The 71914-nt window shown below is 36.3% G+C and overlaps 5 protein-coding genes, 3 long non-coding RNA genes and 1 pseudogene across 18 annotated transcripts in view; 3 read left to right on the top strand and 6 right to left on the bottom strand.

The window, feature by feature from the left end:
- Positions 1-607: 607 nt before the first annotated feature.
- On the top strand, positions 608-1397 carry LOC109184131 (annotated as a pseudogene).
- Positions 1398-4191: 2794 nt separating this feature from the next.
- Positions 4192-7324, bottom strand: LOC109184149 (tetraspanin-8-like). The gene is made up of 2 exons (XM_019334194.1): positions 6723-7324; positions 4192-4639 (listed from the first exon to the last, which is right to left on the bottom strand). Exons 1-2 carry the CDS (start codon positions 7218-7220, stop codon positions 4322-4324), a joined length of 816 nt encoding a protein of 271 aa, XP_019189739.1. The 5' UTR covers positions 7221-7324; the 3' UTR covers positions 4192-4321.
- Positions 7325-9543: 2219 nt separating this feature from the next.
- LOC109184199 (plant cysteine oxidase 3) lies at positions 9544-13119 on the bottom strand. Its single transcript, XM_019334254.1, has 5 exons — positions 12914-13119; positions 12229-12380; positions 10894-11056; positions 10397-10597; positions 9544-9929 (listed from the first exon to the last, which is right to left on the bottom strand). Exons 1-5 carry the CDS (start codon positions 13062-13064, stop codon positions 9802-9804), a joined length of 795 nt encoding a protein of 264 aa, XP_019189799.1. The 5' UTR covers positions 13065-13119; the 3' UTR covers positions 9544-9801.
- Positions 13120-16265: 3146 nt separating this feature from the next.
- Positions 16266-30832, top strand: LOC109184138. Its single transcript, XR_002054711.1, has 3 exons — positions 16266-16334; positions 20058-20063; positions 30822-30832. It is a non-coding gene; the product is annotated as an uncharacterized LOC109184138 (long non-coding RNA).
- A 13251-nt stretch (positions 30833-44083) lies between these two features.
- On the top strand, positions 44084-51125 carry LOC109184205 (putative pentatricopeptide repeat-containing protein At3g25970). 7 transcript variants are annotated; one of them, XM_019334261.1, is made up of 5 exons: positions 44084-44337; positions 45392-45469; positions 46914-47028; positions 47113-47239; positions 48970-51125. In XM_019334261.1, the coding sequence occupies exon 5, from the start codon at positions 49046-49048 to the stop codon at positions 51104-51106; it is 2061 nt and encodes a 686-aa protein (XP_019189806.1). In that variant the 5' UTR covers positions 44084-44337; positions 45392-45469; positions 46914-47028; positions 47113-47239; positions 48970-49045; the 3' UTR covers positions 51107-51125. The 7 variants fall into 7 exon arrangements, with proteins under 7 accessions (XP_019189806.1, XP_019189805.1, XP_019189811.1 ...); XM_019334260.1 differs by lacking the exon at positions 45392-45469; XM_019334266.1 differs by lacking the exons at positions 44084-44337; positions 45392-45469 and adding an exon at positions 47733-47808 and having other exon boundaries at positions 46877-47028.
- Positions 44527-45424, bottom strand: LOC109184104. The gene is made up of 2 exons (XM_019334148.1): positions 45196-45424; positions 44527-45117 (listed from the first exon to the last, which is right to left on the bottom strand). The coding sequence occupies exons 1-2, from the start codon at positions 45379-45381 to the stop codon at positions 44527-44529; spliced, it is 777 nt and encodes a 258-aa protein (XP_019189693.1). The 5' UTR covers positions 45382-45424.
- Positions 51126-58949: 7824 nt separating the features above from the next.
- Positions 58950-61544, bottom strand: LOC109184140 (protein STRICTOSIDINE SYNTHASE-LIKE 11-like). The gene is made up of 3 exons (XM_019334182.1): positions 61270-61544; positions 60279-60551; positions 58950-59524 (listed from the first exon to the last, which is right to left on the bottom strand). Exons 1-3 carry the CDS (start codon positions 61506-61508, stop codon positions 59026-59028), a joined length of 1011 nt encoding a protein of 336 aa, XP_019189727.1. The 5' UTR covers positions 61509-61544; the 3' UTR covers positions 58950-59025.
- A 2071-nt stretch (positions 61545-63615) lies between these two features.
- On the bottom strand, positions 63616-68802 carry LOC109184090. Of its 5 annotated transcripts, XR_002054707.1 has the most exons (10): positions 68589-68796; positions 68355-68470; positions 68053-68176; positions 67514-67614; positions 66651-66699; positions 65524-65647; positions 65378-65432; positions 64999-65053; positions 64145-64239; positions 63616-64058 (listed from the first exon to the last, which is right to left on the bottom strand). It is a non-coding gene; the product is annotated as an uncharacterized LOC109184090 (long non-coding RNA). The 5 variants fall into 5 exon arrangements; XR_002054703.1 differs by having other exon boundaries at positions 68053-68470; positions 68589-68802; XR_002054705.1 differs by having other exon boundaries at positions 68010-68470.
- A 3095-nt stretch (positions 68803-71897) lies between these two features.
- The window catches only part of LOC109184136, a 2984-nt gene continuing 2967 nt past the window's right edge, over positions 71898-71914 (bottom strand). The window contains exon 6 of the long non-coding RNA XR_002054710.1: positions 71898-71914. This exon is cut by the window's right edge and continues 261 nt beyond it. This is a non-coding gene — a long non-coding RNA (uncharacterized LOC109184136).

Below are 71914 nucleotides of genomic sequence, written 5' to 3'. Positions count from 1 at the left end.
CGACTATTGCGAAACTACTGATTTAGTCCTCGACTATAATCCATACCAAATTAAGTCCTCAACTTTTTAATTTTTACCCGATTTCGTCCCCCGTCTCTTTTACGTGAACTCTCCGTCTTCCCCAGGGACAATAATGTAAATACACACGGGTCTCTCTCTCGCCATTGGAATTGATTTTAGGGCAAATAATTTTGGAGCTTTCGAACGCTAATATGGGGGAGATGACTTAACTCTGACAGCTCACCGGGAGCTCACCGCCACCTGCAACGACAGCGTTTTCAAAACAACCTCCCCAAGGACACCATCTTCCCGCCGCTCATTCCGATGTCAGAATCATCGCTGCCGGGAGTTACATCACTCGACATCTAAGGAGCAGAGGCTGGAGTTGGAGGAAGAGAAAAATAATCGGGCAGAGCGGTAGCATTCATCAGGGACGACAATAGAGAAGCGAGATCTCTAAGCAAAGGAGACCGAGCTGAGACGGAGGAGAAACATCACCGGATTCAGGCGAGGGAGAGAGGCTGTCGGGTCTGATTGTTGATCGGCCACCATCGCCTTCCGCCGGAGTTGGTGCCAACTGGTTTTCGTCAGCGGGGCAGTTCCTGACGATCCCATTCTAGTAATTTTCTCAACCCCCATTGTTCTTCTGTTCTGCTCTTTCTCTGTTCGATTAAAGACCCCAAGCAAGCTAAGGAAAGATGTTGATGAGCACAGTGTTGTTGGCACTTGTCTTCACCCTTGGTTTCATCATCACCACTTTATTCAATTTCTCTACCAAGGTGTTCCTTTCATGGGTTCACTCCATCTCTGCCAAAACCGCCTCTTCAAAAGCCCCACCGACCAAGAAATCCATAGCGGAAGAGAAGAAGGTGGTGAGTAGTACTGGGAGCAATCACAGCAAGGTGGAATTGAAGGTCGTTTTTGCGACTTTCGACAATAACAGTGATGGGTTCATAACGAAGCAGGAGCTGGAGGAGTCGCTGAGGAACATTGGGATAGTTATGGAGGATGGTGAGATAGCGGAGATGGTGGAGAAGGTGGAAGAGAATAATGATGGGCTGGTGGATCTTGACGAGTTCTGCCAGCTCTACAACTCGTTCTTGGGCGTGGAAATGGCAGCTGGAGATGGTGATTAAGAGAATCTTGATGATCTAAGAGAGGCGTTTGATGGGGACAAAGATGGGCTGATCAGTGAAGAGCAGCTGAACAGAGTTCTTTCATGCCTGGGCTTCAACCAAGGGAAGAGATTAGAGGCATGCAAGGAGATGATTAGAAGTGTGGAGCTCACCGCCACCTGCTACGACACTTCCGCAGCTTGCTGTGTGTATTTACATTATTGTCATGGGGAAGACGGAGAGTAGACGGTCAAAGAGAGGGAGGATGAAATCGAGTAAATATTGAAAAGTTGAGGACTTAATTTGGTAAGGATTATAGTCAATGATCAAATCGGTAGTTTTGCAATAGTCGGAGGACCAAATCGGTCATTAACTCTATTTTAAATTATATTTACTAACAATAGACTTAAAACTATTTTTAGTAAACCTACAAGTAGAAATTATATTTATTCCAATTAAAACAAACATATCTAAAATTATTTTACATATAAAGTTTAAAAATCACTCGAAATTAAACTTGTGTTAATTTTATAACGTTAATCTAAAAAAAAATTAATTTGAAAAATTGAGTGTTAATAAACAAGTTTTCTAAACAGAAAACAGAGAATGAAAACTGAAAAATTAGAAAAGAGAGAACATAAAACAGTTTTCGTTAGTAAATGGGCTCGTAATTCTTAAATAAAATTATGTTTATAATGACACCACAAATTTATTAATTTATATCTTATAAGAGAATTGCCAAAATTAGCTTCACATTACCCAAAGGATGTTGCATATTAGTATAGCATTTTGGTTATATATATATATATATATATATATATATATATATATATATCAGGGTTGTAAAAATCCCGCCTAGGCACCGCACCGAGTAATCGGTGCCTAGGCGCTAGGCGCCCCTAGGCTATGGCGATTTCCCCCCTAGGCTCCCGTCTAGCGCCTAATTCAGCTGCCTAGCGACTAACTCGTCCGATTACGCCGAGTTAACTCGTCATTTTCTGTCGAGTGTGTGTGTGTGTGTGTGTGTAATATGACATATATATGCACTTAAACACGTGCAATATTTTTTTTTTTTTTTTTACAATTAGCCGCCTAGGCCGCTTAGGCCCCGTCTAGGCGCTAGGCGCTACTCTACTGCCCGACTAGCGCCTTAACGCCTATTGCAACCATTATATATATATATATATATATATATATATACACACACACGTACGATCGTGTGGCTTTACAGCATTATGTGTGCACAAGTGCACCACCATGTGTTTAAAAATGTACTAGATAGGGTGTGGTGCATTTTACAAATCGATTGGTGCTGAGTGGTGCATTTGTAAATGCACCGCACCCTGATGCATTTCTAAACACATGGTAGTACATTTGTGCATACATAGTGGTACAAAGTTGCACGATCGCACAGGAAGCAGTAACCGCACTAGATTTTACCCACACACACACACACACACACACACACACACACACACACACACACACACACACACACACACACACACACACATATATATATATATATATATATATATATATATATATATATATATATATAGTTAGGATCATATGAGAACATGTACTTAGGTGAGAACGTGAGAACACATCATGTCCATCCATCTAATATTTTTTAATGGTCTAGATTAGATTAAGTGTGTGCGAACGCGCATTAAATGTGTGCAAACACACTAAATCGCATTAAGCGGAATAATGCACTGCATTAAGCGGAATAATGCACATCCTCACAACCTACAATATAATGCACTACCCCTGACAAATATTTCCCAACAACAAAAAATAAATAAATAAATAATTCCCAAAGCATACCCGACGACCTCTAACTAATGCACAACCCAGAGCCCTACGTTGCATCACACTTAGCGCACAAATGCACATCTCAACGGTCTATGATGCACGACCCCTCTAAAATTACTTATTAATCTACATACCTAATCAAAAGCATACTCCAACGAAAAAAAAAAAAAAAAAAAAAAACTTCAATCCATGACGAAAGCTCACAATAACCAACAACGAAAAATTACAGTCTAAAATTGAAGAGAATAAACATTAAATCTTAGCCATCAGATCCTGCCCAATGAATAGCTCAGATTAGACCATAATTCTCACTTGAGGAGTATATATGTGTGTGTGTGTGTGTGTGTGTGTGTGTGTGTGTGTGTGTGTGAACCTACCTACCTAAGAACATATGCACACCCTTGATGTTGCATCATCCCACGGCCCAGAACATGGTGTACAAAAAATGTCAACTCAGGATGCGGTGCATAACGTTTGTGCATTGCGTTATATACACTAATCTAGATAAAGGATCTAGATTAGTTCTCAGGTTCATATGTTAATATAGGTTCTCATCATATGAACACGAACACACACACACACACACACACACACACACACACACACACACACACATATATATATATATATATATATATATATATATATATATATATATATATAATTATTTATTTATTTATTTTAATTTTATATTTATAGGGTGTGCATAGGTTCTCAAGTTCACACAATAAGGTAGGTTTTCACCCGAACATTAACGGAGGGTTCATGCATGTGAGAGCATATTCCTAGGCACACAATGAGAATGAATCTGATTCATGCATTTGAATAGATCAATAATGGTTAAAAGTTGCTAAGAAATAAAGGAAAAAATAGCAATGTTAATTTATCAATATATACACACACATAAAGAAAGGGGAATAAAAAAAATACAGTGATAATTTTATAAATAATACTCCGTAACTAACTCAAACTTTTAAGTGTATCACAGATAATTATAACGTGTACCAGCTAAAGTATAAAATGTATTCAATGATATTTAAATGTGCAGTGGTATCAATATCTACAACCTAACTCTAAAAAATGTATGTGTGCAGGGCTTAGCTAAATGGCATGCACAATGGAATTTCAATATCTACAACTCTATAGCTTTCATATATCACTAATTAAATGGCATGCACAAGCTAGGGAATTTAGCTAGCTAGGAATTAATTGCAGTATATATAAGGATCGGATGACATATAATATATATGTGTGTTATTGCAAGTGTTGGGATATATTGATTTGAGTTTTCCGGCTTAAAGACAAATCAAATCAAATAAGAAATAAACATGAGCAAATGATGATAATGATGATTCAAACAATAAACACATATGATTAGATGATATATATCATGGGTAGAAGCCTCCTTTGTACTTGTCGTATCTTGAGCTTCTGTTGCTCCTGAGAGCACAGCATCCAACGGAGTAGACGAGGATGACGAAGGCGAGGATGCAGACGTTGATGATGGCGAGTTTCTTCCAGTCTTTCCGGAGGCTTTCGAGCACCGCCGTCTTGCAGGACTCGCAGTCGAAGCATAGCTCCGTCTGGTCGTTGCTCCACTTGTTGCAGTCTTGGTGCGGCACCGCCGGCCCCCCTTTCGGCATCGTCCAGTAGGTCGCGTTGTGGAACTCAAAGCCGCAGTAACTGGGCGGCTTGCAGCAACCCGACTGCATCGTAGTATATGCATCAACTTAATTATCACATCCATCCATATATAATAATATAATAATCACTCCACCCTTCAATCAATTCTCTCTCTCTGTGTGTGTGTATATATATATATATATGGGGGGGGGGGGCGGGGGAGAATGACTGAAATGTACCATTTTATGGAAGAAGAGATAAGGATATGACGCTTTTCAAAAGTTGTATAAAATAGAAAAAAATTCATTTGCTACTTGAGTTATGTATATTTTTGGTCAGAAACCCAAATTACTAATGAATTTTTCAAAAATTAAAAATAATATTTTTTTTTTTGTTAAAATACCACAAAATGCATGTCCCACGTATATTTCTCGTGCATTTTATAGTATTTTAATTAGCGGGAAAAAAAATCATTTTGACAAGAAACTTGAGTGGCAAATTAGTTTTTTTCTATTTTGTACAACTTTGAAAAGTGTCTTATTTTTATCTCTTCTACAAAATGTCACATTTTAGTCAAAAATTCTATATATGTTAGGGGGGACTCAGTAAGTGTCAAGTGCGCAAGTCCATTTAGTTAGAGGATTGTAGGGCGGAGACTGGTGGAGGGTCAAATCAGTGATAATGCAAAAAAGGAAATAAAATTGGACTTAGTAGTTATAACTTTGGGCATAGTATTAAGCGCTTGATAACTTAATTCTAACAATCAATTCTCTCCTCTCCCTCTCTCTCTCTCTCTTTCTATATATATATATATATATATATATATATATATATATATATATATATATATATATATATATATATATATATATATATATATATGGAAGAATGATTGAAATGTACCATTTTATGGAAGAAGCTAGAGATAAGGATATGACACTTTTCAAAAATTGTAAAAAATTGGAAAAAACTCATTTGCTACTTGAGTTATGTATATTTTTTGTCATAAACTCAAATTACAAATGAGTTTCTCAAAAATTAAAAATAATTTTTTTTTTTTTGTTAAAATACGATAAAATGCATGTCCCACATGTATTTCTCATATCTGGCCAGGTACTGTGAACATGAGAGATGCATGTCCCACATGACGGAGCCAGAAATTTGGTTAAGGGGGGCGAAGAAGTAGGGACGGAATCAAAAAAAAATTCCAGTAAAGGCATATCTCATTATTAATATAAAAAAAATGTTATATATATGTGTGTATTAAATATTAAAAAAACTATTAAAAACGTGACTGTGTTGAAATCATAGGGAAGGAGTCAAAAAACTCAACATGTGTTCAACCAACTCATCTAAATCAACTCTTGTTGACATTTTATAGTGTTATTTTACTAATACTAACACATGTACTATATATACATATATACATACAAAAATTATATATGGGGGTGGAGTGAGGGGGAGGGGGGGCAGCTGCCCACTGTCCCCCTTTGGCTCCGTCTCGGGCGGCATGCATTTTATAATATTTTAATTAGCGGAAAAAAATCATTTTGACAAGAAACTCGAGTGGCAAATGAGTTTTTCCTATTTTGTACAACTATGAAAAGTGTCTTATTTTCATCTCTTCTACAAAATGTCACATTTTAGTCAAAAATTCTATATATGTTAGGGGGAACTCAGTAAAGTGTCAAGTGCGCAAGTCCATTGAGTTAGAGGATTGTAGGGCGGAGGCTGGTGGAGGGTCAAGTCAGTGATAATAAAGAAATAAAATTAGATCTTTGTTACTAGTTATAACTTTTGGTAAAGTATTAAACGCTTGATAACTTTTGACATAGTAGTAAGTACTTGATTTTGACAAGTGATATCAGAACCACCAGGTCAGTCGTGGCAGGTGCAAAGAGTAGTCCAGCACCAGGCTCTAAAAATGTGTGGTCAGTCTAGTACTCTTACTCTAAAGAAATAAAGTTCAAAGTCAAGACATTAAATGTAAAGAATAGTCTAGCACCTTATCTCTCGAAAATGTAATGCCTACTTAGTACCTCAAAAAATATAAGAAAATAAAATTGATCATTTGTTACTATTTATAACTTTTGAAGACTAGATAAGTGTTTGATACTAACGATATATATGTAAGGATCGGAGGTGCAGATGAGATTACGTACTGACCTGAGTAGGAGAGAGGCTATGCTTGTAATAGTCGGCGCTCTTGCCGGTTGAGAGACTCTGGCAGAGGCGGATATCATGCAAGCAGCTCTTAATCTGATCCCAATTTTGAGCATTGAGAACATACTTCTGCAACCAATGGGAGTAATCCCCGAGGCGAGCGGCCTTGTAACCCTTGCCGGAGAGAGCGTTTCCGACTCCCTTGTTGGTGACGATGATGGTGAACAACAGGAAGCAGAAGATGCCGAGGATGAGGAAGAACATGACGGTGAGATACACCCAGAGGAAGAAGGAGATGCGGAAGCAGGAGCCGATCAAGCCGAACATGGAGACGAAGAGAAGGGAGAGGCCGAGGATGACGAACGGCTTCTGGAGGACCTTCTGGCACAGGGAGGCGCTAGGGTTGAACTGGATCCAAACCGCCATGCCGATGGCCACCACGCCGAGCAGTAGGGTCAGGAGGTTGAGGAATCCGATGATCGCATTGCTCACGCGAACCATTTCAATTCGATCGATCGATCAAATCGGAGCTGATGATGATCCGATCCAGCTAGCGATGAGAGATCGATTTCAGGGAGGGAGATCGATCGAGCTAGCCCTAGAAATTTGATGGCCTGGAAAGAATATAATATAATTGGGATTATTTGATGGAAATGGAGGGAAGGAGGGAGGGAGGAAGAAACTATGTGCATGCGGTGATGAAGAAGAGATAGATGGCTACGATAACTGCTTTCGTTCTTTCTCAAACCAATTAAAACGTAGGAAACGGTTAGTTAATTCAATTATGCCCTTGAGTACGTTGAATCTATACTCATTTCGCTTTTACCCTCCATGTTTTACTAATTTACCAAAATACCATTTCTTGTTTTGCCTGCTACTATGTCCATACACTATAGGAAAAATGGTCAAATAGACACTTAAACTTTACTTAAAAAGTCAATTAGGTCCTTAAATATTTAAAAATTTGTAATTAAACACATCAGCATGTTATTTTGGTGCATTGAAACACAAAAACGGGTTAGTGACCTACTATTGCAGGTCACTAGGGTTGTTCTAACGCTATTCCGATCACATTCTGGCCACCCCACTGTCGTTGGTCGCCATTGAAGAAGGCTGTTGTCGCCTTCTCAAGTGAGAAGGCAACCATCTCATTGGGTCGCCTTCTGCCTGAAGAAGGCGACTGGTCGTCAGTGTTTGTTGCCAGAATGTGGTCAGAAGAGCACCAGAGGGTCGCCTGAACTATAGTGACATGCTGTTGCAGGTCACTAATTAATTTTTGGCCTTCAATGCATTAAAATAAATTAGCTTAATTGTAACTTTTAAATATTTAAAGACTTAATTATTGACTTTTTGAGTAAAGTTTATTAGCCTATTTTACCCTTTTTCCCTACATGATACAATTTAGTTCCAAACTCTTTTTTTAGTAACAATTTTCATGTTAGAAATTCAATGATTTTGTCCTATATTTCTCTATCATATATATCCCATAAATAAATTTAGAATGAGGTTATTTTTTAAGACAAAAGTCTTATGTACTAAAATTATAACATAATAATTGTCAGATCAATTGATGTTTTAAAAAAGATTTATTTCTCATTATGACTATCCAATTAATCATCTAGACTTATAATTAATAGACCTTTATTTCCCATCTAAGCACTAAGTTGGATCTATATTAGTATCTCAATAACATGAATACCAAATGCTCTATGCAGAAAGATATCTTTTTTCTTATAAATAATTACTTTTAATTTTCTATAAACTCAAAAAGGATTTTCATATCAAAGTGAGCAGCTGTTAAGTATATATAAACAAAACACATTAATTATGGCCATTAAAACTACTCAAATACATTCAAGATACTCCCTCCAGGCTCCGGCCTATTTTGTATGTCTAATTCAATTAACAAAATATTACTGAAACTATTTACATTTCAAAATTTTCATAATATTAAATTGAAAAAAAAAACATATATTAACAATTACATTAAAAGTACGGAGTACTATTAAAAAACAAAAAATCAAAGTTAAAAGTTATAAGATAATGCTAATAAAAATAAACATAAAAAAAAAGGAGTTGATTTCACCCATGAATAGTAAATAAAACAAGTAAAATGATTCAACAACGCGGCGAGCTCCATGGTGTGGCGGTTGCAAGGGGAGCACCTAAAATCACTCGTCTCCTCTTTGGAGATGATAGCTTCTTCATCTTCTTCAAAGCTAACCCAATTGAGACACAAAATTTCAAGTTTATTCTGGATGACTACTCTGGTGCCTCTGGAAAAACCACATACTGGCTTCATGAAACTCAATGTTGGCGCGGTGGTTGACACGGGCACACGGCTAATGGAAACTAGGTTTTAGTTGGATCCTTCGTAATGGCCAAGGTATTTTTGTAGCAGCTTCCAGCGTTTCAAGGTCTAGTTTTTGTTCTCCTAAGGAAGCGAAACTTTGGCAATTCGGGAGGCTCTTAGCTGGCTTAAAACACTCAACTACAATAAGTCCAAGTTTAGCTGGCTTAAAAGTTAAAACACTCAACTACGACAAGTCCAAGTTGAATCAGACACCCAAACTGTGGTCCAGTCGCTCAGTCGTCGTTCAATCTTGTTATCCTAGATGTTCAAGATTTACTGCCACAATTTGCTAATGTAACAAATTCTTTTGTTAAATGTTATGCAAATGGAGTAGTCCACTTGCTAGCTCGTGACTCCATTTCTAAAGCAAATCGTATGGAGTGGTTTAGTGACCCTCCTAACTTTATCTGTAACTCTCTTTGTTGTGATCTCTCGTCTTGAATCTAATGCTTTTTCTCTCAAAAGAACGAGTAAAAGAGACAGGAGTAGTATATTATAACTGGTTAGATGATCCTGCAACTTTTATCAGAAGCTAATACACTGCCCAGTAACAAGATTTCTGTACAATCTTGCTGGGAAACAGACTAGGATTCCTCCAAAGATGCAAATTTTGACAACTGGGAATTTCTAATCTATGCCCATGTTGTACAAGGTTATGCAATTAAAAGAGTTCATAAACATCTTCCATTAGTAGAGCTTGGATATCTTCCTGAGTTTCTTGCTGCTCTACTAAGTTTGAATGGCCGGACCCATGTACCTTCCCGAGCGCATATAGAGATTGTCCGGTGTATCAGTTGCAGTAAGCCATGCATACTCATCTTCTTTTCCATGGACAATAGCATCTTCATCTCCTGCACCTGCAGAGTAAATTTCCAAACATATAACCAAAATACTAATGTATCTTGTTAATCCCAATGCCTTGGCTTCCCATTATGAGGCAAAAACTTGTGTGAGACCGTCTCACGAATCCTTGTCCGTGAGACAAGTGACTTAAGATGAAAATGTAATACTTATACTAGAAAATGTAATATTAATCATAAATAAAGTGTTTTTTACTTATAAGGAGAAGCATAATACTTTTGAAGAAAAATGTAATACTTTTACATTTTGATTTAAAAATATTACATTTTTCTCAAAAGTATCACATTTTCCCTTATAAGTAACTAAGTAAGGGACACTTTATTCCTGATTAGTATAAGTATTACATTACTATCTTGACCTGACCCGTTTCACAGATAAGGATCCGTGAGACAGTCTCACAGGAGAGTCACTCCTATTCTGAAGCTAAAAGCAGGAGAGAAAGACATGAGAAAGAAGTACACACCAAAGCTGGAATAAGGGTAATCATGGTAGTAGGTGCATCTTCTGCCTGCGGCTTCATCATAAGGAGGGGCAAGAATGTCAAGCACGGCACAAGGTGTGACAGCGGTAAAACAGTGCAGATTTCCTCCACTTTTGGGGTACAAAACAGATGGACCACAAGGCGCCGTCACAACTCTATCAACAGACAGCTTAGCTAATCTCACTGCAAAGGTATAGGAGCAGTTGAAGCCATGACACTCAAGTAGTTAAAATGGCTTCTTTTTTTTTTTTTTAAACAGTTAAAATGGCTTTAGAAATGGAAAAAACTAAGAAATTTTTAGATCAAATAGTGAAATTATATATTATAAGACATAATTTTCATAAGGAACCTCTCAACTTGATGCTTCTACAACTCCCATGTAGGAAATTGGAACACAGGATGTTTCAACCAAACTAAAACAAGTTCACAAATAAAGATTAATAAGCTCTTTGATCATCAAAACAGGTTTGTAAGCTAACCTGCAGGCTGACCTGTTTGCTCACTTTTCCGGATGCAAGGTGGCTCAACCCAATCATAACCTTTTACATGCAAGGAGCCATAGAGAACTTTGCTCAAGACAGTCATTCCAGGGTGATCATGCAGAGGAATAACCGCGGAAGTGGGGAAGCAAAATATGCACATCTGCAGGGTAAATACATAGTTTGGCCTAAAAGCTACCTAAAAATTACTACTTGAAAATTAACTACACATTTCATTTTAAGGAAGAACAGGAGAACAGAGTGCCATCAAATCCAGCAAGTATTTTAATGGATAAAACTAAAACACTTGGAGTACAAAGTAAGCAAGTAAAATTGCATACAGGGCATGGATCTTAATAATAAAAAGGGATAAAATTGTCAAAGAAATTGCAGAGCTGAGGAATGCAATTGCAAAAGCATGACTGCCTTCCTATTAAAAAATTGCATTTTGCACTTAAACCAAGTGATGCAAAATTCCTTGGATCAAGGATGGCCATTATGCTATTTAATAGTTTAATGTATTTGATGGGAAATGAAAGTTCCAACCCAAGAAGTGTTCTATCAGAGAAAACAAAGCCGAATCCCATCTTGAGATGATAAATAACGGTACTTACCTGCATAATGGAATCCTGCATATTTGTAACACAATGCTATAATTCTACAAAAGGAAGCTAGAAGTTTCTCAACAAAGCATTCAAAAGAAGAAAAGAAAAACACATCTATGGAAATGACTATATTCACAGTTCTCACATCCCAAAGGTAATGATTTTGTTGACACTGTTAGAAGCTGTGAAGCCTCAAAGAACTGCAAGGACATTCTTTCAGGTGGGAGCCACAGTGTTCATACATGCATGAGAAAGTATCTTCAGATATTTCTACAAAAGAAGAATTTGAAGCCAAGGGCCTTATTTAGAGTATAATGAATAGGAATAAATATAAAGACCCACTAATTGAATAAATAACTCACCCGCTTTAATATTTTATATCCACTCCAAAAGCTAGAGGTTCTATCACCTTTTTTTTTTTCCCTTTACACTACCATTTGAAGTATACCAATTGCTCTTCTCACCAAGAAGAAAAATGAACAAACAACAATAAAGTCGGGCCTCATTAAATTAAGATTTTTCTAAGGTTATTGTGAATGGAAGAGCAATCTATTTAACTTGGAACCGAAACTCATACCTTGCTAAAGGTGTTACCTACATGTTATTTAATTTGGAACTGGAATTTACCCTTACCTAGAGGTGTTACCTACATGCTACAAAATTGTGAAGTCAATATAGATAGCCTTTCTTGCATCCATAGCAGAAGTCAGATTTGCAGACAAGATCTTACTGTAAAGCTTTGTCCCTCGTGGATATCTACATATGTTATCGGTTGAGCCCATCTATCCACTCGGTTAAATACATTAATTCCAAAAAGACCATGGCCCCTCTCATCCTCTTGACTTTCATCTTTCAGCCCAACATCTTCGGGTCCAATTGTATCTACAAAAACCATAAAATGTGTCATCAAAACACTTATAGCACAAGGAATACACATATGAATCCCCAAAATGTGAATTTCTACTTAATATGGTCATAGTTGCACAATATTACTATGTTCTCATTAGCTTATTCCATTAAGCAATCTTTTTAAAAGTAAGCTAAACAGCGCAAAGTAAAACAAATTTGTCACTCACTTTCCAAATAAAAGATTAGAGCACTCCAATTCCCTTCCAGAAATGAGAAAATAGATTTTGTAATTGTTGATTATCCAAACAAATGCATCTCATTACAAACATTTTTTTTTCATTTCTCTTTTCTATCAGCATTACCCGATATTCAGTTTCCATAAATCAACATTGAGGACAACAGAAGCAACCTTAAATAAAACAAAATTAATTCACAGAATCTCAAAAGAATCAAAGATTTAAATCATCGGAATAGATTTATAATTAACTAAGAACAAAGAAGCATGGAAATATATTTTTCTAAATGAGGAAAAAAAAAAACAAAAAACAGAAAGAAAAATTAAGTACCAAGTAAGGAAGAGAGCTTGTGGATGGCTTGAGGAGATGGTTGGAGAGTTACAGATGGCGTGAAGGTCTTCTTGGAGAGATCATAAAGAGCTTGAATCGAAGAACTCTTCGCGTTCATGGTGAAGAGCCGTCGAATCGTTAGCACACACATTTTGATATACAGCGGTTTGGGTCGGTGGAGAAATATCAGACACCTTATCGAGTGTATTTGAGAATAATCGAAAATTTGAAGGGCAACAGTATAAATTCGATTATTGAATAATCGTATTTATTTGAGGGCCCAAGGTTTTTGGTAGAACTGTGGACATGGGTAGACGGGACAGGTTAAAAAGTTCGTCAAAATACGGATCTAAAATAACTCAGCTTGTCTCGCCCCGTCTTAAACACGCAAGTTTTGCCGGAGCCGTCAAATTTGAAAAATGTAAATTTAAAAAAAAAATTAATATGAAAAAGTTAATAAGTGTATACTAAAATAATTTGAATAGTTTAAACATATTTTAATGCATTTGTAATTTGTTAAACACAATAATAACTACTAAAGTAATAAGTCCAAATAAATAATCAAATATATAATGTGTTAATCTATAAGGCAATAACAAATAATTTATACAATGTACTATTTACTAATATATATATATATATATATAGAATCCGGATCAGGTGAGGACCTAATTTTAGGTGAGGACGTGATGACTAATCTTGTGCGTTTGTTTTTTTATTTGGATGGTCCAGATTTGAGTTCTTGAGATGACATGGATTGATCTTTTTTGTTTTTTTTTTTTTTTTTTTTGAATGCGATTGATCTTTTTTGTTAAAGTGGGATAATAGTGTCTTTTTCTATTTTTTTAAGTGTGAACGCATGTATAATCCTTGGCCAAATTGGTTTCCTATTTTCTTGGATCATCATCGTTGCAATTTGGAGCCGCGATTTCTTCATCATTGATTGAGTGTTCGCCCATGCAAACTAATCAGTATTTTTTATTTTTTTTCGCTTGTTCTTTTGAGTATAATATTGTCTATAATTGAATTGTCGTGTATATGTATAAATGCCTGGGTAGTACGATTGTGCATTCGTGTGTGCTGATTGTGCAACCTAGTGTTGTAAGTTGTGCACTATAGGCTAGGGAGTTGTGCATTATAGCACATAGTTCAATGCATCGTAGAACATTGGATGTTCACTGTATGATTTTTTGGCGTGGTTTGAATGCACAACAATGAAGTTATTGATGCACAACACTCAGTATAGGAATGCACAACATTTTGTATAGGAATGCACATCTTTTAATAAGACTGATTTACCCTAAATTTATATATTTTAATATTTTAAAGGGATTTGTTTTCTTAATCCGTGTGATTTGTTTCTTTTAATCTCAATCATACATCATTCTGATTTAATGGTCTAGATTAGTCCTCACGTCCTCACCTAAGATTAGGTCCTCACCTGATCCGGACCCTATATATATATATATATATATATATATATATAGGGTTGAGTTCAAATGAGGACAACAATATATAGAGGATTGTGAAGATTAATAATGGGCACACAACAAATTAATACCAGGTACACAACTTAATACATAATGGCACACAAGAATAAATGTAAACATCAGGTTTCGAACCCAGGCTCTATAAATTAACAAATCTAGCACGCGACATACAAACTGTGGCACACGACTACATTCGGCCATGCACACAACATACCAGCTAATGGCACACACTACATTTGTCCTCACAGTCCTCTATAATATACTTGTCCTCATTTGAACACACACACACACACACACACACACACACACACACACACACACATATATATATATATATATATATATATATATAACATGAAGATTTGACGGAACATAACCTGAAACAGGTCTAGAAACTATTTCAGGTTATTATTTTACAGTTGGATAAGGAAATAACTACTTTGAAGTGATTTACAAGATTATCCTTATTTAATTGAGAGAACTGGCGATTGATGACTATTCTCTCAATTAATACCTTAAGGGTGAAAGAGTATATGTTCTTAGAGAGATGCTTGTTATGGAGAAAAGATGAGAACCTTGTGTTGATTTACTTTACTTAATTATTGTTTGATTTATTTTATTGCACACCCGGTACTGAAGAGGGGATGGTGTTGACACCCAAATTTGGGGCTAGCCTTAGCTCGCTGATACTGGGGACCTAGCACTGCACACTGTTTGTATTGAGGAATTGCAAGAAGCAAAAGTCAATAGCTTGCTGACTGGGGAGGGAAGGTGGGATGTAGACGTTTTGCGTGACCTTTTTTTATTGGAGAGTGATGTTTGTAGGATCCTTGCAACGCCGATTTCCCCTCATTTTAAAGGTGCATGGAGATGGAAGGGTGATTTGAGGGGGTTGTACTCGGTTAGACAAGGTTATCGCTTACTCACTAGCAGAAGCCTAGTTACAGACCCTCAAACCTCTTTTACTATTTGGGTTAGGCTCTAGAAGCTGCCGATGCAACCTAAGTTGAGGAATCTGTTGTGGAGATGTGCCCATAATATTTTGTCAGTTTGAGAAGCACTGCAGTCTATAAGAATATAGGTGGGTGGTGGATGTGTGTTCTGCGATTCAGATGAAGAGACTATTGAGCACATATTATGTGATGTGCAGTTGCATGCTAAATTTGGGGCAATAATGACATTCTCCAAGGGAGATGTTCACCGGAACATATGGAATCCATATTAAGCTCCCCGAACGAGGCTCAGGCAGTGCGTATTATGGCCATCCTGTAGACGGTGTAACGAGAAGGTGTGGCGTAATGGTGTATGGTCAGTTGACGAGATTCGTAGTCAGGTGGATGGATTCGTAGAGCAGTGCCAGCAGCCTTTGGACGCCACTATCGGTTAACAGCTTGAGATGAAATGTTGACACAACAATATTTGAGGATGGAGCGGTGGTGCGTGACCATGATGGTAGGTTTGTAGCTGTTAGGTGTGGTCGACTTGACTGCGATCGTGATCTTGACCTGGCTGAAGCAATGGCAGTCAAAGAAGCATTAACGTGGCTGACTTGCTCAATGACCTTAGTAGGAGTAATGTTACAGTAGAGACGGATTGTTTAAACTTTTGTGTCGCATTCGTTTTCTTTATACCTTTATTATGTTACAGTAGATACAGATTGTTTAAACTTTTGTGTCGCTTTAATTCGTTTTCTTTAGACCTTTCTTATGTTGGTTTAGTTGTTAAACAATGTCACATGATTGCTAGAGATACCGAGAACATCTCTATTCGCCATATCAGAGGTTTTTCGTTGTCCTAGGTTCGTGGGTATCTTCTCCGCCTCCTTGTATTTGTATTTGTTCTATACTTTCTCTAAGTATTGCAGCTCAAAGAGTCAATACCCTACCACCGGGGTTCAATCCTATGACCTTCCCTCAAGAGGAGCCACAAAGGTGCCATTTGAACACAATGTGCTTGGCAATTGTGAATATCATATTCAAATTAATCTAAAAATACATATATTATATAGGTTATTAATCAGGTGAGAACAAGGTGTTAGGTGTGTTTGTGAGGTCAGATCGACACCGTTAGATCATTAGCACCGCATGGTCAGGATTGTGGCTGTGCAATCCCATCTTTTGTGGGATTTTTTGCGCTTGTGTTAGGGAAGTGAATATTTGCACCTGGTTATTTGCGTAATGTTTTTTTTTTTTTTTTTTTTTTTTTTTTTTTTTTTTTTTTTTTTTTTTTAAGAATCATTCGTTGTAACACCCCCGATTTTACCAAAATTTAAAAGCTTAAACAAGACACATAAAGCTAAACATTAATCATTAAACAACGGAAGCAACGTCTAAACACGGAGGTGCTATGCCACACCTATATCAAACATAGGTGCACAGGCAAACTACTAAACAAACCACAGCAGCTAACGGTTAAACTAACTAGGTTCACAGGCCATAAACAACTAGAAAAGCATAAGGAGCTACACTAGGCTATTACGGTCGACTAGCGCGCTCTTCAAAGCTACTCAAAACCTGTAAAGAGATAGGGATAACACCAGTCAGCGAAAGATGTTGGTAAGTCACCAATACGTGTTAAGTATCAAAATATATAGATATAAGCAAAACCATTTGAGATAGAGGAATACAGTATATATATCATTTTAAAACCAAGGGAGGAAACATCAATAGACTCATCAATTCACTCTCAACAAGGCAATAGAACAACAAACAACATACTCAACAATAGATACTACCTACCATACTCAAGGTAGGGTTAATAATAGACATGCTCATAATCAATAAAGCGAGGTTCATACTCACAACATGTTTCAAGCCCACATAGGACATAGCCAAACCGAAGCATACATCAAAGAGTCATCTCAACGACCCAAATCATAGTGGACCAGTGTGGAGGACTCCAAATCATCAATCACATACCATAGAGTAATCACAATGACGAGGACCGCATCCCAATGGAAACAGATCTAGCAACTTTAAGTGTATACACCCCCTATTAAGATTCCAAGCTCAACGGGTTAGTTACTATCACTGGCAACTGGAATGAGTTTCCCAAGTTGCCCACAAATCATAAGTATCCAAACGACAATCCGGAGCTTTAAACCCACTACCGGATCAGTTCACACATAAGTCCCCACACTGTCCACTTTACCCGCTCAATCATCTCATCATATCCATTCCAACATCTCAACAAGAGTCAATACACACGAAATCTAGAGATACAACAAAGCATAGATTCCACACAAAGTGTGTACAACAACGGATAAACTCAATCAATAGCTTATCTACGGAATAATCAATACAGTACGACATTGGTACAAAATCACATTAAGGAATCTAATCAAGAGTTTCAATGTAAGACATGAAACGATGCTCAACAACAACCATGGACTTCAATCCACTAACAACATGATTGGCAACACGAGTTGCCAATCCTCAATAGGAAGGACAAACAATATATACTAGCATCAACGACATCATATCTAGCATGTTCATCAAACGAGTAAACCAAAACGATTCCAACAAATCTCAAAGACTCACATAAATCCAACGAATCACAAAGTTGGACCATTAGCACGATTCAAGACACCAAATCCTAACATGGATACTTAGGATATCGTTCTAGACATATGAAACATCAAGAAGACACCTAAAAGCTCAACAATCCAACAAAATGAGGTCAAAACATCACATACCAAAATATGGAACCACGAGAAAAAACAACACCCAACAATCCACCATTATTGTACCCCGCGGGTGGGTCCCTACTTGCGGTACCCCCCTCCGGGTACAACTCTTCCACCCGCGGGTGGGGCGGCGGGTGGACATTCGCCCGCGGGGAACACCCGAGTCACAACAATTTTCCCTTCAGGGAAATTCATCTCCACGATCATGTTCAAGTCCAAAACACCCCAAATCTCACATACAACAAGGAAATGACTTGAACCCAAGAATAGATCAAAGAATAGCATTCAAGAACCCTAGATACAAGCTCTAAACATGCATTATCACAATATCATGCATCAAATCTCACATTTACACCAAGAATCATCAATAGAAGCCAATAATCGTCAATAGCAAGTAGAAAATAGATTTTGTATAGCATGGGTTACCTTTGAAGACCAAAACCTTCTTTCTTCTAACCCTCCTAGGCCCTACTTTGAAGCTCTTCTTCCTCACAACTTTCTTACACAAGCCAAACCACAAGAAAACACAAACTTAGATAACGACACCTTAAAGCTAACTAAAACCACTAAATAACTTTAGATCTTACCCTTTCCTAGGCTTGGAAGATAGAAAGGTGGAATCTTGGGATGGATCTTTGCAAGGGTAGATTGTTCTTCTTTTAGCTTGGAGAGTAAGCCAAGATTTCTTAGAGTGAAGGTAGAGTGTTTAGGATTTGGCTAGTAAGGAAATGAATGAAGTGTGTCTTGCTAGGGCAAGCTTAAACACCAATCATGTGTGAAAGGACAAGTTTACCCTTACTAAAAGGCTAGGAAGACAAAAGGCTAGGTACAAAGCACAAAGCAAAAGGTACTCATGTTTGACTAAGGAACTAGTCAACTTCTAGTCCCTTGACTATTAAATTTCAGGATTTTGGAAAGGAATTCACCAAGGTATTTTAGGATTAATTCCTCAATTAATCCTACTTAAGGAGTCGAATTTTCGGGGTGTCACATTCGTGATATTGAGTAATCCACCTTTAATTGCAAAGATTCCCCCGTGGGCATTATTTCCCACCAGTCCACTATCGACGGTACAAAACCCTCTCACTCACGTCGTTTGCATACCGGTGCTTTTGATGGTCGGCGTGTGAATACCAACGTCGAGAAACAACATTCACCGGTGGTGTGGTGTATTCGACTTGATGCAATGTTGGCCCTCAACTATAAGCAGACTCCAGTCACCAGAACCGCCGGCGGAGCTTCCATCCCAAGTAAGTCGTTTCCCCTTAATTCTTGCCGCGTTTTGGAGCCTCAGCTTGGTGCTCACTGTATGCTAATATTCGGCATATGAAAAAAGGCAAAAGTTAGCTTTCCAATGTGGTGTTTGTGTAATTTTGTATATTAGTGGAAGTGATTTAAGAGATTTTTTGTTCTGGTCTCTTAGTTTGGAGGTTGATTATCGATACAAATCAGTGTCACAAAAAAAATAGTTGTGCCTATTGCCCTGTTTTTAGCTGTGAAATTTGTGAAAATTGGTATCCATCAATGCTACTAGCCTCCTAATGATGGGCGTCTTAACAATGTAGTATCACTGTAATATGGTTGTTGATTTAGTTGTGTTGTGTGTGCAGTAGGTGTGTGTTCCGTTTTAAGTAGGAGAGTCTGAAATAGGTATTCAGGATGGTGGTTCTATGACAATATTGTTTTAGTTGTTTGAAGTTGATTGCAGCGTTCCAGTTGTGACTTGGTTTTTTTAAATATTTTTTTTTTTTTGTGTTTTTTGTGGGGATATGGTTGTGGCTCGCTTGTGGTGACACGAATAATTAGTTGTGCCCCAGGGGGGATAGCGTGTGGTGTTTATAGGTAGATGCTTTTGTCCTGCTACTACAGACATATCTGCCATAAATTCATACATTAAAACCCCCACAATACCTAGATTACTTATAGGTGTGCACTGTTGGTGGCTAGCTGGTGGTGATGGCACCACTAGGGACAAGTCGTTTTGGGAGGGCCCTCGGTTTTTTTTATTTTTTTTATTTTTTGCGTACAAGGAGTCTGGGTTCCCAAACTGCACATATCCTTTAAAGATAATGTAGCACGGGTTGCATCCTTATGTCCATATAGCTTATAATAACCATCAGACCAATTATGTTTTGGAAAGTGTGATTATATTAATTAAATATCTGTGGCATTTTTCCCCAACTACTGTGCAAATATATATTTTTATTTTTGCTGAATTTAGGTGAATGTTATTCATATATATTTTCATGTTATATGTAATAAGTGATGCATTGGAATAGTACAGTGAATGAAATGTAAACTAATTTTTGGGTGATACAATGCATGTGAATAGAGTATAGGGTTGTGAGTAATTTGTTGTGCACTCGCAGTTGTTTGGTGTAATTACTATTTTTGGTCACCACTTAGGTCACGTTTCTTTGCTTAACCCCACACACATAGCATACTTTATTGTGACTATCGTTGCTGTTTTTACTGTTGACCGTTATACGTGTTCACATTTTTGCGTTTTGGTTACTTTGTTATAGGGACTAAACGATTGCACGACGGTGTTGCGGGTGATGAGTGCATCGTTATTCGCTCTGGTCGTAGTGTAAGAAAGATAACTAGGATTTCAGATGTTGAAGGTACGATGGAAAACACACCCGTCCACGAACTTTCCCCGTTAGAAGAAGTTAAGTTCCCGTCATTTAACACCCGATGCACACCTAAGGACCTTATTCGTGCTATGAGCGAATTCAATGCACAGCAAAGACAGACAATAACCGACATGGGAATGAGCGTTATTTTGTGTTTGGAAGTTAATGAGATCCCATTGCGCCTAGGATGTTGGTTGGTCAGCGTGTTCAACCCTACCAAAATGTCCAGCGCGAGATAGCTCTACAAATTACAAGAGAAGATGTTAGTGCTGTTCTGGGGCTCTCATTAGGGACAACAGAGATAGTATGTCGGCCTAGTCAGAAAGTGGGGCAGGAATTGCGGAATTGGTGGGCCAAAATTGGAAAGCAAGACAGCACAATAACCTTGAAGAAGGTTTGTCAGGTGATGCTAACCTGTGAGGATGGTGGAGTTTGGTTCAAGCGTCACTTTTACGTGGCTGTTGCTACTGTTTTAATTGAAAGCACACAGAATGGTTACGCCAACCAGCAGTTTTTACACCGGCTTGAAGAAAGTGGACAGGATACAGGACTTAGATTAGTGTGGGTACTTGCTTAAACGGTTAGTCAAAACCCACCATGATTGGGCAGAAGACAAGATGCAACGTTTTACGGGGCTACTCCTATTCCTATTGGTGTGAGACTATTTCTTCAGTTTTTGTGTTTAAATAACAGACCTAAATGGAGCAGCTTTATATAGGTGATTTATTCTTTATAATTTTTTTCTTTGTTTTGATTTTGCCGTTGTTCTACGTAGATAGAGTAGCGTTGGGTCCTCGGGTAATTCCTAGGCGCATTCCTGCCTACATTGGATGGACTGGAAAGCTTTTGAAGGAGCGTGAGTCTGCTGTGATTCGAGCGGGTGGATTTGGGATTGGAGTAGTGATCGAACCGTTACGGGATGTGACCGGAATAGAAGAGCATGGGAGCGGCAGTACAAAACAGATATGTGTTTTATAAATGTCTATTTTTTATGGGGCATGTGGCTGCGGGCGAACATTTGTTTTTTTGCAAACCTTCTGCTTGTTGTCGTTGGTGTATTATAAATAATTATTGCGTCCACTCAGTTGAACTTGGGTGATGATTCGAGGAAGTTCAAATTGTAGGTGTTTGTCGAGTTTTTTGCTGCCAAATCAAAACTCATAGCTTCCACTGTAGAAGAATTGATCGAGATGGTGAAAGAAGCCCCGGATGAGACGTTCGACAATCCACACTTTAAAGAGGCGCTAGATGCTGCCGGGAAGTTGTTAGGCATGAGACGAAGCCAACAACTACTAACTATACAGATTGGCACACAAGACGATGAAGCATTCTGGGTGGAGACTATCGCTGCAACTGATGAGATTGAGGTTGGACACAAGAGAACTGAGGAGGGGTTCGAACCACATAGCTTCAGTTTAGGCTTGACACAAAAATTTGGTAGCCCACAGTTGGGTATCTTATTCTAGAATCCACTAGAATGCACAGGTGGGCAGAATGCTAGCATTTTAGATGTATCAACTGGTGGGTGTGAATTGCGTGGTGCTGTCGGCGATGCGGGTGGTGCAAACAACATTGAGGTTAGTTTGTTAGATTTCCAGAATTCATTATGTCTGTGGTGGTGGCCGTGGTTGATTAGCACTTCAAATAAAGCAGGACCCAAACCTTGTTACACCTCCAATGCATGGGAGGCGCGTGTTTTGTTCGGAGAATAGTGGGCGAGTAGTCCAGGTACTAAACTGTGGTTGAAATATCCTTTTATGTGATTGATTATTGATTTGTCTTGATTTCGGTGGTGACATATCACAGGGCAAACACACAAACAACGATACATTAATTGTTTGTATTGGTGGATCGGGACCGAGGGCGCCATTCAAGGAATTGCTCTGTGATGCAAGGTCAGGTGTTGAGCCTTTGGGGGGTTTTAATTTATTGAATAGGTATCCTGAGGGACATATGGCGGTTGCTCCAATTCCCGATCCCGACCGGTTCTCACTGTGGCAATGGTTCTTTAACCATCAAGACCGGAACTAGTTAGTACCATTTGCGCTATTGTACTCTCTATATACATTACACGGCTAATTCACTGAACACTGTTTTTTTTTTTTTGGTGCTCTTTAAAACACTTTGCAGCACTAGTGAGGTTTTTTCGTATAACGGGAGGCATGGGTAGTTGAAAGACTTCATGTCTTTACAATTTGACAGTGCAATACGCATGCCGGTGGTGGAATGTTGGACGTGCGTTTTGAATGAGTTGGAGAAGGGTAGAAAGCCGGACGCCCCCTACTAGAGTGTTTGTTACGATATACACTTTGGTATGTGATATATGGCCCTTTCTTAAAGGTATTATTTCTGTTACCTAACTACCTATGTCTCTTTGTTTCCCTCGCCACACATTGAATAATTGAGCCGTGTTATTTTATGCACGGGTGACTGGGATGTACGCTTGGGTTCGTTTACTGAACGGCTAGATAAGGTTTTTGAGCATGCACCACATATTAACTGTGCCACTGTAGACCTGGTAAAGTAACCATTTACTAACCCATTGTTTGTTTGCATTTAAAGTAAGTGACCAATCAACTGCGTTTGACGAATTCAAATATTTGAGTGCAGTTTTTCTTCCCCATTGTAAAAGCAGCTCACTATTATGTGTTGTGTGTCAACATGCAGAAGCGTAGGTTTGAAATCATTGACAACTCCCCGGTAGCTGCTAAAAACGAGGATAGATATGGCTTCATCCCACAGGAATTGGTAAGTGTATTGATTGGAGAGTTGGTTAGTTTGGATTGCAATATCGTTTCTGTGGGTTATGGCGCAGTTAATTAAGGGTTGAATTTTTTGACTGTTGTGCAATGAAACTTCCTACGGTGTGATTTAGGTCAAAGGGGGGGGGGGGGGGGGGAGGCATGGCTGGAGTCGCGACTACCTACGATGTGATTCTGACTGTGGCTTCCACTGTGGTGGTAGAGTGATCTTGTTGTGAGTTATGGTTGGGGGGAATGGTGATATCTACTTTGATTGGCCATTGTTTCATTATTTGTTTTTTTCCCTTGGTTTTTTAATTTGGTTTTTATTTTTTCCCCGACAATGCACAGCTTGACCGTATGGCTAGATATAATGAGTTTTATTCCCATTGGTGTACTGAATTCACATTTTGTTTTCCCGTCAGCTCGATATGCTATCAGCATATCTGCATAACAAAGGGCAGGGGTTACGGTCAGCCTTTGTAGACAATATGAGGGCTATACGGATGCAGATGCTGTGGTGAGATTGTAAACACAAAGAAGACTGCAGAGTTTACACAATGAGACACATGGAAGCGTACATGGGCGAGAAGTGCAAAGATTGGGACTGTGGCTTGCAGAAGGGGGACCAGAATGAGCTCCGGAAGCTGCGCCAGAGATACTTGCATGACATATTGATGTCTGAAATCAATGGGCACCGAGAAGCAATTGCTGGATAATAAATGGCTATACATTTTTTCAGCATAATAATGTTATTTTTCATGTCATTCATGTTTTTGGTTTTTTTTTTTATTGATTTATTGTGCGGGTTGTTTTCTTCATACTATTACACAGTGTTGCCTAGTCTTCATTATGGGTTTCACAGGAAAAGCAGCCTAGGCCAGGCAATCTGCACTGTGCTTCTCAAATGAATGGGACCATAATTTTATAGTATTTAAATAAAGACTCTACATTATCATGGTTATTTGTAGTTGGAAAGTTCTGATGTTTATAGTAGTTCGGTAGCTATGGAATGTATTTACGCCGTGTGCAAATATTTTTTTATTAACATCATGCGGCACAGCAGGTTGTAATGCACTACAAATGTAACGACGTGGTACTTAAAAAGCTTATATTGCACAGCAAAAGGTGATATTCGGACTGAGATGCTGGGCTGCTGGCTGCTTAGTCTTTGACTGAGCTTGGTGAAAAACTATTCGAGGATTGATTTGGCTTGGCTTATTCATGAGTTAACTTGGGTTGATCAAATCTTTGGAATCTAGAGTAATTCGGTAGTACTTTATGTTTCTATCCAAGGTGCAATGTGGCCATGTAAAAGAATTGACTTTGATATCTAGAATTTGATTCTCTTCCTGTATGGTTTAGGAGCAAGCTTTCTCATACAGGGTTCAAGTAATTTTTACTATAAAAAGTGGAAATATCAAACATTGGTGTCTTACTTGACAAAGCAATAAATGATATATCATCTATCTATTTCACTAAAAAACATAACTCAACTTCAATTGCTTTGATGTTCTTCATTCACAAATAACAGGGAGGTAAATGAACAACATAGTGCAACATTTGTGCAACATCTGTGCATATCGTTGATTTAATAGTGACATGACATACTTTAGTATATTACTTTTTATCTGAAAGTCTATATAACAAGAAATTAAAACAGCTTTGATAACATTTAAGTTCAAGATTATAATTCCTAATAATCAGAATCCATGTTGAGCATGAAACATATTACAAGCTATAAGAGACTTTCAAGGAGCAGTTGGTGGCTTGAGCAGCATACTTCCAAGACCAATATCACTATCTGGAATATATTGTCACTTTCAAGGTGATATTGCACCAGTAGTATCACTTCGTGCAAGTTCGCCATCAGTTTTAACGAAACACCCCACCCCACATGGGTATATTACAATTCACACGTATCCCCGTGCATTTTAAAATGGTCTTTATTGCACAGTTAATACTAAACCCAACGATTGCCTAAAATCAATGGCCACCACCCTACCACTCATACTCACCTAACAAATAATTCTCACATGCGGTTAGTTGTTGGGTTTTGGTGTGCAACGCAGTTATGGCCATGAAGAGAATGGTGGAACAGTGTGGGTTTTTTTTTTCCCATAATCTATTTTTTTTTTGAACGGTGCGGTGGGGATTTGCACAGCCATTTACATGAGGGAGTTTTTTGCAGTGCAAGTGGATCCATGCGTTGGCCTTGTTGTTGTTTTTGGTGGGAAATTTTGAGTTTCTACATTGCTTCCTTTATCAAAAAAAAAAAAAAAAAGAAAAAAAAAGAAGAAGAGGTTACAAGGGACGGGGTACAGATCCCACATTTATTTATTGCATTAGTAATCGAGGTTTATAGTGTACTGCGTGTACCACTGTAAATTGCAATTTAAAATACGAGCACAATGATTTCTGATAGTATCAAGCACCCATAAAAACAAAATTATATTGCTTGTGACTATTCAACTAACAACACCATCAGATGTGATTGGCCATCACGAGTCCCCGAACTGCTTAAAGGCTCCCCCCCCCCCCCCCCATGCGTGTTGCTCGAAGAACTTCACAAGTGCGACTATTGTGTCTCCCGTATTTTCCACACCTGTGACATTTCCTAAATGTGAACCCAAAATTTTATTTTATAAATCTGATTTTAAGAAATTTTGAAATAGCTATTTTTCACTTCGTAAAATTTTTTGCGATGAAATCAGTGTTGAATAAATTATTTTGAGCCACTTTTAAGTAAATTCAACACCGGCAGTTATTTTAAATCTAAAATCCTAAATTTTCGGGTACATTGCATACCAAGTTTTTTTTTATCCAAAAGTCAATCTGAGTGAAACCGGAAAGGAACCTGTGAAACCTGAACACAGTGTTTTAATTAGAACTATCTTTTAGAAAATCTATTTTGACCCCAAGTTATTTAAAAATTATCTTTCTAGCCTTGGTTCATGATATAAGGTGAACCTTGACTATTCCTACAAGACAAAGCATTTGATGAGATATTTTAAAGCAAGCAATTACATTTTTACCCATTAACCCTAGCAACAAAAGAACACTATTCTACCCTAACTCTTGTTCAATTTCTTCACCTCCCTTGGCAGCCCTTTCTCTCATTTCTCTCGTGTCTCTCTCTCTCCACCCCTCTATCATCTTCATCTTCTTCATCTTGAAAGCTCCTCTTCTCCAAGCCTTAGTCCAAGATTTGGTAAGCTTCCTCTTCTCTTCTTCCATTCCATTCTCTAGTTTAAGTTGTTAAGATGATGTATTTATGTGGGTTTGTTTGTGTGCTTGTAAGTAGAAATGGTGAAGTTGTTACTATGTTTTCGTTTGGAGAAAGAAGATGAGGGGTGAAGAAGAAGAGCTTAGTGATGGTGTTGGCTAGAATAAGGGTGCTCAAGGTATAACACATGGATTTCTAAATCTAGCATTTTTGCCCTAAAATATGTGATTTATTTGTTCAAATGGGTTTATACTTATGTATTGAGTGTTTAAAGTGATGAAATATATGCTATTTGTTGTCATCTTGCTATGTGATTTTGGAGAAGTGTTCATCTGTTGAAGTGTTAATAGGAAAGCAGTAGCAGAAGCCCATTTCTGGGAGTTCACGGACCATAGGGATGGATCTAGGCAAGATCCGTCACCATGGCCCCGGGGAGTTCACGGACCATAGGGACGGATCTAGGCAAGATCCGTCACCATGGCCCTGGGGAGTTCACGGACCATAGGGACGGATCTAGGCAAGATCCGTCACCATGGCCCCGGGGAGTTCACGGACCATAGGGACGGATCTAGGCAAGATCCGTCACCATGGCCCCGGGGAGTTCACGGACCATAGGGACAGATCTAGGCAAGATCCGTCACCATGGCCCGCTGGGTGTCACGGACCATAAAGACGGATCTTGACAAGATTTATCATTATGGTTCGTGGTAGGTTATTGGTTTAAGTGTTGGTATGTGAAGGTTATGCTTGGGATCAATTCCCATGGTTGATAATTTTAGTGTCAGCTTCAATTTGATGTGTTAAGCTTTGAGAAAATTGTTTAAAGTGGGATTTGAACCCTTAATGCTTTGTTTAATAATTCAAGCTTCTTCCACTTAAAATACTTTAACCTTTAAAAAATTATCTTGGAATATATATTATATTACTTAGGCTTGAAGGTTTATTTATATTTAAAAGTATTTTTTTTTTATAGAAAATCATAAATATGTTTGAGAAGGGTTTAAAATTCCAAAAACTTGATGTGCCAAGAAAACTCTGTTTCAAGAATTATTTATATAAGTATATATGTTTTGGGGAAATGATATACTTGATTTTGAGAATATATACTTATATAATTATGTATGAGGTGTATATTTGATTATAAAGATATTTGAAGCTTATTCTATTATTTTCCTAAAATTTCTTAGCTATTAACATCGTATATTTTGGGAAATACTATGTATCCCTAGAAAGTTTTTATTAAGAACTTTTGATCTATAAAGTGTATAACCCAATGGACCGTGAGTTGCTCCTGTGTAGTGGTCGGGCCCTTGTAGCTCAGCTACGTGTCGTTTCGGACCAGGTGTCACGGGCCCTTGTGGCTCAGTACCTCGGGGCCGTCTTGACGCATGTTTGGACTTTGATTTCGTTGTACTTGGATTAGAAATGAGCATGTTATGGTAGAATTTGCGATGAAATGCTTCACAATAATGTTTATTTGAGTTTACTGCGTTTGGGAATTGCTTGGTGTTACCTTCCTGATGCTATTTGAGTACTTGAATAGAAAAGCATGAACACTCTGTGAATAAGAATTGTTAGAAAAGCATGAGTAGAATGTGTTGTATGTTCAATGGAATTTGAGGTCTATTTTGATGGTAGAAATATACAGAGTTCGATATGTTGCAAACCAAGCATGTTATTGTGTTCTTGAGAGATCACTGTGATATATAATTTGAAGCATGTTGTACAGTAAATTGCATTCCAAGTGTATAATGTTTTAAAAGTGCATAAGTGGCCAACGTGAGCCTAAGTATTATTTTCCAAAAATCGCATTCCACATAGAGCATCCTTATCTTATTTTTGAGAATGAATTGAGAAGTATGTGCATGTCTTTTGCATAAGTTAAGTGTTGCATATATGAGATGCATGAGCGATATATCTATATATATATCTATGGTGAGGAAAACCTTGTTTTGGAGGACCCGTTTGGACTATGTCCTTTCGGATGAAAGTTATGGACATTGCGGTCCCAGTACATGTAACACGGTGTATTTCCACGTTACGAGGTTGGAAACTGCTCGCTAAGCTTGGAATCCTGGTCAGGGGGTGTGCACGCTGATAGTTCGATACCTGATTCCACAGAGTTTGAGCATAGAACCAAGAGAGTGGTTCGGTGGACGAGATGAGTATTAGGCCGGCTAGACGTCGTGCCCGGATAGGTTCGTTCATGCTACGGTTAAGTTCCTACCTCGTCTATTTGGAAAGAAAGCGAGTCGTTGTGACTCTAAGAAAAGAAAGAAAGAAAGCGAGTCATTGCGACTCTAAGAAAAGAAAGCAAGCGAGTACTTGTGGCTCTAAGAAACCTTCACAGAAAAGTATTCTATTTTATAAGCGAGTGTTGAGTATACTTATAGTATTGCACGAGATTGCATTAGAGTATAGTATTTCGCGAGATTGCATAATGAGAATGTTTGCACTAGATTGCATAATGAGTATGATTAATCGGGATTGTATATTGGGCATGATTGCTTTAGTTGCATTTTGATATCTTATATATCTAGTTTGCAAGATGTGATCTTGAAAGCATGAAGATAATTTCGTATTCGTTGTTAGTATGATATTGATCGATAGCATGAGTTCGTTATGATGAGTTTTGTTATGAGAAATATGTGTTGGAATATTCATGTTGATGAGTTATTTATATTTGAAGCATGCCTGATGATATTATGGGTTGCAAGCATATAGAAAGTCTGTGATGTATCTTAAAGTTGTCTAAGTGTTGAGATTGCTTGATTAGAGTTAATGAACAAATGTTTTTCCAAAGTATATATTGTAGTACTTTACAGGGTTGAGTGTGGTTATACTTAGCTTCGTGCTAACGGGTGTTTTCCTACTTGTCTACGTGTTGTTTTGCAAAACCCCTTTCAGGTGGGCCCATCGTTTGAGAGATTATCGAGTTAGACTAGTTTAGTAGATCTAGTAGTCTAAACTCTTATTATTATTATGATGTTCATTTGATGGATTGTAGACTTATGATGTTTATATTTGGTGATAGACACCGGGGTGTTTTCCCATTATGAATTTTAAATTAAGCAATTTAAATGTTAGTTTGACTTAATGATTTAGTTCCATCTTTAGCCTGTGCAATCACCGTGTAGAGGTGGTTTTGGCGGTGACATTCCCACTAGTTTATTATTTAAGTTGTTTATCCGCTGCTTAATTAGTTTATCTTGATCTTGGTATTAGAACTGTAATTAAGTTTAAGAAAAGTGGGGTGTTACACTAACCCCCTTCAAAGACTGCTCAATGGCTTTCTCCTTTTTCCCCTTGATTCTTTTTTCACTACCTTTGTTTTTTGCAACATTTGGGGGCTTGACTGTCATTGCCAAAGACGGTACCGACCCACAATATGATTGAATCATTGGATTATTTTTTTTGTGGTCTACTGGGCCATTGGTTTCCCCCACGAAAGAATCCTTTAGTCGGTGGATCACATGGGTTAACCGTTCAACACGTTCTGAGTTGGTAATTGCCAACCCCACACATGCGAAGATCTGTGCCCACATTCTGTTCTCTTGAGACTTGCTTTCATCGTCGTTGACATTTGAGTGTATAGTAAGGCCATCGAACTGAAACTCCGCGCGCAAACAAACCTTGCGTGTCCAGCGGTCTACTATGTATCTTGGTGGGATGTTGCTTACGTGGTTGTTTTTGAACACTATGAAAATGTGGCGGCACAACCATCCTAGCCTCTGGAAAAGTGAGCACATGCATGTTGCACTACTGTCAACGGAGTGGTAGTGCACGCGGTACTGTTGGTTGTCACTGTCTTTTATGCCGTAATTGATGATATCACCAACAAGTTCTACGGACACTACCCCACACGAATAACACCCTGCATAAATTTCAGCTTGTACCTCATGGAAAATCATGACGGTGTACACGGCCAACGCATGACGTTCCATTTTCAAGTCCATTTTTTGCGGTGCAAAATGTCCTTCGCACACCGCATTTAGCTTGGTATGGATCTGCCGTTGTGCATCTATTTCAGATTCAAAGTGATTGTAAAACTCCACCAAACTGGCTGTATGGGTTAAATACCTTCCAAAGAAACTGTTCTCACCCTCAGACCGGGACGTGATTCTAACTAGCCCACTGAGTAGCATATCCTTGAAATACGCGGGGACCCAATATCGACGTGCCTCCCACAACTGTGTGAACCAATTATGATCTAACAAGCCATATTCACCTAGAACCGCTTGCCACCTAGTCTCAAACACATCGGGCTATTGAATTTCATCCCAAACAATAGCATTTAGCTTGCCCCGAAAGACCACGTCCTTAGACAACTCTGGGCCAACCTTTTCGCCTACCTTCATCATAATATGCCACATGAAAAACCGATGCCGACTACCTGGGTAAACTTGTGCTAGAGCAATCCTCATAGCAGGTGGCAAACTGTCGTAGGCTCCCAAATTAAAACCTTACAAACGTAGTAGCGGGAGTAAGGATCGATCCCACGAGGAGTAACTAGTTTAACTTTTGTGCTCAAGGAAATAATGGGGGGTTTGGAAAATAACGAGAATAAAGATTAAGTAAAAGATAATTTAAATAAACAAGAGATTAAATAAATCGAATAAAGCAATGAAACTAATATATTGAAAGCACTTATAATAGAAAACCTTGGTTAGTAAAGATCCACCACCGGAATTTAACACTGATCATTGATTAGTAAAGTAATTAATATGCAATTGAATATTTGTCGTGAAATTATTTCATTTCCGTTTTCCCTTAGTTATAGGTAACTAAAGCACACGCGGTTTAATTACCCCTAACTACTAAATAACCTAAGACAAGCGCTATAGATTTAATTTAATAGCAGCAATAGGAACTAGGAAAACCGACAAACTAAATAACACAAGCACAAGCGGTTGCATTTAACTTAGGAAAATATTCTACCCGAGTCCGAGTCCAATTATCACTAAGCCGTCAATAATTAACTCAGTTGCTACTGAATATTAGAATAATTTGTAGCACAACATTATCTAATATAGCAAATAATTATATCAAGTAAAGAACTAGTAGGCATCCCTAGCAATTAAATGATACAACTATTCAAATAACTTAGAATAATATTTAATACCCAAATGCATAAAAATTATATAATAAAAATAAATAAATAATCTTACAGCATAATCAATTCCGGGACTTCAATTCACTAAACCAAGTTAAAGAAATTAGCAATGAATGGACATTGATAACAGCTTTACAGAATAATCGAGAGGGGAAGAATGAACATTTTACAAATGGAAACTTCTACTATTTATAGCATTCTAAAAATAAACTAAAGCTGTTGTCTACCACCCATTTCATGCTTTCACGAGTCTTCCGCCACTTGGTCCGAACGTCAGCTGTGCCATTCATTCTGTACAAAGAAACACCATTCATTTTATTTGTTTTGTACTTCCTAAGATTTGGGCGGTTTTAGGCATAGTATTATTATTAAGATTAAGATAGTGTTATTAAGATTAAGATAGAAAATGGATTCAAACATATACTAGTACGTAATAAATATATATGTATATACTAGTACGTAATAAATTAATATATATACTATGTGTTTATATATATATATATATATATATATATATATATATATATATATATATATATATATTATATAAAAAGAACTAATTATTAGATAATATTAAATAACTAATGCAAAATTATTATAAAGATGTAACTAAAATATGTGTGTAAAATATGCCTATCAAATTCCCCCACACTAAAACATTTGCTTGTCCCCAAGCAAAAATATTATTTGTGAAGTAAATAAATAAAATCCCCAAAACTCATAACATATCATGAACAACAATCTGAAGCACCCTGCAATTAATAAGATAGCACCCCTGTCTGAAAATGGAGAGAACTAAATAAGTAAGCCCTCACATGAATATCACTCATCACTCAAGTGTTTGATGGGTATAAATTTCACTCAAGTTCATTCCTATAAAATTGCTCTACCATAGGTTTGCATATCTTCTCAATCACCACTACAAGAGTCATGCATGACACAAATCATAAGGACTTCCCACAGGTTGTAATGGGGCTAGGGTTAAGGTAGGGAATATTTAGGAAAGTAGCTTAAACAAAAGCTTTCAAACTAGAGGAGCAAATAAATACTAATAATCCAAGATACTTGCTCAACACCAAGTATAGAATGTTTCCTCAGTATTACCAGAATTTCCCCTTACTTCATTTATTTAAAAGTAACTTCAACTCAAAATCAATTGTTGATTCTTTCTCATTTTCTCATAAATTTTCAGTAATATTTTTTTTTTCAAACATATATTCTCCATTTTTCCATTTTTTCATTTTTTCAATTTCCATATTTTTTTGGAATCATGAATTGTCTTCGTTTTCTTTTTCATAGAAGACCAGTGACAAATCGGCAATGAAGATACAACTCACCTCATTCTCCATCATATTAACACAAGAAAGTGACCTCCCACACACTTCTTCCTCACAACCCTCACGTAGATTACACGAATAATTCAAAATTTGCTCCACTAGTTATTCAGCTGGGTGAAGGCATTATTTTTAGATATAAAAGGCTTGTAATGTGGTTCAAAATAAAGAAAAGAATGACCATAAAGCTCAAAATGGTTAACAAGGGGAAATAAATCATAGGACAAACCGGTTATTTGGCTAGTGAGGCTCAAGATCAAATAATGGCCTTAATCACACTTGAATCATGCATGGTCTAATTAGCTTTAAAAGAGAATCAAGGCAAGTTCTAGAGAAACAAAATTACGGAAGAAATCGCACAATAGAAAGAAAATAAGACCGAAGTGTCAGTCAATAGCTCAAAACACTCACAGGTTTATTGCTTACTTAATATAGCCACTACATATCAAACAAGAAATGCTAACAAACTAATCATAATTTGCCAAACTATTTATTCAATCACATTATGAATTTCAGGAAAGGAATTTTTTTTTCAAAGAAACAGTCCCTTCATGCAGATTAGTACTCAAAGATGATTTATTATTTCTTTCTTTTTCATTCGAAGCAATTTCATCAAATGTAACAAAGTTCAAAGAATCAACAAAAATTACAAAATTATCATCACTAGGAGATTTCATGGTATCATAAATATTAAAAGTCACAAGTTTACCATTAGACTCCATAGTAAGCATACCACTATGAATATCAATTTTTGTTTTTGCAGTTTTTAAGAATGGCCTTCCTAACAAAATATAATTATTATTTTTCATATCAAGCACATAAAAATCAGCAGGAAAAACCAAGTTATCAACTTCAACAATCAAATCCTCAATCACACCCCTAGGATATGTAGTAGATCCATCAGCCAATTGAATTATTATACTAGATTTATTCAGGGGTCCAAGATTTAAAGAAGCATAAACAGAATATGGCATGACATTAATAGAAGCTCATAAATCTAACATAGCATTTTCAAATTTCACCCCACTTATCATGCATGGAATAGTAAACATACCTGGGTCTTTGCACTTTTCAGGAAGATTGCTTTGACTAGCCATAGAGACATTCTCTTGCACTTTCACTTCCTCAATTCTTTCATTATTTCGTTTCTTTTTCATAGTGCGTACCTCTTTTAGAAAATTTGCATAGTGAGGTATTTTTTCCATAGAATCTAAAAGTGGTTTATTAGCATCACATTCACGAAAGGTCTCATACAGATCATTATTTGAGTTTCCTCTTATTGGTTCTAAAAGAGCTTGAGGAAATGGGGGTACTGGTTCATAATCAGAAAAAGAAGAAAGCTTACCTTGGGACTTCTCTTTATTGTTGGCAATGATTCCTGCACTTATTTCCTTATTCAAATCAACATTCTTTTCCAGCGACATACTTTCAACATTAATTGCACTTACATTCTCTTTAGGATTAACAACTGTTTGAGAGGGTAGTTTGCCAGAACTCTGTGCTTCCAACCGACTAACCGTAGTTGCTAGTTGGCCCATTTGTCTTTCCAAGTTTTGAATACTAGCCTTTGTTTCTTGAATACTAGCTCTTGTCTCTTATTGGAATAGTTGTGTTTCTTGTTGAAACTGCAAAGTGTTAGTAGCAAGAGATTTAACAATATCTTCTAGATTCGTACCTGAGCTAAAGTTTTGGGTCGGTTGTTGTCTTGAAGGAAATGGTTGTCTATACTGTGAAAATTAGAACGATTCTGAACAAACTGGTTCCCTTGTGAGTTCCCATAGCTAAGGTTTGGGTGATCCCTCCATCCAGGATTATATGTATTGGAGAACGGATCATACTTACCTTGAGGTTGTCCAGGAAAACCTCCAGCCATGTTAACTTGTTCAATAGGTTCTTCTTGAAGAGTTGCGCATGCATCAGTTTGATGCCCAACTACCGAGCAAATTCCACATGCTTTTACAGTTTGCATATTGCCTACTACTAATTGACGGACAAGAGTAGTTAAACCAGAAATTTGTTGTTCAAGAGCAGAAATATTTACCTCATTCACATGCTTAGACGGTTGGACTATTCTATTGCCAAACTGTTGAGAATTTGCAGCCATGTTCGCAATTAGAGTTCTTGCAGCGTCTGGTGTCTTGTCAACTAAAGCACCACCGCTTGCAGCATCAATCATGCTTCTATCCATTGGAAAAAGTCCTTCATAAAAGTACTGAATGAGTAATTGCTCACTAATTTGATGGTGTGGGCAGCTTGCACAAAGCATTTTGAAACGCTCCCAATATTCATATAATGACTCTCCATTGTTTTGCCTTATACCACAGATTTCCTTTCTAATGTTGGCCGCCCTTGAAGCTGGGAAATATTTTTCAAGGAATAGTGTCTTTAAGTTATTCCATGTGGTGATGCTTCCGGAAGGTAAATAATATAGCCAATCCTTCGCTGAATCTTTCAAAGAAAATGGGAAGGCTCTCAACTTGATTTGTTCTTCAGTAACCCCTGTGGGTTTCATACTTGAACACACCACATGGAATTCCTTCAAGTGCTTGTGAGGGTCTTCACCTGCAAGTCCATGAAAAGAAGGCAAAAGATGAATTAATCCAGATTTTAATTCAAATTGGACATTAGCATCCAGAGCAGGGAAAGTGATGCATAAAGGTTGGTGATCTAAATTTGGTGCTCCAAGCTCTTTTAAAGTCCGATTCTGAGCCATGGGTTCCTCTTCTAAATTAGAATTGGTAGAATCGGTAGCCAGATCACTAAACTCCAATTTGCTCAAAGCTTGTTTCCTCCACCTGCGTACAGTTCTTTTAATTTCTGGATTGTATGGCAGGACTTCTTTGTTAGCAGATCGAGTTATAGACATAAACAAAAAGAAAATATATTGCAGCAATTATGTAAAAGTAACGAAAGAAGATTTTTTTTTTTTTTAAATTTTTATGGGACAAATTAACGAGAAAAACAAATAAACAAACAAATAATTAAATAAACACAAAATAAACAAGAAAATCTCCCCGGCAATGGCGCCAAAATTTGGCGAGCTGTCGTAGGCTCCCAAATTAAAACCTTACAAACGTAGTAGCGGGAGTAAGGATCGATCCCACGAGGAGTAACTAGTTTAACTTTTGTGCTCAAGGAAATAATGGGGGGTTTGGAAAATAACGAGAATAAAGATTAAGTAAAAGATAATTTAAATAAACAAGAGATTAAATAAATCGAATAAAGCAATGAAACTAATATATTGAAAGCACTTATAATAGAAAACCTTGGTTAGTAAAGATCCACCACCGGAATTTAACACTGATCATTGATTAGTAAAGTAATTAATATGCAATTGAATATTTGTTGTGAAATTATTTCATTTCCGTTTTCCCTTAGTTATAGGTAACTAAAGCACACGCGGTTTAATTACCCCTAACTACTAAATAACCTAAGACAAGCGCTATAGATTTAATTTAATAGCAGCAATAGGAACTAGGAAAACCGACAAACTAAATAACACAAGCACAAGCGGTTGCATTTAACTTAGGAAAATATTCTACCCGAGTCCAATTATCACTAAGCCGTCAATAATTAACCCAGTTGCTACTGAATATTAGAATAATTTGTAGCACAACATTATCTAATATAGCAAATAATTATATCAAGTAAATAACTAGTAGGCCTCCCTAGCAATTAAATGATACAACTATTCAAATAACTTAGAAGAATATTTAATACCCAAATGCATAAAAATTATATAATAAAAATAAATAAATAATCTTACAGCATAATCAATTTCGGGGCTTCAATTCACTAAACCAAGCTAAAGAAATTAGCAATGAATGGACATTGATAACAGCTTTACAGAATAATCGAGAGGGGAAGAATGAACATCTTTCAATACTACTCTAACATCTATTTATAGTATTATAAAAATAAGATTAATCTATTATCTGCCCTTCATTCCCTATTTTTGCGCCAATCCATTAAACCATTCGCCAGCTGCACACCTCTCCAAAATTTGCGCTGAAGATGAAGTCTCTGCATGTACATACTGTACGTAGAAATTAGAAAGAAACAAATGTCAATATAATGTTTCATGTTTTATTTGTTTTTGTCTTTTTCTAAGATTAGGGGCGGTGGGTATCATGTTATAGGATTATTATTATTATTATTATTATTATTATTATTATTATTATTATTATTATTATTATTATTATTATTAGGGAGGAAAAGGATAATTATTATTATTATAAACACTAATTAATTAATTAAACTCTAAAAATAAATAATTATTATATAATAGTAATTAATTAACCATCAATCAACCACACATTCTCACCTGACAAATTATTCTCACCTGATTAGAATTTTATTATATTTAATGTAATTAAAATAAAAAGTATGAACAAATTGCACTTTTGGTCCTGTGACTATTAGAGTACTGATAATTTGAGTACGTGACTTTCAAAACTCCCAATTTAAACCTTTAACTATGCAATTATTAGTAGATTTGGTCCTCCCGACCAAATTGCCGGCCAATTTTGGCAGGAAAAACATTTAATGTTTCGAATTAATTTGCGATGAGGGCAAAAACATCATTGCAAGTGAATTTATTTGGGGGGAAAACACCTTCCGGTTAGTCAGTCAAGAAGACCACTTGCATATTGGGGGGAAAGCAACGAATTGGGGGGAAAATCCAAAGAACTTAACCTCATCTTCGACTACTGGAAGCTCGAACGAAAGCAACAAATCCGTGTACAGAGACTGGACATCATCTTTGACTAGTCATCGCAGGTTGCGTCTGGAGCATCGATTGTGGACATCATCTTCTGGGTTTGGAGAGTGCGAAATTCATCATCTGCGACTGGAATGGCTCTATAACTAAGTAAGAAAAGTTTTGTTCGGAGTTAAAATTTGAAGAAATTGATAGTGTATGACCATATTTGTTGTTTGGGTTGACTATTTTGTGTGTGTGGAGTAGAATGACAGTTACTGCATATCTAGGGTTTTGTCATGGGCTTTATATATGCATAGAATATATTATGTACTGTTGTTTTGTTCTGCGGGGACCATTTCTGGGCAAGTTTTTTGAACATTTTGTCTTATTGTGTTGTGTTGTGTGGGCACCACCACTATATTTATACTTTTGTCAAGATTCCATGTGCATAAACTGGGATTAGGAACCATTTTTGTATACCTTTATTGCTTTGTGGTCTGTGGGGTCCAGTATGTTGACTATTGCATGTATAAATGCTTTCTTTACAGGGGATGGAATTGGACCTTTTTCTGTTTTCCTTTTCCATAATGGAATAATAAATAGGGTAGGTGAGGTTAAATATATGGGTGGTGATGTAGAAGTGTATGACAGAATGGAAGCTAGGGAAATTTGTTTACAAGTGTTAAAGGAGATGATAAAAAATTTAGGGTATTGTGAAGTAGGAGCACTAATATATTGCCTTTCGAATGATGGTTTGAAGTTGCTACAATCTGACATGGATGTAATATGTATATTGAATGAGGAGAACCCATGCAATATGTTGGAGTTTTGGGTTGAAACAATGGATGAGGTGGACTTGATTGATGCTGATATGGAAGTATTGGAGACAGAAAGTGATTGGGAAAATGCAATTGAGGTAGAGTGTTTGAAGGTAGATGAGCAGCTTGCAGAACAACAGAGGGCTGCAAACTTAGCAAAAAAGCTAGAACTGTGGATGATGCTTGTCTGCAAATTAGCAAAAAAAAAAAAAAAAAAAAAAAAAAGATGACAAAGGATGAGAATGAAATTAAGTTTTCAGATGAGGAGTCAATTGTTGATTCTGATAGTGATGTTGAGGGTAAGTGGCCTATATTTAGAGCTGCAACAGACATGAATTAGCTTAGGAATGACTTTTGCATCTAAACAACAGTTTAGAGAAGCTGTGCAAAATTATGCTTTCAATAATGGCAAATAGATTAAAACTCTGAAAAATGACAAGGAGAGGGTGATTGTTAAATGTACACAGGAGGGGTGTCCTTGGAGAATAGGGATGAGGAAAGTACTTGGTTCACTGTCATGGAGGATTTTGAACATGACAGATGAACATGAAGGGTGTTCTTGGGTATGGGAAAAGTCTATGGTTAAGTCTTTTGTGGTTGCTAAAAGGTGGTCAACTGAATTGCAAGACCACCCTGATTGGATGATGAGAAAGTTCAAGGATAAGGTGTGCAGTCAGGAGGGTTTTTATGTTAGCAATTCACAAGCCTATAGGGCTATTTGGAAGGCAAAGAAGCTAAGACAAAGTAAGGTGGAAGATACCTTTAAGAAGATATGAAGTTATAAGGCAGAAATATCAAGAACAAACCCCAAGACAACCTGTCCTGTGAAACTCAGTGACTTAAGTGATGAAAGTGGCAATTCCAGGTTTTTGAGAATGTATGTGTGTTGGGAAGCTAGCAAGCAAGGATTCAAGCACTGTAGAATAATAATAGGTGTAGATGGTTGTCACCTTAGAACTGAAACTGGTGGGATGCTACTAACAGCTGTTAGTATTGATGGCAATGATAGTATATTTCCACTTGCATATGCTATTGTGGAAGGGGAGAAAAAGGAATCTTGGACATAGTTTCTAGAACTTCTGAAGACAGATTTGGAAATAACTAAGAGTGTTGAAGATGAATACTGCTTCATTAGTGATAAACAGAAGGGATTGATTCCTGCCTTTGAGAGTGAGCTACCTGGTGTGGAGAATAGATTCTGTGTGAGACACCTTCATGCAAATATGAAGGTGGCAGGTTTCCAAGGGAAGGCACTTAAGGACTGTCTGTGGGCTTGTGCTAGGGCAACCACTTTGAATGCATTCAATGTTGAATTAAGTAAACTTAGGGGCTTAGATGAAGATGCATACCAATGGCTTGGTGATAAGAATCCAACAGAGTGGTCTAGATCTCACTTCTCTACACACTCTCACTGTGACATGTTGGTAAATAACATCTGTGAGTCATGGAATGGATCTATAAGGGATGCAAGGCACAAACCAATTATAGAATGTCTTGAAATTCTTAGGAAAATGTTGATGGGTAAATTCTTTGAGAAAAAACAAAAAGCAGCAGAGTGGAAATCTTTGATATGTCCTGCAATTGTGAGAAAATTGAAGAAAATTGAGAAGGGTGCAGCAAAATACCTGGCAACACAATGTGATTTCTTCAAGTTTGAAGTTGGCCATTTATATGGGGATCAACAAGAGGTTGATCTGGAGGTGAAAAAATGTTCTTGTAGGGTGTGGGACCTAATTGGCATTCCATGCAAACATGCCATTTGTGCTATATGGAAAAAGTATGGAAAGGGTGCAGTTACTGACTTTGTCCTGCTACTCCAAAGAGACATACTTGAAGGTATATGCTGGTTGTATCAACCCTATGACAGGTCCATATGAGTGGCCACAATGTGACAGAACCCCACCATTGCCTCCTTTGTATTCTGCCAAGGTATATATGCATTGCCTAGTCATTAATGATTGACCTATCTATGAACTTTTATTTGACTAAATTGCTATGCAGGTTGGGAGGCCAAAAAAGCTAAGGGCAAAGTCAGCTGGTGAATTGACACAAGATGGAAAGTATGTGTCCAGACAACACATTCAACTACATTGTGGACTGTGCAAGCAATCTGGCCACAATGCAAGGAAATGTCCAACAAATCCAAATCAAAAGCTTTACTTTTTGGCCTCCCATAACATATTCAACTACATTTATTTTTTTTGTATTAAGCCTAAGTTAACTTCTCATGTTCTTTGTTTTGTCCCAGTTGAAGCCAAAAAAAAAGAGTAATTTATACTACCAGACAAATCCCCATCCACTTGCCTTCAGGGCACAACCAGCCTCATGAGGAACAAGCTGTCTCTGGCCAGCACCAACCTGAGAAAGAAGACCACCTTACCTCTGGAGACCAGCAGCAGCAGGAGCAAGATGACCATGATGACCTACCAGCAGCAGCACAGCAGCAAGATGACCAGGACCAAATCCAATCCAAGGACAACAAGGGCAAAAGGAAAGTGAGGCCATCCAATAGGAAAAAAATCTTATTATACCAGGAGAAAAACCACCTTCAAGTCCAAGTTCTTTGGAAATAAGGGTGAACCAATTAACCGTGAGTGATTGCAAATTAGGTGCTTGTTTGGTTGGCTTATGACTCTGTTTTGATAACCTGATGGCGAGGTTAAGGTCTGAATGTTTGCTTAGATGTTTTGTATCAAACAGTCCAGTTAGTATCTTTTTGGTTGCCTTAGATGTTTTGTATCAAACTATTAAAAGTACAATGTTTTTTGTGAATGGTAATGCAACAGGTTTCTTTCATGATTTTGTCAAAGTTCCATTACTATATATTGTGTACAAACTGACCAAATCATTTTTTTTTTAAAGAAGGAACTATTATTAAAAACCAAAACAACGTCTTGCCAAGGCCCAAAAAGTGATCAAGGCTACAAAGAGATAAAAGAATAAAGCAAAGAGGCCTAAGGCTAACTAATAAAGGAAATAAACTCTAAACCACCAAGTGGGCCCAACACCCATTCTACAAACCACTTGTACCACATGCAAAGCTAGACAATTCCTGGGCGTCATGCCCTACACCAAGGGTGGGAACGGTGCTCCAAAGCCAAAGAAGGACTAGTTTCACCCTCAAGCGTCAGGTTGATCCCCCGCGGTACAGAGCTCTGCATTTTTATCCGAGGGGACCTATGTGACCATCCACAGAAGCAATGAAACCAGCCTCCCGAAACCCTACCACTCTCATGCGTTGGACAGATCCCCTCAGGTATAGATCTCTGCATTTTTATCCGGGGGGACCGTGAATAGTCCGCCACATGAGCAATGGTTCTCACCTCCACCCACCCTTGGAACCCAGGCCACCCTCGTACGTACAGAGCTTTGCAGTTTATCTCAGAGGGCTTCAACGGCCCAAAGTCCTAAGCGATGGCTCCCTAACCACTGATGCTAACATATATACCACCCTTAAGCGTTAGACCAGCTCCCTCGGTACAGCGTACTGTATTTTAGCCCGGGGAACCTATATGGCCATCCACAGAAGCAATAGTATATATGCTAACAAATCCATGTAATTCCTGGCCCCGGAGAAATGGGACCAATTGAGTGCGCCAGAACAAGAAGTTGCGGAATGTAAGTTTAATCGACACAAAGTGATGTGCCGATGACAAGGGATTCGAAGTGGTGGTGGAACTCGGGTTGGAGGTGGTGATGGTTCTTTCCGACGAATTTGTCGACATTTTTTTGGGTGAGGATAGAGAAAATAAGAGGATCGAACGTAAGGCGTAACTGATACCAGATGAGAAGAGTAATTCAAAATTCAATTAATCAGATAACTATTACAATATTAAAAGAGGTGTAAACAACGTAAACCTCTCCTATCTATTAGGCTTGACTAAACCACTAAACTAGAACCATACAAATAATAACATTATTAAATGACTAATAACATAACATTATTAACAACACCCACCCAACCCTTTATATAACAACCAGCCTTTTCTTCCAATCACCAACTCAAGAAAGTAGACTAAGAGAGCACTCCCACCTCAGAGTGTATGCTATGCATGAAACACAAGAATCAAATCCCGCGAAACACACAGCCACAGATAGAAGTAGGACAGGCATAGAGAGCACAGAGCAGAAAGAAACCCCCTACGCCCTATGCCAGCAAGATCAATTACTCAACTAGCCCAGCAGAAAACAATAAAACATGACCAATTCATTCATTACCAAAACCAACCATATATATCCAATTCATTCATTACCAACACCAAACCTGGAATTCATACATTACCAAAACATATATATCCAATACATTCATTACCAAAACCAAACCTGGAATTCATACATTACCAAAACATATATATCCAAAACCAAGCCTAATTCATTCATTACCAAAACCAATCATAATTCATACATTACCAGAAGGTTACCATAATGCATACATTACCAAAACATACCAAACTACACACATTACAGAAAATCATAACTTGGAAAGTTCATTACCAAACCCTACAACCAACTACTGCTACAAATATTACAATCAAGACTACTAGAATCTTGTTCATCGACTTCAAACCTTGTTCACTTCTCAGTTTCAAATTTAATTTTCGTATCTCTTCATCTTGTCGGTTGATGCGTTTTAGCAATCCTGGAATTATTCGCTTTGAACGATAGCACATTGGAGTATTATACCAATAAATAAAGCCACATCCCATCTTCCTCTGCAATAATAAAAAAAAAATGCAAAAAAATTAGGTTTTAAACTAATTTCTAAAACAGAAAATATCTACGAATTTGATGTTCATAAATTAGGTTTGAAACTAATTTAAAAAAAAAAAAACCTACGAAATTGATGTTTTGAAACTAATTTCTTTAAAAAAAAAAAAAAGAACAAAAATTAATTTACATTACCACCCAAGCATTGTCAAAATCTACGATCTGGGTTCTCAGCTGTCTAAGAAGTGCGTATTTTCAGTTGCTCACCACATCTACAATGGACAATTGGAAACCTTTCTCCAAATTCATAGAACTCACTAGCATGATTAGAAAAAGAAGAGGAATACGAATTAGTCATTGCTAGCCAAACGGAAGAGGTCGAGAAGCAGTCGAGACGCCATCGAGGAAGCCGGTCGGAACTTCTCGCCAAATGAAATTGCAGCGGTCAAGTGAATCTCGCCAAAGTTAGGTGGACGATTTGCCGTTTATTAGCCCAACAAGAGTTTTCCCCCAAATAAATACACTTACAATGATCTTTTTGCCCTCATCACAAATTAATTCGAAACATTAAATGTTTTTCCGGCCAAAATTGGCCGACAATTTGACTATATATATATATAAATATATATAATATTAATAGAGATTACATGTAATTTAATTCAACATTTTTATATTTTATCATAAATATTTTTTGTCGGGAAAGTTTTAAAATTTGTACCCCAAGTTTAAGATATTCATGAATCCACCCCTGCTCTCGGGGCACTACACCCCTCTCTCTTTCTCTCTCGCCGCCCCTCTTCTCCTTCACGCAGCCACGCCGCACCCTCTTTCTCTTTCTCTCCGCCATACCCTCCTCCCTTCTCCATGAAGGCGGCGCGTTGAACAGAGGCATTGCACGGTTGACGGTGTCGGCGTATTTTCTCTTCTCCATCTCTCTCGAAACTTGACATTTGGCGGCGACATCTCTTTCAGGTCTGTATCTAACTTTTTCAAAAATATTTGTTAGAATTGGGTATAGAATGGAATTCTGCAATTTCTGATGTATTTTAGCTCATTTTACATATCTTTGATTAGTACATGCTTTTAGTAAAGGAATCATATGTATGTTTTTTTTTTTTTTTTTTTTTTTTTTTTTTTGCTACATATATAATACAATATTGATTAGAGGGAAAGCAACCAAGCCAATCGTCTATCTTCGGGCATTGCAATAAAACCATTTCGGTGAGCTTCAGACGTGGCAAGTTTTTCAAAAGCATGATTATAAGCTTCTGAGCTAAGAGTTGAGAATGTGTTTAGAATTTGCACACTTCTCGTCATACTATCAACATGGGTCATTCCCGTACTCATTTCACTCGCAGATTCTTCTCGGTGTTGCCTATGTTGTTGCCTAAGTTTCTTTTCCTTTCGCTCCTCTCTCCTGTCATGCAAATCTTCAGACATTATACTGTTGTACGACACAAATGCAGAAGCAAGTTCATTTCTCCAATTCTTGTTAACACTCATTTTACCACTACCAGTCATCTCATCTGCACTTCGTTTGCCCTTAGAACTATTCCCACAACTTCTAGGTAAGTTGTCTGTATCAGTCATTATAAAGTTATCTTCATTTTGCCTTTCTTCATTGGAGTTCACTGGTTGTTGCGTTGAAGGGTTCGCAAGGCCTCCAGTAGCATAGTTGTTGCCAAAAATAAGACAATACATCTCATAATGTTTGCAACCTTGTTTGTATAGAGTTCTGAATATCTTGTTTTTCTACACAATAAAATAAGCATCATCAGTGTCATCTTTATTATATTAGTGCACTATATTATATAAAAGTATAATTCATACCTTGAAGAAACTCTCCCAAACTTCATCATCTGCTATAGCCTTATTTGTTTCAGCATTGAATGTTACCCCAGTGTGGTTTAACACCTCTAAGAACCGCTTGTGTAAATCCTTGCATCTGTTATACTTTCCACACAACTGACCACCAGTATAAGCACATCCTGTTTTCTCTTTAAGTTCTTGACTCATTTCATTCCAGGAAGAGGACTTAAAAGCAGGCTGTCCATTAGGGTGCCGTTTGATCCTATCGTATAAAATATCAAGAAAAACGACCAAGGTACTATCCAACCACTTTGCATCTTCGTCATGCGTATTCCGTAAATTACTCATCTACAATTTTCATTAATTATTCAATTTCCATTAAAACCTTGTTTAAAATCAAAACCTCATTTAAAATCAGAACATTACCATTGAGCTAACATCAGAACCTCATTTTGAGGTTCTAAAATCAGAACCTCAAAATGAGGTTCTAAAATCAGAACCTCAAAATGAGGTTCTACAAGCAGAACCTCATTTTGAGGTTCTCAAAACAGAACCTCAAAATGAGGTTCTGCTGGAACCTCAAAATGAGGTTCTACAATTAGAACCTCATTTTGAGGTTCTAAAATCAGAACCTCAAAATGAGGTTCCAGTTCTGCTGGAACCTCATTTTGAGGTTCTATAATCAGAACCTCATTTTGAGGTTCTCAAATCAGAACCTCAAAATGGGGTTCTGTAAGTAATAGAGAAATTAGATATGAGATAACATTCATCAAAATAAATAAAAATAGGTTTAGATAATTACTTGTGGACTTGGACAAGATCCTACAGAAGATTTTGGAGAGTCCGTGTTGAGTTGTTGAGATGCAAGGTTCACCAAAGACGGTAGAGTCACCGGAGTTCTTGTGCGGCTTGTCGGAGTGCTGCTACGCTCCTCTTTGCTGTACGTGAAGGAAGGCTGCTACGCGAACGATTGGTAAAAGGAAAGAAGGCTAATGGGAAGAAAAAGGACTGGAGACGAGGGGAAAAGAAAGAAAGAAGGCGAAGGAGATGATGGGAAGGGGAGGGAGGCGATAGACTACAGTCAGTCCAGGGAGAGAAGAAAAGAAAGAAGAGAAGGACTAACCCTAGAAGGAGTAATAAAAAATTGTCGTAAGCTAGATTCGAACCAACGACCTTACTTAATTTTACTGTTCACCCGCGTTTTATTCCATCCTTCCATTTAGAGAATGTTGTTTTCCATTTCTCCAAAATTGTATAAGAAATGGAAGAATGGAGATGAGATTGAAATTGGAAGAATAGATTTAGTAAACAAGTTCTCCAATTCTCCTTTCTCCACTTCTCCAATTCTCCATTTTTTTGGAGAATTCTCCATTTTTCCAAGTTAGTAAACGCCCCCTTATGGTTTCATTATTAGATAGAAAAAGTCACATTTTTAAGGGTTTATTATGCTAGGAACATGTATATTTATGATACGGATTTTTGAATAATAGTTTAAGTGTTGCAGGGAAATTATGTATCTTTCATATGCATGTTATTTTAAGATTTTTTTCTTTGTTTTTACATTCCATTCCTTCTCGTGCCAGGCACATATATGGTTTCTCTCTTAAAGATTTTGAATGGCGCACTGTTTAAATAAAATGATAAATGATGGGGAGTGGAGAAAACTTGACTTGCTTCTCTGTTTGCAGTAGTTCAGTTATGGCAGAGTTTGTTTTGAGAGCCAATTCTTTTGCTTTCAGAGTCTTTGAGTCCACATATGTAGGCAGGAGATCAATTGTTAAGGAACGGTTTCCAAAGAAGTAGTACAGACATCCGTCTTTGGACTCGAAGCTTACTCTTAAGAGCTTGAATGCGGTTGGTCTCTCTAATGGTTCTGTTTCCTTATATAATTGTTTGAAGCGAACTTGTTTCCCTAACCAATCTGGAATTTTGTAACAGGAGGCTAGATGCCTAGATGTATGACGAAAGCTAGACGACTAGGTGTTGCTACCCAGTGCTTTATGCTGTTGATCCCATATTGCATTCTGTGACTTGAAAGGGGAAAGCTACTTGGATTGCCTACCCGGTGAGGGCTTTAATGATTTATTTTTCTTGTCTTCTTTTATTCTTGACTCTGTTATGTTTTTGCAAGTAAAATTTTTAGCACAAGCCAGAGTATACTGTTCCTAAGGTCTTCAACCTGGCCAGAGTTGTTAATTATGTTATCTGACACAATTTTTATCTAATAAGGAAAAGACTACTCCTACTCCCAAAATTTTCTCCCTTACACAAAATTATGATGTTGACATTTTCATTGGGACCCATATGATGAAGATAACTAATCATAAATTGCCACATCAGGGAGTAAAAATAGGGAGGACATGTAATAGAACTCATCTAATAATATATAGCCATATTAATTTGTCAATCTAAATTTTGCCAGTAAATGTAAAACTTCCAATTATGATTAGCTTCGCAATTTGATGGTTGCCTATGGTGAACTGGTTTTAGCAAGTATTATAGCAGAATGTGCATTGCTTCGTACTTCTTCCTCTGAATACTTAGAAATCATTTTACAGGACATATACTACTTGAATGCTGATGGTGCACTGTTTGATGCTGCATTACTTTCAGCAGTTGCTGCTTTTTCATATTGTGAGTGTTGTGACTTCACACTTCTCTTTCCTTTGTTTCTGGTAGATAGAGTGCAGTGAGCTGTCTGTCCATATAAGTGTTCTATTTACATCCCATCAGCCATAGTCCTTGTTAAGTCTGAAAAATAATTTGCCAACTCATACAAACAGTGAATTCTGTAAAACTATCCAGGCCAAGAGTAACATTGAAGTGAGATAGAAGAATACACACCGTGTGATGACAATCCTGAGTAATTCACCCAAGGTTTAAAAAGGCTGAGGTGTGCCTTGAGGCGTTTTGTAATGCTTTAGGCGTAAGACTCAATTTTTATAAAAAATATGAACACTGTTCATAAAATACACCACAATCCAAGATTAAAGTTTCATAAGCTAAAAGTCTCAAGCAAACACACCACAAAACATCAAACATAATATAAGTCTAAAACAAACAAACACAAAACGATCCAAGATTAAAGTTTTAACAAAACGTAATACAAGTCTAAAATAAACAAACACATCATAAATCAAATGAAGCCTCATCCGATTGGATTTTGAAAACATGGTATGCAATGCTCTAATCAGTGCATACTCAAACTGTGGAAGCATTGAGGATGGCGGAAAAGGTGTTTGATGGTTTTGACAGTTGTCGAGATTTGATCACTTGGAATTCAATGTTAGCAGCTTACATAGAATATGATCAACGGGTGGAGGCCTACTGGTTTAGACGCTATAGTTAATTTTCTGTTAAATTTTGTAATTTAAGGGTTCAGGTAATATTATTTAAAAAATAAAATACTATAGGCGTGTGTACCTACTGTTTATAGACACTATAGTTAATTTTTTTTTTTTTCTTTAAAAACAATAAATGGAATAGGCGTTTGTACCACTTTGGTACAAATGCCTATTGTATGTTTTTTACTTTTATTTGTTTTATTATTATTATTATTATTATTATTTTTAATTTGATGATAGGTGTCCGTAGTAGCTTATTATCAACGCCTATTGTCAATTTTTTAAAAAAATTACTTTATGCGTCTGTCAACTACATACGCATAAAGTGGACACTTTTTGCGTCTATGCCATATGCGTCTGACTCATTTTGTAGTAGTGTGAAATGAATAGCATCAATGTTTAAACAGAGATTATGGGGTTGCGTAACTAATTCTTTGTTGTGTTAGTGCAGCATGCAATGACCCAAGTTCTTCAGCACTCTTCTCGTCTCATGAACAAGGCCACTGAAATCTCTCACTGAAACTTCGATGGCCTATGTATCAAAAGCTGCAGTTGCCCATTGTCAAACAATCAAATCAGCGCAAATTAGATGCACCTACACAGCCAATAACCTGATTAATGCATACACAAGATGCCGAGATTTTGCAGCTGCTCTCAAGCTGTTCGACGAAATGCCCAACAGAGACACTGCTTCTTGGAACACTGTGATTGCAGGCTACGTAAACTCTCGGAATTTCCAGAGTGCATGGGATTTCTTGAAATCCATGAAGCAGCATGGTTTCCTATTCGACGGCTACACCTTTGGGAGCATACTTAAAGGTGTTGCCACTAATGGTTTCCTGTCTTTTGGGCAACTGGTGCATTCAGATATTGTTAAGATGGGGTACGATGGAAATGTTTATTCCGCGAGTGCTCTGGTAGATATGTACACCAAGTGTGGCAGAATGGAGGATGCAAACAAAGTTTTCTGTCATATGCCTGAGCGTAACACTGTTTCGTGGAATGCTTTAATAGCGGGGTATGCAGAGATTGGTAACTGCAGGAGTTGTGTTCGGTTGCTGGAAGAAATGGAGAGAGAATGTGTGGTATTGGATGATGGCACATTCTGCCCTCTTTTGACATTGCTAGATGATCCGGAGTTTTTCGGGCTTGCAATGCAGCTTCATGCGAAAATTCTAAAACGTGGATTGGATTTTGAAAACATGGTATGCAATGCTCTAATCAGTGCATACTCAAACTGTGGAAGCATTGAGGATTCGGAAAAGGTGTTTGATGGTTCTGACAGGTGTCGAGATTTGATCACTTGGAATTCAATGTTAGCAGCTTATATAGAATATGATCAAGGGATGGAGGCCTTCCGGCTATTCTTGGATATGGAAAGGCTCGGTTTGGTGCCAGATATATATACTTTTACTAGCATAATAAGTGCTTGTTACGAAATTACTGAAAAAAGGCAGGGAAAATGTTTGCATGCTTTGGTTATTAAGAGGGGATTGGAAAACGTAACAAGCATAGCTAATGCATTGATTGCCATGTACCTTAAATCCAATGGCAGTTGCATGGACGATGCGATGAGCGTTTTTGAATTCTTGGACGTGAAAGATTCTATTTCTTGGAATACAATTTTAACGGGATTGTCTCAAAATGCTTTGAGTGAAATTTCCTTCAAGATTTTCGAGGAAATGAGGTCCCAACAACTCGAGATGGATCATTATGCCTTTGCTGCTGTCCTTCGATCTTGCTCAGATTTGGCATCGTTTCGGCTGGGACAACAAACTCATGCCTTGACACTGAAGACGGGAGTCAACGTATACGAATATGTGACGAGTGCTTTGATATTTATGTATTCCAAGTGTGGACACATCGAAGATGCTTGGAAGTCCTTCGAGGAATCACCAAAAGAAATTTCAATCTCTTGGAACTCAATCATGTTTGCATACGCGCAACACGGGCTGGGTGAAGTTGCACTCGATCTATTCTCCTCGATGACAAAGAGGAAAGTCAATCCCGATCACATCACCTTCGTTGCCGTTTTGACCGCATGCAGCCACATCGGTCTGGTAGAAAAAGGTCGCAAATTTCTCAATTCTATGGAAGCCGATTACGGAATCCCGCCAAGAATGGAACATTATGCTTGTGCAATCGATCTACTCGGTCGGGCCGGGCATCTGGACGAGGCAAAGGAGCTGATTCGCGGGATGCCATTCCAACCCGACTCAATGGTGTGGAAAACTCTACTTGGCGCCTGTCGAATGTGTGGCGATCTTGAACTAGCCGGTGAGGTAGCACATCGTTTACTAGAATTGGAGCCGGGTGAGCACTGCACATATGTTTTGCTTACAGACATGTTTGGAAAACTAAAGCTTTGGAATGAAATAGCTGGTGTAAAGAGGTTGATGAGGGAGAGGGGAGTGAAGAAGATTCCTGGTCTGAGTTGGATAGAGGTTAAGAATGAGGTGCATGCTTTTAATGCAGAAGACCATTCACACCCTCAATGTGTGCAAATTTATGAATTGTTGAGAACATTAATGTATGAAATCAAATTATTTGAAAATGGTAATGAGTTTGGTTGGTGCATAGAAATGTGATGAAGTAAGGCCTTGCGTTAGGTTCCTAAACTTTTAAAGGTGCAAAGTTCATATTACTCTGCATTTCGATTAATTAAAACTCAAAAATCGATTAGTGACATATAAATTTTACTTATTCTAGCCAATTCTTACAACGTTTCCACTAACACTGACTACCCAGTGGTCACCTTCTCAACGCGAAAAGCGTTAGAGACCTAATGATCACCTTCTTTAAAGATGGTTGGCGACCATTCGACAGTTGCTTGTGTTAGTCTTTAGAGTGCCATCAAAGTTGGTTGAAATGTTGCCAAAATCTTAGTGACCAACTATTACAGGTCACTAATTGATTTTTAAATTTTGATGCACCAAAATAACACGTTGATAAATTTAATTACACATTTTAAAAGTTTAGAGGCCAAATTAACTTTTTGAGTAAAGTTTAAGGACTTATTTCATCCTTGATTAATTGATACAAATATACCTCACTAAAGACTAGATTGATAGGGCAATATGAAATGCAGCTTAACTAAATTAGGCATCAACACAATGAAATGAGATAGTTCTAATTGCTTTTCTGAATTTTCAATATTATTTAAATGTTTATTAAATTAAATAAGTTATTCCTTTAAAAAAAAATAAAAAAAAATCAGTTATTCATATTTAAATATATATCATTGACTCTTATACCCAGTATATCACTCGAAAGTGAATGGTGAATGCTTTGAATTTATACTGGGAACAAAGTCAATATTGTTTTAGCACAATAACAATTTGACTTTGAGTTTGTATAAGGAGGCCAGGTGCCGATTGAGCAATGGTCTATATTGTATGGTGAACTACTGACATACATGTTTATTTTAATATATATATATTAAAGATTCATTTCTAGTGTATTGCATGTTCATTTTTTAAAAATTTTTTTAGTGTTTTTTTTTTTTAAAAATTGTTTTTTTAGTGTACTGTAAGTTTATTTTGAGTATATTATTTAAAAGATGAACTTTTAGTATATTAAAAATGAGTCTTTAATATACATAAAAATATAAATCTATCAATGATTCACCTGGTAATGTGGATCATGGTCCACAAGAAAATTTGTATCAATTGTCATTATGGTATTTTCCTTAAATTAAAATATTTATCCAAAAAGTATTTGAATTCAAAATATTTAAATATAAAAAATTAAAATTTTTATACATCTGATGAAAGAGAATTGAAAAAAGATTAAGGCCTTGGTAAATGATTGTTAGCTGATTGGGTTAGAAGGTATGACTAGTTGATAACATTAGCTGATTGTTGAAAGATGTTTGGTAAATTAACTGTCAGCTGTTTGATATAATTTCTTTTTCTCAAAAAACTAATTGAAAAAGTTGTTTTGAACAGCTTTTTGTATTTTAGCATTTTGAAGTTATAAAAAGCTTATTAACCAAACACTTATATTGATTTTTTTAATCAAGTCAAACAACTAATAATGGTCAAATAAGTAAAAATTGACTAATAGGTTAACTATTTTATCAAAAAATGGCCTAAATAAATCTAGATTAGGAAGATTTTACATTAATATCAGCAAAGATTAAGGACCTTATGCCATCCAATGATAGAATTGAAGATTTTTCAGCCGCTTTCTAACACCACGGCAAATTATGCCCTGGACCCGTGTCCACAATGAATTGTGGACACGGGCCCAAAACGACGTCGTTTTTCAAAAAAACGCGTCATTTAGTTTAAAAAAAAAAAAAATTCGCGCATGTTTTGCCGTTAACGGCGTTATTTTTTTTTGGATTATGAATGTACAGTTATGCCGTTATGAATGTACAGTTATGCCGTTATGAATGTACAGTTATGCAATTATGAAATTATGAACACAGAGCTATAACATTATGAACTTACAATTATGAACATATAGCGATAAAATTTATGACCATGGAACTTTAAAATTGTGAATATAGAGCTTCGAAGATTATGAATGTACAATTATGAAGTTATGAATCTACAGTTATGGAGTTATGAATCTACAGTTATGAGATTATGAATCTACAGTTATGGAATTATGAATGTACAGTTATTGATCGAATTATGAACAAAGACCTCTGACATTATGAACTTACAATTATGAACATATAGTGATAAAATTATGAACATAGAGTTCTAAAATTGTGAACATAGAACTTCGAAAATTATGAATGTATAATTATGGAGTTATGAATGTACAGTTATAGAGTTATGAACGTACAGTTATGAAGTTATGAATGTACAGTTATTAACATATAGTAATAAAATTATGAACACATACTCCTATAACGAAGCAGTCTGAAATTTAAAAAAAAAAAAAAAAAAAAAAAGAAGAAGAAGAAGAAGAAGAAGGAGATAACAGTGCCTAACGGCAATGCATGCTGGACACGTGTCCAACGCATAACGATTGTAACACCACTTTTGTCAATCCTTATACCATGGGATAAACATATATTATTTGGACCAAAGAAATTATACAATTGACAACCCCATCAACTTCTTACAGATTAGTTCGTTGCATTGGTCCAATCATGTAAAACCCCGTCAAATGAATGGGCTTTGAAATTTCAATATCCACATGAAGAGAGAGGGCAAATTATATCGTGCACCGCGGTGCATAATCGATTATGCATCGCGTATCAAAACGATATCGTTTTGTTAAATCGCGTATTGGGTGTGTCAGGGTGATCGTAACTTGCATGTTTAGTAGGTATATATATATTCTCAACATACTGAAGCCCAATGAGTCAATATTATTTCCATTGAGGCTCAAATCCATGACCTCCCACTTGAAAGAGTCACTTTATGCTGCTTGATCACAAGGTCTTTGGCGGGAATGTTTTTTTATTAGTGAATATAGCAAAATGATTGAAAAGGTAAAGTACTATACTAACGGTTAGGGCTGTTAACGAACCGAACATAAACGAACGGTCGTGTTCGTGTTCGTTTATGTTCGTGTTCGTGTTCGTTTGTTAAGGTTTTTAAAAACCCTGTTCGTGTTCGTTTGTTAAGCGTTCGTTAACGTTTGCGAACACGTTCACGAACGTGTCATGTTTGCGAACACGTTCACGAACGTGTCATGTTCGCGAACGTGTTTGTTAATATTCGTGAACACGTTCGCAAACGTGTTCGTTAATGTTAACAAACACGTTCATTAACAAGCACGTTCACGAACATATTTATTTACGTTCATGAACACTTAATAAACAAACACCTGCACATGTTATTGATCACAATTCGTTCGTGAACAATAAATAATTTACGTTCACGAACAATAATCAAACAAATAACACAACTACATAACAAATATAATATAATATAATATATATGTTTGTGAACATGTTCGCGAACATTATTAAACGAACACAAACAAGCTTGTTCACGAACATTATTAAACGAACATAAACGAGTTTGTTCACGAACATTAGTAAACGAACACAAACGAGCTTGTTCACGATCTCTTAGCAAACGAGCTTAGAACTGTTCAAGCTCTGTTCGTTTATTAACCAAGCTCTAAATTTTGTTTGTTAATGTTCGTTTACCTTAACAAACGAACATAAACAAACGCTTACCGAACACAAACACAAGTAGTTTACTGAAAGCTCTGTTCGCTAACACCCCTACTAACGGTAAATAATTGCAAATTCCATTTTGGAATAACATTAAATTCTCTTTCTCTAAAAGAAATTGAATGCCGACTTGGTGTGCTTAACATATTTAAATAGCAAAAGGATTGAAAGGGGAAAGTCCTGTACTAACGGAAAACAAGCATTATATTATATTTTCTCAAAAGAAAATGAATGTCGACTTGATGTGGTTAACATATTTAAATAGCAAAAGGATTGAAAGGGAAAAGTACTGTACTAACGGAAAACAATTGCAAATTCCATTGCAATTTTTTTTTTTTTTTTCACTACTAACTCTCTATTAAAATGTAATAATATACTTTCTCAATTTATTGAAGTACAAGTAAGGGTTCAAACTCATGAATTCCAATTTGAGAGAATCATTTCATTCCAGTTGATCTCAATGTCATTGACTAAATGTCTTAATTAGTTATATAGTACATTCTTCCAAAAAGTTAAACTCCAACCCTAAAGACTCCCACACCCCGTCCCAACAGAGCATCTGGGATGATGTAAATCATGGTAACTCAACTAAACATGAACCACAGAGGCTAGACTGCAATACTTAACATATTTAAAGAGGAAAACATATTTTGGCAAGAATATTATTTCCTTTTCCGCGGAAGTTTGGCACGCAGTATTTTCCAACTCCCACAGGGCGTTTGGTTGGAGGGATTTTAAATTCCTTTCCCACTTAATTCCCACCTAATTCCAAAGGCCATAAAATTCCGTAATTTGGTTGGAAGGAATTGCAATTCCATGGAATTGCAATTCCCCCATTTTCATGGAATTAAAATCCCATGCCCCCCCCCCCCCCCCCCCCCTAGGATTTTAATTCCTGGGATTTTAGAAAGAAAAAAAATATTGATGAGACAAAATTACCCTTCTCTTGTTTAACCTAAAATGAATGTCTGATCTTTCCTTTTAACAACAACAATGGACATTTTGGACTTTATACTATTTATTCCTTTTCAATTCTCATGTATACCAAACATTGAAATTGAAATTCCCAGTAATTCTATTCCTGTCAACCAAACACTGGAATTTAAATTCCCACTTTATTCCCAGTAATTCAACTCCCATGGAATTACAATTCCTTTCCCACATAATTCCCCCACTCCAACCAAACGCCCTGCCATAGCATTTCGATTTTTTTTTTTTTTTTGATATTATTAAATTAAAATGACTCACTTAAAAAAGTTGAATAGTCAAAACATTGTTATTGATAGAAAACATTTCCAATTCAGTCTATAAAGAAAATATGGTGAAAAGTGGAAGAGAGTCTAGCATGATCCTTATTTTTGCCTTATTGGCAGGAGAGTATTTTCAGGCGTAAGATCGAAAGAAAGAAAAAAAAGAAAAAGAAAATAAGAGATGGAGGAAGGTCCGAAGGTATAACAACCTTGATGTCAACTTCTTTGAGTTCTATCTTCTATGTTTGTTGCTAGTAGGGCAAGGTAACGAAATTACGTGAGATCGTCTTACGAATCTTTGTCAATAAGATGTACGGATCGAATCAAAATGAAAATCTAATACTTATATTAAAAAATGTAATACTAATTATGAATAAAATATTTGTTACTTTTATATTTTGATTTAAAAGCATTACATTTTGTCTCAAAAGTAGTACAATTTTCATTATAAATAACAAACACTTTATTCATTATTAATACTCCGTATTATATTTTTCAATAAAAATATTACATTTCTATCTTGACCGACTTATTTCACGAATAAGAATTTGTGAGACGATCTCACAGGAGATCAGTGCAAGTGTGCAACAATTCAAAATTATTTCGGATTTTTAATTTAAGTTTTTATTGTGTTGCACGTAGTTTTATCATATATATATATATATATATATATATATATATATATATATATATATGATAAGTGTGTGCTATTATTATTACTAGTATTTGTCCCGTGCGATGCACAGAAAATATGTTATAAAAATATATCATATATGATGTTTATTCATATATAAAAATTTTGTTATTTAATAATTATGTGTGAATTGCTATGATAAATTATGAACATAAATATATTTACAATTAAAATAAGAATTGGTATTTAAGGTGGGTGATTACTACAAATCTTAAATTATATTAAAAATTTATTACATAGCATTTAATATTACAAATTTTTAAGAATTGAACCTAGTAAACTACAATAGTAATTGAATTACAATTTTCAGAGTCACCACGGATCAAAAATTTTAGGTCTAAAATTTTGATCCGTGGTGACTCTGAAAATTGTTAGAAATTTTAAAGGTCTAAAAATTTTGATCCGTGGTGACTCTGAAAATTGTAATTCAATTACTATTGTAGTTTACTAAGTTCTTGAAAATTTGTAATATTAAATACTATGTACTAAAATTTTAAGATTGACCTCATTAGAATAATCTCAATTGAAGTTTATTTGTAAGTTTTTGGATGGATTAGATGAGGCAAGAGAGATGAAAATGAATTAAGGTTAATTTAAATTTTTATGCACCATGTAATAAATAAATCTTAACTATAATATAATCATATAGTTTGGTGAGCAATTATTGCTCACTAAACCATATGACTATATTATAGTTAAAGATTTTTTTATTTTTTATTGGGAAAATGGCACTTCTTCCCCCTAAGTTATATACTTATAGCACTTCTCCCCCTGAATTATTCAAGTGGCTGTTTTTCCCCCTGAAATGTTAAATGGACATATTTACCCTTAAAATAAATATTTCATTTATTTTCCTTCTCCAACAAATTATGACAATAATTTGGTTCAAGCCAAACAAACACTATAGCAACCAAACCGGAACATTCCAATTACAATTTAGAATCGAAACTCGATATTTGGAGTTTATTAAAATCGCAAACCGGAACGGACGATTCATGTACCGAACTGAAAAAATAAAATACGTTTATTGTTGAATTTAGACTATTTAAAATAAAAAATAAAATTTTAAAATAAAGACGGTTCAAAATCGCGAACCGGATAGATCCAATTTTTTTTATTCATAATTTTAATAAATTGAAATCCAAATATTAGGTTCTAGATCTGAATCATAACCGGAAACTTTTAATTCAATTGCTATAGTGTCCTGTTCAGTTTGATCTGAACCGTGGTCATCCCTACGTATACGCGATAATTTGTTAGAGAAGTAAAATAAATAAAATGTTTACTTTATGGGTAGAAATGTCAATTTAATATATCAGGGGGAGAAACCACCACTTTTAAAATAATTGAGGGGGCTAATGTGCTTACCTAAATAATTAAGGGAGAAAAATAACTATAAGTATATAACTCAGGGGGAAAAAGTACCATTTTTCCTTTTTTATTTTGAAAAAGTATGTGCTATTATTCAATTCTTAATGCATTAAAAAGTTTGACTACTTAATTGATTTGATGTATATGGAAGAGACAAGAGAGTGAGAAGCTAAGTAATCTGACCACGTATGCATCCTGTAATGCATGCTATAAGTTGAACAAAATACCAAGAGATGCAAATGTATGTGTAACTCATGCCAGGGTATTAGAGTAGTAGCGTTTGTGCAACTAAATTTTTTTAAAGATCACTATCACATTTTTAAGATGCTGGATGCTGAACTTAACCATTCACCGGCGTTCCCAATAATCCTTTAGCACATAGTGCTGGACTTACCTCTTACTGCGCCCAACATAATCTATTCAGAGATAATATGTATGGTTAATAATTGGAGACATGCTCAATTTGATTTGAGAAAGTATTTCAAACACGTTAGGGAATCTCACCGGAATTTAATGGAAAATACATGCTATTTGGTAACATAGTTAGCTTATCGATCAATTTTAACGTATTTGATCATTATTAGTTGTTTGGCTTGGTTAAATATTCAATATAAGTGTTTGATTTATTAGCTTTTTGTAACATGATATTGTTCCAAAATTCTAAAATTAAAAAAGATGCTCAAAACAGTTTTTTCTATTAGTTTTTTTTTTAAGAAAGTCATTTTGCATGTATTCAGCTATCAACTAATAGTTAATTTACCAAACACTTTTCTACAATCAGCTAATGTTATCATTTATCAACTAATCAAACCCACTAACCCAATCAGCTAATAACTATTTACCAAACACTCCCTATAGACTCATATTTTCTACCCTTAACTTTTACTCCCACACACAAAATCTGATGTAAACACCCATATTAGGACCCATATGAAAAAAAAATAACTTATTAGTACCCGTCACATAAAGAGTAGAATTTAAAGAGTAAGATTTAAATTTTGGTTTTAAAATTTGAAATCACTTTATGTAAGCAGCTAGACGGAGACTTCATATTGCGGTATAAACAGCAACAAAGTCCGACAGTAATGATCCGACATAAGCTATATCAGAGTATTCTTGGTACCCACTGAATGAGTTAGGAAAAGTATCAGTCACATTCTTGGTGTTCACAATATTGCCGTCCATGTCGAAGTTCACCGCAATGGAGTCCGTCATAGGAATAGGCGGCGGCGGCTGCTGCTGAGGTTTAGGGATGTTCAAAGCCACCCAGAAACCCCCTAATGTCCCCCTCTTCACGTTGTCTGGATATCCTTCAAGGTTTTCCATCACGGTCTGGGTTGTATTAGCCTTTGGACCACTAATGAAATACTTGATAATCCTGCGTCCGATGTACTCAGAGATCATAATGAATGTCTGGTCTATGTCCGTTGCCATCCCGGCAGGCCCCGACAGCCCGTTTAGCAACACCGTTACTTGTCCCTTGGCCGCCGAGTACTTTAGCAGTCTCCCCGACGTGTCGCCGCTCTGCACTATTTGCGTATAGTTGCTGCAAATTAAGATAGCCAACGTTTTAATTAATTTGTTGTTAATGGTAGTAAGTGGGATTGTTAATGTAGGGCGGAGGTCTACTGGTCAAGTCTAGTCCTGGATGGTTGAAAATTGTTAAGGCGGAAGTCAATAAAGGGCCTATAAAATGCTGGTAAACAACTTAAAAGGTTGAATTCAACACCAGCGTCTCGAAAATGTGATGGTGGTCTGAAAGTGATAAGTAAACCATTAAAATTAGCAATGTTGAAAAAATTGCTAGGTGCCCTCTAGGTGCATGGGAACACTTAGGGCGCCTAGGCCCGATTTTTGCAACACTGGAAATTAGTAAGTGTGCTCTAACAAGTGGGTTCAAGTCCAAGCAGATGGGGTAAAGAGCTGGTAAAAGACTTAAAAGTCCAAGTCTAGCACCCAGCTTCTCGAAATATGATGGTTGTCTAAAAGTGATAGGGAAATCATTATAGGTGCTCTAACAAGTGATTTCTGAGCCATGTCACAGATTCGAGCCCCAGCAATAACCTTGAGAGACTGTTGGGTCGAGGCTGATAAAGGACCAATAAATGGTTTAAAAGGGCCAAATTTAGCACCCAACATATGGAAAATGTGAAAATAGTCTATAAAAAAAAATAAAATTTCACCTTTTGCGCTTAGCTTGATCCTAACAGTTATTCAGTTAATAATGTAAGTTGCGCCTTCGCGCTTGATCCTAAGAGTTAATAATGTATATTTTGAGAGTGAGTATTATGATATGGTACAGTGATCGGAATATGTCGCCGGCATCTATGAAATACACGTCCGCAGTTAATTCATCGACGGCTACAGCATCGATAAAGCTGAAATTTCTGCCATTAACGCCGGCTGCTAGCTGAGTTGCAAGCCCACCATTATTTCTTTCCACCTTTAGAAGTCCATAAAACATGTCAGTCACATAGAGCACACCACGAGCATGATCAAAGTCAAGACCCAATGGTCTTCCACATTCGGCTCGTATATTTGTAATGTTGATCCCATCACATTTTTCCTTCGTCCTGATATGGTCAAAATATAATTCAATTATAATTAAAACTTCTGTCAGGAATAAAGTGTTTGTTAAGAAAAAATGTAATACTTTTACATTTTGATTTAAAAGTATTATATTGTTCTCATTCGACCCGTCTCACGGATAAGCATATGTGAGGGGCCGGTTTCATAGGAGAGTCACAATATAGAGGTAAAAACTTGTCTGAGCCCGTGACAAAAACTTGTGTGAAACCGTTTCATGGATATTTGTGTGTGAGACGGATCGAGTTGTAGACAAATAGGTATGATTTTAGTTATAAGTATTACAATATTTATCGTATTATAATTTCTATCATAAGTAATAAACAACTATCATAGATTCAACCTATCTCACGAATTAAGATCCATGGGATAGTCTCACACACAAGTGACTCAAAATACAGTTCTATTATATAAATGCAAGACATGCATCCTTCTCCCAAAAGGTACGGTTGAATCACCAACCCCAAGGGCCCCACAGAGTATTTGGGGATGTAAATCACGGCGACTTAATGACTAACAGACATGAAAAAATGCCAGTGAGCACAAGGAATCTGCCCATGTCCACTTTAGACATAATCCTAACATTGACACCGTCAAAGTTCAAATATTGATCTCTTCTCCCAAATATTACTTACTAAACATTGAGTTAAGCCCGTGCTGGCAAGACATATGCATCCTACTTAACATGGCGAACACTTACTATACCTGTAAGGCGATGTGGTAGCAAAATCATTGAAATTCCCATTCAGATATTTGAGGATTCTGCCATCAGTAACACCGGTATAAATTCCTTGGTCTAGTGGATCAATAGCAGTGTCTTCAGGGCCAGAGGCATGCTGGAGATTGAGAATGATTGGGAAATCTACACCAGGCTGAGAATGAATCACATATGGAGAGGAAATGAACATTAGTATGGAAATCCAGAACATTGTTAGTGATTTCATATTGCTTGAAGATGAGATGAGAGTAGATGGTGATGATCCAATGAATTGAGTCTATTTATATAGGGAGGGTGAGACACAATTGTTTCGTGTTTCCAATCCACGCTATATCTACTCCTACATGGTGTGGAAAATACAACAAATATATATATATATATATATATATATATATATATATATATATATATATAGAATAAGGCTCATATGCGGCAGTGGCTTTAGGTGCGGCGGTGCGGTCATATTAGCGTCGTCCATTCTGCTTAATCTAACGGCAGTGGCTAATTTCTGAAGATTTAAAGATTTAAGCGCGTCCTGGTAAGTGGGGGGTGTTATGGTAATTGTATTGGTTATTTATATCGGTCGCTTGTCAGTATACACCAACACTGTTAACAAAATACACCAATAGTGTTAGGAAAAAGCACCACAATGAAATGCACAAATACACCAAAAAATACACAACACACCCAAAAAATACACCATATAACTCATCACCCCAATGATGTATTCTGAACACTGTGTGATGCTTTTAGTCATACCTAGTGGTGTGTTTTGGTGATGCGTATCGAATTTGTGCATGTTTTTTTTGGTGTGCATTTTCTAACATGGATGGTGTATATTTGTATAACTATTAGTGCGGTCGCACTGACCACTCGGGAAGGCACCAACACAAATTCTCAAATACACCACAGTAAAGTTAATAATGCACCAATAATGAACATAAAACACACAACACTATGATTTGATATATTCTGGTGCCTAATGACGACTTTAACCTTGCAGTTCGCGTACTGTGAGAACGCGCGCGAAAATATCGGAAAAGCCTTGATAAATGTGATTCGTTGGATTTATCTAATCTAATGGCCTATAATTAACCGCACCGCTGCACCTAAGTGCACTGCTGCACTTGAACCTTCCTCTCTCTCTCTCTCTCTCTCTCTCTATATATATATATATATATATATATATATATATATATATATATATATATATATATATATATATATATATATATATATATATATATATATATATAAATGATTCGCCCAGACGCGAAATAGGAATGGATTCTGTCCGTCCACGTGTCTAGATCTAATGGATGAGAAACACTGATTTTTTAAAAAAGTGCGGTGGCATTTTTGTAAATAATTGAACATCGAAGTGCAAGTAAAATGTATTACAAGTGCATGTAAAATGTATTATAGGTGCAAGTAAAAATTTGCACCGAGCATCAATACTAAGTGCACCTATAGTTATAAGTAGTTGCACCTATAGTTCTAAGTAGTTGCACACATAGTTATAAGTAGTTGCATCTAGGTGCATGAATGTTTGCGAGTACTTTTCAGGGGTATTACTACCCGCTGAACTCAGATCAATGAATGTTAACAAGGCAAAATTGGTGAAAGTAGGTGCACCTATAGTTATAAGTAGTTGCATCTATAGTTATAAATAGTTGCACCTACATTTATAAGCACACCCAGGTGCATGAATGTTTGCATGAAGTGAATGCTAACAAGGCAAAATTATATGCACTTATAGGTGAAAGTAGGTGCAGTTGTAAGTGATTTTACTTGCAGTTCGATGTTCAATTATTTACGAAAATGCCACCGTGTTTTTTTTTTAAGTTATTAGATCTGGATACGTGTCGTGCGTTGATTCGTTCGCATATTCCTTCCTGGGCACTTATTCGCACCTGAGTGCATCCCTATATATATATATATATATATTTGAAATTGCATTCTCATGTTTATTTCTGAAAAAAAAAAGAAAAAGAAAATGAATGTCGACTTGATGTGGTTAACATATTTAAATAGCAAAAGGATTGAAAAAAGGTAAAAGTACTGTACTAACGGAAAACAATTGCAAATTCCATTGCATTCTCTTTCTCGATCTAAATTGATTAAAGAAATTGAATGTCTTAATAATTAGTTATAAAGTACATGCAATACTTAACATATTTAAAGAGGAAAGCATATTTTGGCAAGAATATTATCTTCCTATATATTAAAGTCATAAGATTTCGGCCAATGAAATGGCTTCATTTTCCCGCTCAAAATATACTATGCCGTTTTGGTTTTCTCTCGGTATTAAACACATAAAAAAAACGAATACAGAAAATCAATTGTGTTTGTCTTTTAATTGAAAGAATAAATCTATGATTAACAGCCATTTTTTAGAGTCCCAATTATTTGGGAAAGTGGTCAGTCGCCTTTCATATTAATGCGGTTGCCAACAATTTAATTGGGACTCTAATAAAGGAACAACTATTGAGTAATACAATACGATACAAATACAAATACAATTGATTTTACGATCTACATACAACGGATACAACATATATATATGAAGTTGCAAATTAAATTTGCCCATGCGTCGTTTGTTCTTCCAATGTGCAGTCTCATTTGGGAGGCAACCGAGAGATCATGGCTGATTTGAAACTTCTCACCAAGCCTGTATAAATACTTGGTACTAACTTCATAATTGTCTACCATTATTCTCTCCTTCAGTCTAAGTGATTCCTTCATCTTTCTTGGTTGCTTTCAAATTTCTGAATATCTACAAATGGCTCCTGTTTATATTCTAGGCAAAAACATCAAATTATCTACTTACAAAAAAGCTATCAGGCTACGGTTGATTCGTACCTATACGGTACCCGAAGGTCGCAACAGTTCGGATAGCATCAAGAGTCAGGAATGTGTCTTTCATGACAGTGAGGTAAGTTCTCTTTCAATTTCAACTGCAAAAAGAAATGTATAATTTGTTAGTCAATATATATGTTCTTGGTTGATAGGGTACATACATTCATGGGAACATCCCTAAAGACTGCGTGGAAAAGTATTCTAAACTTTTAAAAGAAGGGAAGGTTTATGCCATCAAAGATTTTGCAGTTATATCCCACTACTACCAATACAAAACTACTGATCACAACTACATGATCAGATTTAGTCATGAGACTATTGTTGAGAGACACAGGCGCAAGGGTTTTCCCTTACTAATGTTTCGGCTTAAGTCTTATACTGACTTAATGAGTGGCAATGTGTCTGAAAAGCATCTCATTGGTATGATCTATTACTTATTTTCTCTATATTATATATCCTATATCCTATATCCTATGTTTTCATTGTACTTTGTTCCATTTTAACCCTTCTATTCCCCTTTTAGATGTGATTGGTAGAGTGGTGGAGTACTACAGTCCAAAAGAGATTCTTATAGCTGGATTTCCCTCTAAACTGGTGGATTTTCTCATAGAAGATGGCCAGTAAGTATTATTCCTCTTCTAAATTTATGTCCATATATAAAACTGCATTAATATTTGCATTTTTTTTCCTAATTATAAACTGCTTATAAAATGGACATGTGTAGCATAATATTTTTGTCACCAATATATTACACATACACCCTAAAACTGGCAATCCATACCAGGCCACTGATTCAAATAGATAAAGGCAGATTCAACTAAATCTTAAAAAAGAAATTGAACATGTTAAGTACATACCAGGCCACTGTTTAATGCATTCAATTTTTCACTTTGATCAGTACTATAGTTACACCTGCAGTGAAATGAAATATTCTATAAGAAAAATAGCATAAAGATTGTATGTATTCAAATCTGTGATTGTAGAAGAAAATCCTATAAGAAAATCTTACTAAAGTCAAATGTGGATATCAAGTAATTCGACTCAAATATATATTATACAAAAAATACTTATCTTTATCAGATTCTTTCTATACTCCTTAATGTTGTTTTCAATCACATTGTAAGTCTTGTGCTATTTAAACATCCAATCTGCTTTTGTTGATTTTTCACTGTATTAGCCCAGTAGGACAGATTCAAATTTATTAAAAAACTAGACTTTAACATGTTAAATACATACCAGGCCACTGTTTAAAGCATCAATTATATCACTTTGAGGTGTAGGGTAGTTACACCTGCAGTAAATTAAATATTCTATAAGCAAAATAGCATTAAACAATCAACTCAGTATAAATTTATTCAGTACAATATAACTTATCTACTTACAATCTGTTTATTTAACTTTTAGGGGCAATCATCTTAAGTGTACTGTTTGGGATCAACATGTTGATACGGCCATGCATTATTTCAAGACCCACGTGGAAGGTCCTTTGATTGTTTTACTCCAACTCTGTCGAGCAAAGAAAGTGAATGGTAAGTGCATGATAACTTATTCATTAACATATACATTCATTATTTTTTAACAAATTTCTGTTTCTAATATGTAGATGAATTCAGAATTTCATCCTCCTACAATGCAACACAGTTATGGTTTAATCACCCTTGCAATGAATTTCAGGACTTTAAAGACAGGCAATTCCACATAATTTGTATTTTTAATCAACTTTCCTAGATCAATATGTTGACTATTTTTTTGTTCTTTACTATGCAGTTTGAAAGTTGATACCAGGCCACCTCTAAGTGTGCAAACTGTGTCTCACATGTGCTATGGAAATGCTGCAGAAAGTTCAAAATCTCCTTTGATAGTAACTACTATCGAGGATCTGTATGAAAGAGCCGAGGTACAATGTAACTTATTTTAATCTTAACATTCTATTTTGATTTTTTTAATCCTAATTTTTCAATTTTATTTAATTTGAACTAACAGGAAGGTTACTACTGGGTTCCTGGAAGGATTGTTGCTGTAGAGAGTACTACAAATTGGTATTACCATTCATGCAGGAGTGAGGGATGCTTTAGAAAATTGCACTTGAAGAGTGGGGCTCTACAGTGCCTAACATGTGGCACAACATGGCAAGAGGGAAACCTAAGGTATAGGCTCATTGTGAGGGTAGGAGATAAGACCACTGATGCTCCTTTTCTGTTGTGGGACAAGGAGTGCTGCAAGATAGTTGGAAAGACTGCATTTGATCTAAGGAGCAAATACTCGAAGGTATTTTTTAGACAACAAACAAAAAAAGCTGACTATACAATTTTGTTAAGTGTTTTTTTTTTTTTTTTTTTTTTTTTTTTTTTTTTTTTTTTTTGATGAAAGTGTTTGTATTTAAACACTTTTATTTTTTTTTAGGATGGGTCTCCTCTCCCAACTGGTATGGAAGAGGTCCGTAATAAGGCTATGGTCTTCAAAATTTCTGCTAAGAATGATCACTTCAAGAATAAAGCAATAGCTATACCTGTGGTTGCAATAGCACATGATTCAGACTTAGTTGATCATTACTGTCCCTGTTTAAGTGATGATCAAGATCAGCTATCAAGGATGCTAAATGAAGATGATTCAGATGCCGAGTCTGATGTAAGTCTGATATAATCAGTATATTTTTATCCTTCCAGGACAGGATACGTAATTGTTGAACATGATAAATCTATCAGTAGTACATGTTTGTGCATGTGAACAGTAAATTTGACATCTGTAAATGGGCCCCATTAGAAGAGCAATAGCAAAACTACCATCTATGCCACTTAGAGAAATCACAACTCAATTCAGATATTTTTACTATAAGCTGTGCAGTTTGTCCCTTTCACCACATATAAGGCTTAAAGAGAAAAGGAATTTTTTGGCATTCACAAGTCACAACAAACTTCTCAGCCTTGTATAATTGCCTCTGAAACATGGGTATATCTACCACCCTATCCCAAGCTATATTAAGTCAGGTAATTCTTTTTTTTTTTTAAATAATTTTTCCTCCATATGTAAACAAAAAGTATTTAAAAGTCAAACTGTCATTTACCAATTTACGAAGTAGTAATTAGTAAGGAAGATGCAGATGCCTTTCCTTAGACATTCTAAAAATCCAGACCAAGTAACTCAAGTTAAACATTATGCAAGTTGTACATAGATATAATGAATTTCACTGTGTGCAGCACTTCAAATAAATTTTAAAATTACATTGCTCCGCAATATTATAATCATGTCAGATTATCAAGTGGTAGAGGCAAAATTACCAACTAGAAAGCATAGATTAATAGAAGAGATGTATAGATTAAGTATAATGTATGCAACAATTACTGACAAACATGGACTTTGACAAGTCATTACCTTGCACTATCAAGACGTACTTGATAGCCAACCAAAGAATCATATGAACCTGGTGAAGATTCAACTCGCTCATCGGCAACTCTTTCAGCTACAGAAACTACCTATTTAAAAGAATTCTTAACATTAATCAATGTCATCAAGGAGTTAAAAGTGCAGAAGGAATCCTACGAGCAGTATATACAAATAAATTCCATTTTGTTTACCTTCTCCTTTTGGCTAAACTGGCAATTTCAAGCATAGGTTCTTTGATCTAATTTTTCCTTAAAACCATTAAGGTTGATAATATCTGATTATGTCGTTTTTAAAAGTGAAAAAGAACCAACGCCACTTATGAAAAAAGTTAAATCATTAATCAAGTCAAACTTTTGTGGGTGGGGGTGGGGGCAGGGTGAAAGGAGAATATGATGAAATTTACAGAAGTTGCAGAAGCCATGCAGACATGCTCAGAAGTTAAGTGTGAAAAAAGTTAAATTAAGAAGGAACAGAGGTTGGATACCTAAAACAAGTAAGCTTCAAAACAAGGCATAACAAATTCGAACCTGAGTTGTTTTACCACAACCTGTTTCCCCACAAACAACCAAAATATCATTCTTTTCAAGTGAATGCAAAATATCATCCTTTTAACTCAGCAATAGGAAGGGAAGCTCTGGATTTCAACATGTCCTAACATGAAAATTATAAATCAATTAGAATTTAGAAGCAAAACATTAAAAGAAGTATGCATATGACTACATTCAGCATAACTGATAAAGCATATAGAGAAAGTAATGGCAATTTTAAAAAAATGCAATAATAAGACGCTGCTCTAATACAGCCTTGAGAGCTGGACAAGGTAGAAGACCGGAATCCCCTTGCTGGCCTTGCATAATGAGACTGCACAAAATTCCAACTGCCATCTACATACTTGACAATTAAGCTTCAAAGAACAGGTCCACGGGATAGAATCTTCTCACTTTACTGTATCACATACATTTGAAAAATCCAACAATTAACCTAGGGTTCAAGAACATTCACAAGTTTCAAATATGAAAAATTGAACAATAGAATTAATACTAACCTAGGGTTGAAGACTAACCTGTACCATGTTAATGGAGGAAAGAGGCGACGTCGGCAGACCGGGGAGGGAAGAGGCGACGGCTGGCAGAGGAAGGCGAATACAACGAGGGTGAGATGGCAGCGGAGGTGTGAGACGGAGCGGCAGCGGTGAATCTAGACGGCAACAGAGGTGTGAGGTCTGAGGCTTGAGTGTACGTCGACTGACAGCGAAACTAAAAAAAATTTGCTAAGTGTAGGAGGGAAACTAAACAATTTTGCTAAGTATAGGAGGGAAACTAAAAAAAATTTGCCAAATGTACAAGAGGGAAACTAAAAAATTCCCTAAGTGTACAGCTGACTAGCTGAGGTTTATATTATTATTAATTATTTTTTGGAAAGAAATTAAAAAAATTAAAAAAAAATAGAGAGGGCGTAGCGAAATTTCAAAAAAAAAAAAAATCTAAAACGACGTCGTTTTGCATCAGGGCGCATAATGCAATGCGCGCCCTGGTGCAGGATATAAATTGCTCAGAACGGGGGTAAGAAAATAATAGCTTTATTACTTGGGGCACTAGACCCAAAATAGTAACCGGTATATAGGTACAGAACGGGGGTTAGAAAATAGTAACTTTATTATCTGGGGCGCTATACTTAAAATAATACTTAAAAGTCCCAGGTACAGGCCCAGGCTGGCGGCCCAAATATAAAGATCCAAATACAAAGATCACGACCCAATGAATGGGCTACAGCTAATTATGCTAGCGCTACTAATAGGAATCGAACCCCAAATGACTAGGTTGAGGCCGTGTATAGACTAGAGACCACTAGACTAGGGTGCCTGTAGGCCGGGTATATTCATGGTTTTATAGGGACCGGGTCCACCATAAATTGGGCGATATAGATATAGAACAGGGTAAAAAAATATTAGCTTTATTACCCGGGTCGCTAGACCCAAAATAGTACCGGGTATATAGGTACAGAACGCGAGATTCATAGATTTTTATACTTTAGATTCATAAATTCTACACTGTAGATTTATAAAATCTTTTCTCTAGATTCATAATTTCTAAATCGTAGATTTATAATTTAAATACAGTAAATTCATAATTTAAATACAATAGATTCATAATTTCTATACAGTAGATTCATAATTTGAACATAAAGTTCTGTAATTGTGAATATAGAGTTCAAACATACCACCCTTAACCCCTCCACACCATACCGCACCATTCTGAACACCACAGTGCATCGCACAGGGTCGTTCTATGGCATGTAATTTAATGAATTGAAAATAAAACTTTAATGAATTGACATTGAAATTTTGGTGAATAATTTTATATTTAAATATGAACGAAAATAGAACTATTAAATTAACTTTTGAATTGTATTATATCTTTGTTAAATTTTTATGCATTATATTTGGACAAAAAAATTTAATTACATTTTTATTTTTGTTCTAGATCTTCTAAACATCTATTTTCATCTCGTAACAAAAACAATGAAGGTCCAAATTATAATTTATAGGTAAAAGATAAGGTGTAACACTTTAGTAAACAAGAATTGATATGGCTTGGTGGGTTTAGCTTTATTTGTTGTGTTAGAGGTCATGGGTTCTATCCTTCTTGGTGGCATTTTTGACCTATATACAATCATTGTCTTGGTTCTTAGAGACAACATAGAACCAAACTCATGTTAGAAGTTTTGAGTTTTATTCTTCCTAGAGGCATCCTTTATCTATTTTATAAAATCGTTGTCTTGGTTTTCATAGACAACACAGAAGCAACCCAGTTATATACCAGATGTTGCACTTTAGTACAAAAGAGTTTGTGTTGCCTAGTTGGTTAAACTTTGATTGCTATGTTTGAGGTTATAGGTTCAACTCTTGTTGTTAACATCCTTGTTTATATTTTATACAAATGTTGTCTTTTATAAAATAATGATGCGCAAAGACAATAGTTTTTTATAACCGTTGTCTTTGTAGTGTTGTGTATTCAAATACGCTTAAAGACAACATACCAAAGACAACGGTTAAATAAAACCGTTGTCTTAAAAAACTAAAGAACGCGCAACGACAACGATTATATAAAACCATTGTCGTTGTAGTGTTGTTTATTCAAGTGTTATTAAAGACAACACATAAATGACAACGGTTAAATAAAACCGTTGTCTTTTATAAAATAATAATGCGCAAAGACAACGGTTTTAAAAAACCGTTGTCTTTGTAGTGTTTTGTATTCTAGTGCGCTTAAAGACAACACACCAACGACAACGGTTAAATAAAACCGTTGTCTTTTTTTTTTTTTTTAAAAAAGAGCGCACAAACACAACGGTTTTAAAAAACCGTTGTCTTTGTAGTGTTGTGTATTCTAGTGCGCTTAAAGACAACACACCAACGACAGCGGTTAAATAAAACCGTTGTCTTTTTTTTTTTTTTTTTTTTTTTTTTAAAAGAGCGCACAAAGACAACGGTTTTAAAAAATCGTTGTCTTTCTAGTGTTGTGTATTCTAGTGCGCTTAAAGACAACACACCAACGACAACGATTAAAAAAACCGTTGTCTTTTAAAAAAAAAAAACGCACATAGACAACGGTTTTAAAAAACCGTTGTCGTTGTGGTGTTGTCTTTTCACAAAATGCACAAAGACAACACACTTATAACAACGGTTAAGTAAAAACCGTTGTCTTTGACAAAAGTGTTGCATCAAAGACAACGGTTTAGGACCAAACTGTTGTCTTTTATACAAAAGACAACACTTTTCTTAAAAACTGTTGTCTTTCTAGTGTTGTCTATGTGCATTTTTCTTGTAGTGTTGTCATGTTTATTTCTGAAAAAAAAAAGAAAAAGAAAATGAATGTCGACTTGATGTGGTTAACATATTTAAATAGCAAAAGGATTGAAAAAAGGTAAAAGTACTGTACTAACGGAAAACAATTGCAAATTCCATTGCATTCTCTTTCTCGATCTAAATTGATTAAAGAAATTGAATGTCTTAATAATTAGTTATAAAGTACATGCAATACTTAACATATTTAAAGAGGAAAGCATATTTTGGCAAGAATATTATCTTCCTATATATTAAAGTCATAAGATTTCGGCCAATGAAATGGCTTCATTTTCCCGCTCAAACTATACTACGCCGTTTTGGTTTTCTCTCGGTATTAAACACATAAAAAAAACGAATACAGAAAATCAATTGTGTTTGTCTTTTAATTGAAAGAATAAATCTATGATTAACAGCCATTTTTTAGAGTCCCAATTATTTGGGAAAGTGGTCAGTCGCCTTTCATATTAATGCGGCTGCCAACAATTTAATTGGGACTCTAATAAAGGAACAACTATTAAGTAATACAATACGATACAAATACA

The sequence above is a fragment of the Ipomoea nil genome, unplaced genomic scaffold, assembly GCF_001879475.1.
Source record: "Ipomoea nil cultivar Tokyo-kokei standard unplaced genomic scaffold, Asagao_1.1 scaffold1250, whole genome shotgun sequence".
Taxonomy (NCBI): Eukaryota; Viridiplantae; Streptophyta; class Magnoliopsida; order Solanales; family Convolvulaceae; genus Ipomoea; species Ipomoea nil.
The sequence above is the reverse complement of the archived record's forward strand: the minus strand, read 5'-3'. Positions and strand labels throughout refer to the sequence as shown.

Excerpts from the sequence above, each read along its gene's own strand:
- LOC109184205 (XM_019334260.1), top strand. The coding sequence starts at position 49,046 with ATGGCCTATGTATCAAAAGCTGCAGTTGCCCATTGTCAAACAATCAAA.
- LOC109184140 (XM_019334182.1), bottom strand. The coding sequence starts at position 61,508 with ATGAAATCACTAACAATGTTCTGGATTTCCATACTAATGTTCATTTCC. Across the intron at positions 60,552-61,269 it reads GCTACCACATCGCCTTACAG|GACGAAGGAAAAATGTGATG; the intron begins GTATAGTAAGTG and ends TGACCATATCAG. Across the intron at positions 59,525-60,278 it reads GGCGACATATTCCGATCACT|CAACTATACGCAAATAGTGC; the intron begins GTACCATATCAT and ends CTTAATTTGCAG.
- LOC109184149 (XM_019334194.1), bottom strand. The coding sequence starts at position 7,220 with ATGGTTCGCGTGAGCAATGCGATCATCGGATTCCTCAACCTCCTGACC. Across the intron at positions 4,640-6,722 it reads ATAGCCTCTCTCCTACTCAG|TCGGGTTGCTGCAAGCCGCC; the intron begins GTCAGTACGTAA and ends ACTACGATGCAG.
- LOC109184104 (XM_019334148.1), bottom strand. The coding sequence starts at position 45,381 with ATGAGTCAAGAACTTAAAGAGAAAACAGGATGTGCTTATACTGGTGGT. Across the intron at positions 45,118-45,195 it reads TTTGGGAGAGTTTCTTCAAG|AAAAACAAGATATTCAGAAC; the intron begins GTATGAATTATA and ends TTTATTGTGTAG.
- LOC109184199 (XM_019334254.1), bottom strand. The coding sequence starts at position 13,064 with ATGTGTGTGCTAACGATTCGACGGCTCTTCACCATGAACGCGAAGAGT. Across the intron at positions 10,598-10,893 it reads GCAAACAGGTCAGCCTGCAG|TGAGATTAGCTAAGCTGTCT; the intron begins GTTAGCTTACAA and ends ATACCTTTGCAG. Across the intron at positions 9,930-10,396 it reads TTACCCTTATTCCAGCTTTG|GTGCAGGAGATGAAGATGCT; the intron begins GTGTGTACTTCT and ends TTTACTCTGCAG.